The sequence below is a fragment of the Peromyscus leucopus genome, chromosome 5 (genome assembly GCF_004664715.2).
Source record: "Peromyscus leucopus breed LL Stock chromosome 5, UCI_PerLeu_2.1, whole genome shotgun sequence".
In the NCBI taxonomy this organism is placed as follows: domain Eukaryota; kingdom Metazoa; phylum Chordata; class Mammalia; order Rodentia; family Cricetidae; genus Peromyscus; species Peromyscus leucopus.
Window position 1 is genome coordinate 95045180 of NC_051067.1, and position 72089 is coordinate 95117268.

The window sequence follows — 72089 nt, forward strand, 5'->3', positions numbered from 1 at the left end:
AATTATGTATATGTACGTGTGTCTCTGTGTGGGTATATGCACTTGTGTGCTAGTGCCTAAGGAGGCTAGAAAGGGTGCTGATCCTCTGGAGCTGTGATCTAACTTGGGGCCTTGGTGAGAGCAGGAAGTATACTTAACCACTGACCCATCTCTCCAGCCCCCACCCCCTTTTAGAGAAAAATTAGGGTAGAATAGAGTGAATGACAGGTTTTTATAATTTTATAGCAACTATGATTAACCCAATTAGGGAAAAGACAGCTAAGACAGGACTACAAATATTAAAAATGAGATCTTTAATATAAGTACAAAATTTTGTTTCTTTATACAACTGTAATAGGATTTGGATCAAACCACTAGGATTTATTTAAAAAAAAAAATAAAACAATGATATAAAAACAGCAAGAAGGCCTGAATCCAAAGTTTTCCTCTAATAGTACCAAATACACAAGTTACAGATTATTATACAAATGTGTACAAATCTTTAATACAAACACAACAGGGCTAGGCTTCAGAGGAAAACAAACATGAAAAGTCGGCTCTCTTCAGGAGTTCCCTGCGTCTGTAGCAATGACGATGGACTGGCTGCTTCCTGCACTAGGTGTGTCTTCTTGGCCTCTCCTTCATACCCTGTTTCTCAAAGGAAACTTCTGTAGGTTCAAATGAGGTTCTGACCTGTTCACTCAAATTTAAATTTCTGCTCTTCTTTTTTTGTTTTTTGAGACAGAGTTTCTCTGTGTAGCTTTGCACCTTTCCTAGAACTCACTCTGCAGCCCAGGCTGGTCTCGAACTCACAGAGATCCGCCTGCCTCTGCCTCCCAAGTGCTGGGATTAAAGGCGTGCACCACCACTGCCCGGCTAATTTCTGTTCTTCTTGATTTCAGTTCCCACATATTCCTGTTTCCTTCTCCATTTCCCAGATTAAATCTCAAAACTGCTCTGATCTGAAAAAGGGACTGAGAGAAGCTCAGCTGTGAAGCACAGTGAGGCTATGGGAAGGAATTAAACAGGGTGGCAGCTGGCTACATGGTCCCCAAAGATTGCTGTGATGCTGCCCTGTTCCATCTAGGCTAGAGGAAGAAAGCATGGAAAGGGGATCTCACACCAAGTTTCCAAACAACCCTGGAGTGCTCGACTGTCTTCTAATAGGGAAGTAGGTCTGGTTCTTTGGGAATAAGGGCAGTTGGGAATTGTGACATTCCTTTCTATTTCACTTTCCTAACATTATTGAAGGCCATGAAGCTCCTTTCTGAATCATAACACCTTAACATATGGATGACTTGGAGCTTTTAGACAGACATGAAGACATGACAAGTCTGTAGCTCCACATGCCACTGCTGGTGGAGGCTTATTATTAAATTATATATACAGAAATTTACAGGATAAATTAAAATCTAAAAATTCTAAAGAGTTAAATACACATAATTAAAATATACGCTCACACGCACATAGAGATAACCCCACTGTGAACGGAGGACTCCTTTGTGATTGTGTGTGGAATGCAGAGCACAATTTGCCCACCAGGGGAACCAGAGCGGAACCAAGAAGCTGCAGACTCTCTCAGGATTTGGTCAACCAATGCTGCCAACAGAAGACACAGCTTTGGTTTTACAGACCCAGCCTTCTTGGCCAGTGCAGGTTCAACAGGCGGCACCAACAGCTCTGGCCTCTCCAAGGTATTTCTCTGCTGCCAAGAATCACATAACTGAGGCTATCAGCAGTGTCAATGACTGTGGTACCAACGGTTACAACAAAATTGGAGACACAGATCCTCTTTAGTAGGAATTGGAATGAGTCCCTTATCAGTCCACCTAAGCCATTTCCACCTCCCCCCAGGTCTCTTTGAGTCTAATAGTTTGTAGTCATCTGGCCTCCTCCCATAATCTTTACTATATTTCCAATTATAAGACAGGTAAGGCAAATGGTCAGTGATGGGTCTGGAGGTACAACCAAGCTTGGAAAAAAAAATCACATTTTAGCTGTCTATAAGGAGATACACATGGTACCCAGAATAAGCCCCTAGTCCCCAAATCACACTGATTTTTAAGGCAGATTTTTTTTACACAAAAAATAATTCCAAGCCCACATTCATGCCAAAGTTTCCTTTTTATCTAAACCCTTGCCATTTCATAAAATTATTAAAAGCAAAGTAGTTATAATCCTATGTATATACTGTACATTATATATATGTATATATAGATATAAAAATTTAAAACCTACACCCAGAGATCAGTAGAGGATCTGGAACAGTCATATATACATGAACTAGTGAAGGGGTAGACAGGGTTCTATCCCAGGCTTCTCGGAGGTCACAGTCCAGGCATGATGTATGCAATGTTGTCCAGCGTGTTTGACTGCAAACAAGGAGAAAGGCTCAGCTGTGGCATGCCTCCCTGTGGTCCCAGAGACAGGCCATGTTCAGGGGGATGGGAGAGTGGGCTAGAGACACAGGCATGCTGCTGTCAGCTATGCCAGGAGCTTCTTCACTCATGCCTCACATTAGACCCGGCAGCAGGAAGAAGTCCCTCTACTGCCTTTGAGTTGCAGCCCCTCAAGGGCTAGACTACACCGATTCTCTCCAAAGTACTGTTGTGGAGGTGGCACGTTTTCTAGGTTCACTGAAACCACAGCATACAGTTGATAATACAGTGTCATGCTCTGTGGGACAATATGTGATAGAAGTGCCATGTGCTACCAAGCCTCAGGAGCAGTGCTTGGTATGGCTCCCAAAGGCCCCAGCTCTAAAAAGCTAAGGAAAACAACAACAACAATAACAAAAACTCACCAAGACCTGTTTGGGACAGCCGTTCAATTCAGGTAGTTGTGTGGTCAGGCATGCCAAAGGGCCAAGAGCACAGATAATTGAATCCAGGAGCACGGACAAGCTGCCGGATACTGCTACCATGCCCTGCAAGGAAAGCAGACAGCAACTAAACCTCTCACTTGCTCTTGCTGCTCAACGTTCTCCTGCTTGTAAGGTTTCATTCCTCTTTTACATCTTCTTGATAAAACACAGTAACAAAAGGCACTGTGTGTAGTCAGCAGAGGATCTGTGAGAGGCTACTGGAATTCACTCCAGGCAATCAAGCAAAATCTTAATAACTATTTGCTAAGTTTCTGTCATTTCTACACTACATTGCTACTGAACCTTCTCTCCTCAGTGCTGATGTCTTCACTCACAATCTATAGATTTTCTCAGAAGGCCAAGTAGGAACTCTAATCACATACCCCCAGTCCCCCCCCACCCCCCTCCAAAACCCTACTCAAAAATCCTCTGCAGTCCCAGAACAGGAAACCACAAATACTTCAGTGTCTACCAAGACGTCTGGTTTGGATGCCTGCCTTATCTTCCTGCTTTCTGTGTGTGTACACCCTACCTCAACAGTTAAGCAGGAAGACTCTTCCAAAGATCTTTTCAAGTAGGGCTGGAGCCTAAAGCCTCAATGGCTACTTGCTTCTTGGTTGCTAGTAGCCATCTCTGGTGCCAGGTCAACATCGTGGAATCACTATCTCTATATAGGTGTAAGTGCTACCTGTGGGTTTGGGCATGCTGCTGGGTGTCTGTTGCCTGCGGTGTACATACAAATTCTCAAAGCATCTCTTCACACATGTGTGCATGGTTCTGACTGTTAGTCACATTAAATTATCTTTCCAGTTAGGCTGTAAGCATCCTAAGACAGCCAATAGACTGTTAGGTTTTTCTACTCTGTAAGTTCTTGGAATAATCTCATAAGAACTCAAAAATATTTGCCAGCTGGGGGGTGGCAGAGGCAGGTGGATCTCTGTGAGTTTGAGGTCAGCCTAGTCTACAGAGGGAGTCATAGGACAGCCAGGGCTGTTACACAGAGAAACTCTGTCTCTAAAAACAAAAATAAAAAAATATTTTCCAAACAAAAAGGAATTATCTTGGAAAATCTGGACAATGAATAGTGCATAAAACCATTTTACAGCTTGTGGTGGTGGCACACACCTTTAATCTTGGGAGGCAGAGCCGGGAGGATCTTTGTGAGTCAAGGCCAGCCTGGTCTACAGAGCGAGATCCAGGAAAGGTGCAAAGCTACACAGAGAAACTCTGTCTCGAAAAACAAACAAACAAACAAACAAAAAACAAAAAACAACAATAAAAACAAACAAAACAAAAAACCATTTTACTTTCAACTTTTTCGAAAATATAATAATGGTTAAATGTGAAACTTTAATAAAGATCACAGAATATTTTATTCTGGAAATACTTTTACTTATTGAGGTATTTGAGTATTGTATGAGAATGCCCATGTTCTTTCAACACCTGCTGAATTTTTAGAAAATAGCCAAAGAACTCAGATGTAGATTCATTTTCTGTAGCTTTTGAATAATAATTTAACATTTATGTAAAGCAAGTCATTAGTTTTTATATTCTTGCACTGATTTTCTAACTTAAAAATGGCTTTAATAGGGCTGGAGAGGTGGCTCAGAGGTTAAGAGCACTGCTGCTCTTCCAGAGGTCCTGAGTTCAATTCCCAGCAACCACATGGTGGCTCATAACCAACTGTAATGAGATCTGGTGCCCTCTTCTAGTGTGGAGTGCAGGCATACATGCAGGCAGAACCCGCATATATAATAAATAAATAAATCTTTAAAAAAATAACTCTAATAGCATACAATAATTCCTTTGCTGAAATGTCTCACAGCTGATAACTGAACTGCCACACTGAGTTAGCTAAGGGGAAGATCGGTTAGAAATGAACTTTCAGAAGGACAAAGAAAACCACAATAAAAGATCGTACTTTTATGTGTCAAAGTGTGTTGCCTGCCTGTATTCTGTGCACCGTGTGTGCATGATTAGAGAGGGTGTTTGGGTCCCCTGGAACTGCAGTTACAGACAGTTGTCAGCGGCCACGCGGGTTCTGGGAATGGAATCTAGGTCTTCTGGAAGAGCAGCTATGCTCTTATTTCAGCCCCCTTTTTCTCTTTTTGTTTTCGAGACAGGGTTTCTCTGTGTAGCCCTGGCTGTCCTGGAACTCACAGAGATCCATCTGCCTCTGCTTCCCAAGTGTTGGGATTAAGGTGAGCGCTACATCTCCTTTCATTGTTTTGATAGTGTAATATAATTACATCATTTCCCTCTTTCCTTTCTCTCACCAAACCCTCCCACATTCCCCTCCTTGCTTTTTCAAATTCGTGGCCTCTTTTTATCATTAACTGTTGTGACAATCCTGGAGGTGCATGTGTGTATTTTTCTCCTAAGCACACAAATACAACCTGCTCAGTCTGTATAATGTTACTTGTATTTGTTTCCAGGGCTGACCATCTGGTACTGGATAACCAGTTGCTGTGCTCTTCCCTGGGGAAGACTGTTTCGTCTACTCTCAGTATTCCTTAGTTGCCTGTAGTTCTTTGTCTAAGGTTGGGGCCCTGGGAGCTTTTCCCTAGGACCCTTTCTTTAAAGGTAGAGTCTCACTCTATAGCCCTGGTTGGCCTCAAACTTGTGATTATCCTCCTGCTTCTGGCTCTTGAACGCTGGGATTTTCAGAGAATGATGGGAATTCTTATCCTTGTATAATCTTGTCTGACCATTCAAAACTGCAGAAATTGTACTAAACAATCCCAGCTCTCAGAAGGCTCCAGGGGTGTCCACTAATTTTTTCACTACATTTTAATTTACCTGGGCTTATTTTTTTGAGACAGGATTTCAGTCTGTAGCCCAGGCTGATCTTGAACTTGCAGCAATTCTCCCGCTTCAGCCTCCGAAGTTCTGGGATTATAAGGCTGAGCTGCCATGAGTGGCTTCTACTTAATTTTTAAAAAAATTATGTTATATGTATGGGTGGGTGTTTTACCCCCAAGTATGTCTGTGCACCACATGCATTCAGTGCTTAAGGAGGCTAGAAGGAGCCAGGAGGTGGTGGTGCACGCCTTTAATCCCAGCACTCGGGAGGCAGAGCCAGGTGGATCTCTGTGAGTTCAAGGCCAGCCTGGGCTATCAAGTGAGTCCCAGGAAAGGCGCAAAGCTACACAGAGAAACCCTGTCTCGAAAAACCAAAAAAAAAAAAAAAAAAAAAAAAAAAAAAAAAAAAGAAAGAAAGAAAGGAGGCCAGACAGAAGGCATCAGATTTCCCAGAATTAGAGTTGCAAGTGGTTGTGAGCTACCCTGTGCATGCTGGGATCTGAATCCTGGTCTTTGGGAAGAGTAGCCAGTGCTCTTAACTGCAGAGACATCTCTAGTTCTTCCACTGAACTTTTAGAGACTAAAACCCAGCTACAGGGTATCTTAACTTCCCCTAGTGCCACTGTTTCTACAGGATGGTATACTGGTATAAACTCTAAGAGCCAGTAGGCAGACTCTGAATCTCTAGACATCTTTTCACTACACCATGGGTACCTGGCATTATTTTGCATTAAGTAGTTGCTCATTAAATGAACAAATGGCTCTAAATGGTATAAGAAACAGAAATCCTGCTAATGAGTGCTGTGCTTACCTCTGTCTCCTGCAGGCGGTGTCCAATGAGGCTGAGGGACTCTCCTAACAACTGGAGATGAGCAGCGACATCAATGGGCTCTGTCTCAGGAGCTTTGGCTGGTGAGGCTGGCAAAAGCATTGTGGTTGGTGGGGACTTCTTTTGGGGTGACAGTATTCCCAGAGTAGAAGCTGAGAACAGAGAGATGAAAATTTGCCCATGGCCTTCAATGTCACAAAAATGACAATTTCCCTCTTAAAAAAACTATACCAGGCATTAGCTAATTTATGTTTGTGAGCTAAAATTAGTTTGACTTCTTTTTTTGTGACCCATGAGATAAAAATAGTTTTACTTAAAATTTTTTTAAATTTATATTTATGTATATGAGCGTTTGCCTAACATGCATGCCTGTGCACCCACATGTGAAAAGTGCCCAGAAGCCAAGAGAGAGTACCGGATTCTCTGGAACTGGAGTTATAGTCAGTTGTGAGCAAGGTTGAAGCTCGGATTTGAACCCTAGTCATTTGAAAGAACAGCTAGTGCTCTTAACAGCTGAGCTATCTCTCTAGCCCCTAGTTGTATACATTTAAAGGGTTGTAAAGAAGAAAAACAAATAAAAAATGTATATGTGACTGGAAATGCACATACCATCCATACAAAGGTTGTAACATCCACTTTCTAGATCCTTTTATTTTTTTTAAAGACAGGGTCTCAGTGTTGTCCAGACTAGTCTATAATTTGCTATGTAGAGCTCAGGCTAGCTTTGAATTTGCCACTCTCCTGCTTGCTAGGTTAGAGGTAGGCTGAAGGACCCACCCTTATTTTCTGGATCTTTACAGCAAAGCCTGTGACTCCTTACAGTTTCTAAATTTGAACTACTTCTCTGCAGCCTGTAATAGTCAGTAATACTTGGGTGTCAAGGCCTACTTTTATTATAAGCTGTTTGCCCTCCCAAATTCCTAGCAAAGAAGCAGAATTCACAGGGTGTTGGGGGAAATCTGTTCAAAGCAGGAGAGAGAAGCGGCTGCTACCTCTGACTTTCCCGGAACCTTCTGCACTGGATGCTTTTCTTTTCACAGTCGTGGCTTCAGCTTTGTTCTGTTTGTGCTGCAGATACTGAGCCTTTTGCTTCCAGATCTGCAACAGATCAGCCACACATAATTTAAAAAGAAAGACAAAAGGGGAAGCAGAAAGGGAGTAGGGAGCTGGGAGAAGGTGGAGAGAGGACAAATAGGAATTCTGGATCTTAGGTCACTCAAGTGGCTTTGAGCTGATAAGCTGATCTTAAATGCAGGACTGTTAGAATACTACAAGGTTAAACACAGGTCACACAGCAAGCTCAGTATAATGTCCATGTGGCTAACCACTTCCTCTAACCTGTCTGGCAATGGAAAACAGCAAGCTATCAAGAATAATCTGAGTGGAAAAGAGCTGTATTGTCTAAAAAAGCCATTCTTTAAAGTAAGAATGGCAGTTTTTTGTTCCCACACAACCTTTGTACCAAATGACTGGGATGCGACGGCACATAATTCAGACGTGACTGTCACTGCTTTATTAGCTCTTCTACTTTCCTTTTTGTTTTTTTGAGCCAGACTTGTTATACAGCCCAAGCTGGCCTTGAATCCATGACATTCATGCCCAAGTCTGCTAAGCGCTGAGATTACAGGCATGAGCCACCATACCCAGAAGTCTTATTAGCTTCTTGATAGGAGAATGCATTGCTAATGGTTGATGAGGATGGAGTCCTAGAGTTTGGCTAAGGGAATCCCATGCTTCTCTTATCTAGAGGGTGAAGGTCCTCAGTCCCCAAACCATGGCTGACTGGCATGTAGAGTGCTGTGACTTTAAATTTTCTTTTTAAAATATTTTAATCAACTTGGCTCTTCTTGTTTTACTTAAATATGGTTTTGGGGGAAAAGTAGACAGCAGTAGAACAAGGCCGTTTTCTTACAGCGAGAATAGCCTGGCCCAACAGTGGCCGTGTCCCTGCTGGCCACTTCTACTGCTCCTTTCTCACTGTTCTCGGTGTTGTGTGGCTGGCAGGCAAACAGCAATGGAAACTGTGCAAGAAAATATACTTACTAGTTTGTCTTTTTCTGGCAACTGCTTCCATACTTCAGCCAATTTTTTACTAAGTTCCCCAAAATCTGGTATAAAAGAGTTAAAAACAAAACAAAAAAATAGCACTGTAAGAAACAGAAGACTGGGGAAGCAGAAACTGGAAGAGGGTTTGGCGGGACAGAGTTCTTTTTCTTTTTCCCCAAGACAAGGCTTCTCTGTGTAGCTCTGACTGTCCTGGAACTCACTCTGTAGACCAGGCTGGCCTCGACCTCAGAGATCCAACTGCCTCTGCCTCACAAGTGCTGGGATTAAAGGTACACATGTGCCGCCATGCCTGGCAATGTCTACTTTTTCACAGCATTTTTGTGGCATGGACAACTACTTTATACATAAGTTCAAGGAAACAGAGACATAATGTGACCCGTGTAAGGTCAAGGTAGTGTCTGCTCATCTTACTAAGTGCTAACACAGAGACAAGCACCAACACTATAAAATACATGCAATGGAGCTCAAGGCCTACACTGCTGGAAATAAAATGCATATTTTGCATATTAATGTGCATTGATGCATTGGGTTTTTTTTTTTGTTGTTGTTTTGTTTTTGTTGTTGTTTGTTTCTTTTGAGACAAGATCTTGCTATACTGCCCAGGTTGGTCTGAAACCTGTGATCTTTCGAGGTTAGCCTCCCCAACCCAGGGATTACAGGTACAGACCTGGCTCCTATATCTGTTTAATTTATGCTTTCTTCTTCTTCGTATTTTATTTTACACAGGGTTTTGTTGTACAGACCTGGCTGTTCTGGATCTCACTTTGTAGACCAGGCTGGCCTCAAACTCACAGAGATCTGTCTGTCTCTGCCTCCAGAGCACTGCGATTCAAGGCGTGCATCACCACTGCCCAGCATACTTCCCTCTTTTATTGGTTAAGAAATACATACTGGGATGATTCTCAGAAATGCAGAAACACAAGGAACCTTGAAGCTTACTAGCCATATGGATGAGTTCTAGGTTAAGTGAGAGACTCTGCCTCAAAAAGTAAGATGAGACCAGCAAAATGGCTCTGAGGATAAAGGCATTCACCACTAATGATGAACCTAAGTTTGATCATTGGGACATACATGGTAGAGAGAACTGACTCCTACAAGTTGTCCTCTGATCTCCACTGGCATATATGCACACATGTACACACACAAAATAATACATAAAATCCAATAAAAAGGGGCTAGAGACATGGCTAAGTGGTTAAGAGCACTGCTTGCTCTTCCAGAGGTCCTGAGTTCAATTCCCAGCAACCACATGGTGGCTCACAACCATCTTGGAATCTGATGCCCTCTTCTGGTGTGCAGGCATACATGCAGACAGAGCACTCAGACATTAAACATAAAAAAGTAAGGTGGAGCCAACATGGTGGCACACACCTGTAATCCTAGAGAGGGAAAGGCAGGTGGCTCTGTGAGTTTCGAGGACATTCTGGAGTTCCAGGACAGCTAGAGCTACATAACAGAAAACAAAACAAACAAACAAAATACTACTAATAATTAAAAACCAGGTGGAAGCAACTGATGAAGATACCTGACATCATCATTCTCTGGAAAACTCTTTTATAGGCTGGGTGAAATAAAGGATTTGTGGAACTGAGGAATTACAATTTATCTTCTGTTTGAGACAGGGACTTACTCTGTAGCACAGACTCCCTTAGCCTCCCTGGGATTGTAGGCATGAACCACCCAAACTGGTTTCAATTTGTATTCTAATGCTATAGGGGGAAGAGGCCTGGTAATCCAATTAATTAAATGCACAGCTTCAGAGAGTAGAAAGTAAAAAACAAAACAAAACGAAACCCAAAGCTCAGAAAGGTTCTTACCTATACCTGGATGGTCAGCCACAATGGTTACTCGATACTCTTTACAGAACACCTGGTAGGCAGACATGTTCTTCTTTTTTGGCTAGTGTCACACACACACAAAACACAACAGGGCAAAAGTTGATTAGGACCCAAGTAGTATATTTTCTATATTCTTCAGCCACAAAAGAGTGCCATCCTATCAATCAGCTTCCCTGAAGAAGATAATTTAATTTTTAATCCATGTTACTTATTACCCAGGGGTTAACATCAGATCTAACATGCCAAACATCTGTGAACACCTTCATTCTTATATAAAAACCCCATGGTGCATAATTCTTTGAGCATCAAGTACTAATTCTTTTTTTTTTTTTTTTTTTTCCAAGACAGGGTTTCTCTATGTAGCTTTGAAGCCTGTCCTGGAACTCACTCTGTAGCCCAGGCTGGCCTCAAACTCAGAGATCCGCCTGCCTCTGCCTCTGGAGTGCTGGGATTAAAGGTGCGTGCCACCATCACCTGGCCAAGCACTAATTCTTATAAGATCTCTACCTTCCCTTGAAGAGACTAATTTTCTCATCCTTGAGAATCAGAACCACTTTTCTTTTCTTTCTTTTTTTCTTAGGTTTTTTGAGACAGGGTTTCTGTGGACCAGGTTGGTCTCTGCCTCTGCCTCCCAAGCTCTGGAATTAAGGAATGTACCAGCACTGTCAGACTAGGGGTTCCCTAGTTGGGTCAGCTCAACCCTGGAGCCAGAAATGCACACCCTAAATCAATGTTACTTTTTCTTTTTCTGGGTTTGATGTCTCATCTTGTAGCCCGTTTCCTAACCTTTGTAGTTTATCATATTTTATTCAGATTCCAGTGGTGGAAAGGTGCGATAGTTAAACCTGTAAACAAGTTGGACATGGTGGTACACACCTTTGATCCCAGTACTGGGGAGAGAGAGGCAAGAGATCTCTGGTACACATAGCAAGTTCCAGGACAGCCAGGGCTACATAGAGAGACGGAAGGAAGGAAGGAAGGAAGGAAGGAAGGAAGGAAGGAGGGAGGGAGGGAGGGAGGGAGGAAGGCACTGCAGACAGTTATTAGGTAGTACCAAGAAGGGCTCAGGCTCTTCACTTCAGCATATGTGGTGTGGTACCATTAAAGCACTGGACTGTGACAATGCCCAAAGCAACAAAGGGATTTTCAGAAACAAAATCTGTATTCAAGCCAGTTCTGCAAGGGAAGTACAAGATTCTTTATCACATGTTATAACTCTCTACTGAGGGAATGATGCTGAGTGTCTCTACCTGGAAAAGGACATAAGTTTAAAATATCTACCCAAACCTCCATTTGTGGATGAAGAAAGCAAACAGAGAAACAGATTTGCTAAGGGCCATACTGAGTGGTCATGGAAAAAAACAAACAAACATACAAAACCCTCTCTACTTCCTTTATCTAGACGCTTCAAAGTCTGATGATCTCCTAAGAGGCCCTTCTGGTCTTATAATTAGTAAAAAGACACACACAGATCAACAATTTAAAAAGCTACTGGCAACTTGTTTGCCTTAAGAGTGATTTGTGACTAGAACCCAAGTCCCTTATGTCACTTCACAGAGCTGCTTGTTTGACCAGGGAAAGCCTGACTGTTTTCTTTACTGCCTTGGTCACCAATACTTACCTGAACTATAATGGTGTGTTTGTCTTTAGTCTATGCTGACCTATTTGCATGCCTGAAACACACTAGAGTAGAGAAGAAACAAGTCTGTACATTTCTAAATCTTTCCCTCCAGCAGAATCTATCTCACCGCTAAATATTGAGATATTAGGGAGAATATGTATATAGAAACTTTTATCTCATTTAACTGTATTACAGGTCTTACAATAGGCATTTTAACAATGTTGTCTTAAACATGGTTCAATATTGTTACTAGCCCCGAAGTCACTTGGAGTTTAACATGAAGTACCTTCATAAGATTAATTGTAATTCTTGGTCAACACCCAGATTCACAGACTGAAGGAAAGGGTTTCCCTATTATAGAGGACTCTATCCATTATAGAGCAAACCAACTAGTATTTATCAAATAATCATACTGGCTGTAATAAAATGAACTTGAATCCTAGATCTTACTAGCAGGAAATTAAGAACAGCAACTGGGTGGAGGGGGTGACAGGAGAGGGAAAGGATGGGGGGGCAGGACAGGACACAGGACACACATGAACTTTACCTTTAAAGGTCCAACATCTCATCTTAGATATGCTATATACTACATGGTTGATCTTGAGTAAGCACACAAGAAATGGGTAGCTTTTCTGATATGTGGCAATAAAGTATTTAAACTAGGATGTGTGGCTCACATTTACAATCCCAGGACTCAGCAGGCAGGAGTATTACTGAGAGTTCTGGGCAAGTCCCAGGCTATAGTCAGAGACCCATTCATTTATATTTACTGAATATTCATCATGTGTCAGATGCTGTGAATATAGCCAGGATTGAGATATATAATCTAACAGATAAGACATACATTTGTTGGCAAGGCAGTGGTGGCACATGCCTTGGGTGGTAAGTGAATCTCTGAGTTCAAGTCCTGTCTGGTCTACAGAGTAAAAATAAATAAATAAATAAATAAAAATTGTCGCCGGGCGGTGGTGGTGCACGCCTTTAATCCCAGCACTCGGGAGGCAGAGGCAGGCGGATCTCTGTGAGTTTGAGGCCAGCCTGGGCTACCAAGTGAGTTCCAGGAAAGGCGCAAAACTACACAGAGAAACCCTGTCTCGAAAAAACCAAAAAAAAAAAAAAATTGTCACAATAAAATGAAGAATTTGAAGGGTGGTGGCAGCACACACTTTAATCCCAGCATGGAGGCAGAGGTAGGCAGAGTTCTGAGTTGATGCTAGCCTGGTCTACAGAAAGAGTTCCAGGACAACCAGGGCTACATCAAGAAACCCTGTCACAAAAAACCAAACTAACAAAAACCCCACAGAATTTGGAGACCAACAGAGAGATCCTAATCAAACCAAACACCAGCTACACAAATGGTTTCATTTTCCTTAGTGTTAACTTATATAAATAAAATGTAGATGGTTGAGGAGGTAGTGTGAGAGCTAAAGTTACATTTAAGTTAATTACTAGGCCTAGGAGATCCATGAAACAAAAATGTCTCTGATTTGCAAGCCCCCTGCTCAAGGACAGACAGTTCCTGAAAGGCTAGAGGCCAATGTTAATGGGAGATAACGGCATGTTTTCTCCACTCCCTTAAGTAAGTCTGTTTGACCCATATGCACTGGATGTGCTTGATCACCTGTGGGTGGAGGTTCAAAGGCAGAAATACATCAGGATGTATATTTGCTCCTGATTGGACCTGATGGAAAATGCAATGAATTACGGGTTTCCCTTCTTAAGCCTCTGTAAACCGAGACTCGGGGCCATTTCCCAGGAACCTGGGTATGGACCTGGCCAGAGCCCACCTACCAGGCCAGTATTTAATTAAAGCTTGCTTCAAATTTGGCTTTAAACTGTGCTAGTGGTCTTATTCTCACAGTGGCAGAGCACTGGCCTAGCATGCAAAGACTATCTTATACTACACCATAACTCAAAGGTGGGGTTAGTAAAATGTTCCATGCTTCAGCAAGTGCTCAATATTGTTTTTGTGGTAGGAAGAATCCAAGATGTCCTCCCAGACTCTGCCCCCTGGCTTGCATGTCTTGTAGCTATCTTTTTGTGAACGAGGTGCTGAATAAAAAGGGCACTGGCCCCTCTATATATTCTATTACATAGCAGAAGAGATTTTGCAGTCATAATTAAGGCATCTAATGAGCTCAATCTCAGTCAATCAAAAGGGAGGTTTTCCTGAATGAGCCCTTAATTAAAAAGCCAAGCTAGTGCACGCCTTTAATCTCAACACTCTGGAGGCAGAGGCTGGTGGATCTCTGTGAGCTCCAGGCCAGTCAGAGCTACATAGTGAGACCTGGTCTCAAGAGAACAAAACAAAAACTGAATCAAAGTTTGTATACAGAGGTATAAGACCGAAAGAGAACTAGCATGGTAGTAAAGAAAAGGAGTGCTCAAGGGTGCCGCTTGCCACAGTGCTGGGACAGCGAGCACTGACTGGCACAAGGATACACGTGCACACTGGTGGGACACAGCAGAGGGCCAGAGACACTCACAGCAATGTGCTCAACTGATCTTTGACAAAGGAACAAGGCAGCACAATGGAGAAAAGACAGTATTTTAAATGAACAACTAGATAATCACAAGCTGGAGGCAGGAGGGGAGTCACCACTACAACAAAATAAAAAAACCTACACACAAACTTTATATCCTTCAAGAGAATTAATTCAAAACAGGCTTAAAGATAAAATACAAAGTCAAAGGGCCAGCAAGATGGCTGGAGGAGGGGGTGGAGGGAGGTGTTTGCTTGCTGCCAATCCTGAGAACCTGAGCTTGATCTTGGGGCCCATGTGGTGGGAGGAAAGAACCAATTCCTGCAAGTAGTCCTCACACATACACACCCTACAAACAAATGTAATATGTACCCTCCCCCCTTAAAAAAACCCTATGGAATTCCTGAAAATCTCCATGACCTGGGATATTTTATATAAGATACCAAAGGCTTAAAAGTAAGAATTGATAAGTAGGGCTTCTTTAAAATAAAAATTATCTGGGTGTGGCGCATGCCCATTGTCAAAAAGCAAAAAACTTTAACCATTTGCTCTGCAAAAGGCACTGTTAGAAGAATGAGTCCACAGACTGGGAGAAAGCACTTGTGCAAGACTTATCTGACCAGGTATTGTTACCCAAAGTGCACAGAGAACTCTGAAATCAACAAGTAAATAATATAAACTGGACCAAAGAAGCTAAAAGACACCTCACCAGGAAAGATAAACTGACAATAGATGAACATAGATGAAAAAAGGCTCCAAATCACATCATCAGAGAAGCACATATTACACATTGAGACACCATCAGACAACTGACCATACTCGATGCTCCTTCAAGGATGTGAGGTGGCGGTAGTTCTCAACTGGTGGATATTTGAAATAATCTTCTTTTCGGGTTTGGGAGAAGTGCTGAGACAATCACAGGGGTCAGTACTTTAACTGATGGCCACCTACAAAGGAGGAGGCTAGGGTAGAAGGGCCCACAGATACCCAAGAACAAAGGAAATGCCTTTTCTTGTAGACTTCAGAGGGGAAGAGGCTTCTGAGCTTAGAGGGAGGAGTCTACGTTAGCATAATAATAACTACAGGATAGGCCATAAGGCTTTAAATTCAGAAAGTTACTCTACAGTCCCGCTCTGCCTTGTGGCTGCTCCATGCTAGGACTTTAGCTGGTTAAGGGAGGGTACTAGATAGTGTGGCTGATCTCTTACAAGGACATCAGTGTATGTAGGGGGATGTAGACACTCTGAAGATGGTTAAGGTGGTTTCTCACAAACTAAATATAACTCATCACACAGTCCTTCCTGCTCCTTGGTATTTACTCACTGGAGCTGAGAATGTCTCTCTCTACATAAAACAGACATATGGATGTCTGTAGAAGCTTGAGAGCAACCCAGACAGCCTGCACTTGGTGAACAAATGAACTGTGGTCCAACCAGACAACAAAATACAATTCAAGAGACAAGTTAACATTATAAGCCAAAAAGGTCACCTACAAATGATTCTAACTATGTGCCATTTTGAAAAAGGCAAAATATGGAGACAAAAAAAAAAAAAGTCAGGCGGCGGTGGCCCATGCACGCCTATAATCCCAGCACTTGGGAGGCAGAGACAGGCAGATCTCTGTGAGTTCGAGGCAAGCCTGAGTTCCAGGAAAGGTGCAAAGCTACACAGAGAAACCCTGTCTCGAAACCACCGCCCCCCCCCAAAAAAAAGGTGAGATGAACAGGTGAAGAACAAAGATTTTTAGAGTAGTTAAAAGTACTTGGTGATGTCACTGCAGGAGAGAGACCATTTCCACACTGTAAAATGGACAACACTGACAGCACAGACCTCTGCACACTATGGACTTGGGGAGATAAAGATGTCAATCTGAGTCTGGATTCATCTATAGCAAGTACACTGGTGGGGTGTTGGCAGTGGAAGAGGCCATGCACGTGTGAGGCAGGGAATGTATTGCATATGACCACATTTTCTTCTCAATCTTATTGTGGTTCTAAAAAACTTTACTTTTTTTTTTTTTTTTTTTTTTTTTTTTTTTTTGAGACAGGGTCTCACTAGGTCTCACTAACCTTGGCTAGCCTGGAACTCACTATATAGACCTGGCTGGCCTCAAACTCACAGCAATCCATCGGCTTCTGCCTCCAGAGGGCTAGTGTGCCACTATGCTTTGCCTAAAACTTCAAAAATTTTGCTCTACAAAAGTAGTCTGAAACGTTTCTTCCCAGATGTGACTGACTGCTCACTTACAAGGCTTAAGCATGAGCAGTCCTAGTTCAAGGCAATCCTGGGCTACATGAGAAAACTATCTCAAGGAACTTAAGAGTAAAAAAAAAAAAAAAAGCAAAATATTAGATGTTAAAGAAAAAATAACATTAAAATAGAATGTCCAACTTGAATAAGCCTCAGATGGGAATGCCACTCAGCAGACCGTTTACTTCAGTCTTATGAGACCCTAAGCACAGGACCCGAATGAGTCACCCAGGCTTCTACTCTACAGAACTGGGTGGGAACACATGGACACTATTTATTTTTTATTTTATTTTATTTTATTTTATTTTTTTTGGTTTTTCGAGACAGGGTTTCTCTATGTAGCTTTGCGCCTTTCCTGGAACTCACTTGGTAGACCAGGCTGGCCTCGAACTCACAGAGATCCGCCTGCCTCTGCCTCCCAAGTGCTGGGATTAAAGGCATGCGCCACCACCGCCCGGCGGACACTATTTAAAACCATAAGTTTGTGATAGTCTATAATCAAATACTTCTTTTCATTCCCTCTGTACAGTTAAAAATAGAAGCAGTGGGGCTGGAGAGATGGCTCAGAGGTTAAGAGCACTGCTTGTTCTTCTAAAGGTCCTGAGTTCAATTCCCGGCAACCACATGGTGGCTCACAACCATCTGTAATGAGAGCTGGTGCCCTCTTCTGGCTTGCATGGATATGTGCAAGACAGAAGACTGTATACATAATAAATAAATAAATCTTAAAAAAAAAAAAAAAAAAAAATAGAAGCAGTGGCATCCAGGAAGTGAATACAAACTTTTTTAAACGTAGAAACTGTGGTAGGGAGGACTGAGTGAAAAATATTTGACCTACAAGACACAAAACAAGGGAAGCCCAGGACTTACAAATATTTCATTTAAATAGTAAAGGACACTTGGGGAGGCATTACAGATCTTTATTCTCAACATTTGGGAGACAAAGACAGGCAAGTCAGCCTGATCTAGTACTGAGTTCCAGGCCAGCCAGGAATACATAATGGGACTGTCTCAAAAGTAAATATATAAATACTCTCTGGAAACCCTCAGCCCAATCTGACAGGAAAACAGGTAGGCTAACTGAACGACTTCTTCCTCAGCCCTTCCAAGTCCAATCTCCAGCTCTGCAGCAGACCACCACTGGAGCCCCCATCTCTAGTGGATCACACAGATCTTCTCCTCCTAACCCCCTCCCCCATTCCTTTTATTCTAGCCCCCAATTCCAGCAGACACTCCTGGGAACCCACACACCGCTGACCAGGGAAACAAATAGGCTAACTGCAGATCTTCACCTTTTCATCCATTCCTCCAAGTCCATTCCCCTAGTCTCTGTTATGCCCAGATCCCAGGGCCCCCCAAAGACCACCACAGGGACTGAATCCCGCATGTAAAAGCAAAGAGCCTTTATTTTAAGCTCTGGAGCTTGGTCCCTCTGACACAGCAGTGAAAGCAGAGAGCCCTGAGCTCAGGTGGGGCGGGGTTTTTATCAAAGTAGAGGTTGGGGTGAGGGGATTTCCAGGGTCCAGGATCCTGATTGGCTGACAATTGTCTAGGGGTATCTGTAAAACAAAAAACAGGTGAGTGCTAGACTTAAGGACATCTGGCCACCTTATCTATCTAATGGTTGGAATGTTTGGGATGTCAGGTACTTCCTCATCCCTGGGTGGCAAGCAGCTTAAGGCTTTTCCTGGATCTGGGCGTTGCCTGCCAGTAAGCCTGTCACAGAAGCTGTGACTAGGTCCCTAAGCCTGTCATGGCTGCTGTGTGGTCAAGCTGTTTGGGGCCCTTTACAGCTTTGTAGCAGACCTAATGCTGAGGCTCACTCTCTGCCCCATTCCCTGCTTTCCTCCTTCCTGTGGAACCCTCCCAGCCCTTCTCCATTCTTAACTGTCAGCTCCCAATACCCAGAAACATATTTTCCATGGAACCCCTAGTGGCCACACCTTTGGGGACCCTAGAAGAAGTTTCTATTAGGCAACACAGCCACCACACTCTCCTAAGAACCAGAGAAAAAACAGAAACCAAGGAACGAAACACCCACCCAAAAAGTACAAGACCAGCTATCAGCACCTGGAATTACAATCTTCCTAAACCCAGATGCCTAGACGCCTTCGTAAAAACACAACCAATAGCCTGGATGTTACATCTCCACTAGAGCCCAGGAATACTACCACAGCAGGCCCTGAACATAGCTGAAGCACAAGAAAAAGACCTTAAAACAACCTTTATGAATGTGACAGAGATCCTTAAAGAGGAAATGAATAAATTCCTTAAAGAAATCTATAAAAGAACAAATAGTGGAAGGAAATTAATAAAACAGTTCAAGACCTGAAAGTGGAAACACAATCAATAAAGAAAATCCAAACTGTGGGAATTCTGGAAATAAAAAATTTAGGACTTGAGCAGGAACTACAGAGGCAAGCCTCATCAACACAATACAATGGAAGAAAGACTCTCAGGCACAATAGAAGAGGAAACAATAGAAGAAAAGGATACATCAAAGGAAATGTTAAATCCTAAATCTGGGACACTATGAAAACAAATCTAAGAATAATAGGAAGAGAGGAAGGAGAAGAAACCCAGGTCAAAGGCACAGAAAATATTTTCAACAAAATTATAGAATATTTCCCTAACATAAAAAAGAAGATGCCTACAGGAAGCATACAAAACACCAAATAGACTGTCCTCTTGGCATATAATAATCAAAACACTAACTGCACAAAACAAAGAAGAAATATTAAAAGCTGCAAGGGAAAAAAAAAAAAAAACCAAGTGACACACAGAGACCTATGAGAATTACACTTGACTTCTCAATGAAGACTGAATGCCAGAAGGGTCTGGGCAGATGTGCCCTAAGACTCTAAGAGACTGCAGATGCCAGCCCAGACTACTATATGCAGCAAAACTTCCAATCATGATAAATGGAGGAAATAAGATATTCCACGATAAAACCAAATTTAAGCAATAACTATTTAAAAATTCAGCCCTATAGGTGGCGCTAGAATGAAAACTCCAATTTAAAGAGGTTAACTATACCCAAGAAAACACAGAGAATAAATAATCCCAGACCAGCAAATTAAAAGAGAGAAAGTGCAACCACCACCGCCACTGCCACCAAAGTAACAACAATCAACAATATTGTTCATTGATATCTCTCAACATCAATGGTCTCAATTCCCCAATAAGACACAGATTAACAGAATGGATATGAAAACAGGATCCATCTTTCTGCTGCATCTAAGAAACACGTCTTAACATCAAGGATAGACATCACCCCAGGGTAAAAGGAGGAAAAAGATATTCCAAGCAGATAGACCTAAGAAGCAAGCTGGTGTAGCCATTTTAATATCTGACAAAATACACTTCAAATCAAAACTAATCAGAAGAGATAGGGAAGGACACTACATACTCAAAGGGAAAATCCATCAAGAGGACATTGCAGTTCTTAACACCTATGCACTAAATACAAGGGCACTGTGGTGGCTTGAAAGAAAATGGCCCCCATAGGGAGTGGCACTATTAGGAGGTGTGGCCTTGTTGGAGGAAGTGTGTCACTATGGGGTGGGCTATGAGGTCTCCTATGTCAAGCTACTCCCAGAGAGACAGTCTACTTCCTTGCTGCCTGCATATCAAGATGCAGCAGCTCTTCTTGTTCTAGCACCATGCCTGCCTGCATGCTGCCATGCTCTCTGCCATGACAATAATGGACTAAATGTCTAAAACTGTAAGCCACCTCAATTAAATGTTTTATAAGAGTTGCCGTGGTCAAGCTGTCTCTTTACAGCAATAGAAACCCTAAATAAGAAAGGCACTCAAGATCATAAAAGAAACACAATTGCAGTTTAAACCACATATTGACCTTTACACATTGATGGTGGAACACTTTAATATTTGACTCTCACCAACAGAGATATCATCTGGTCAAAAACTGAACAAAGAAATGCTGGAGCTAACTAATGTTATAAATCGCATGGACCTAACATATTTATAGAACATTTCACGAAAACACAAAAGACTATAACTTCTTAGCACCTCATGAAAACTTTTTCAAAACTGATCATATACTTGAACACAAAACAAGACTCAATAGATGCAAGAAAATTGAAATAATACCTTGCATCTTATCTGACCTTCATGGATTAAAGCTACACATCAACAATAGAAACAACCGAAAGGTTACAAACTCATGGAAACTGAACAACTGTTGAATGAAAAACGGGTCAAGACAGAAATTAGGAACAAAATGAAAAAAGCCAGGCGGTGGTGACACATGCCTTTAATCCCAGCACTTGGGAGGCAGAGCCAGGTAGATCTCTGTGAGTTCAAGGCCAACCTGGTGTACAGCCAGAGCAGTTACACAGAGAAACCCTGTCTCAAAAATAGAAAAAAAGAAAGAAACAAATGAAAGACTGTCTAGAATTGAATGAACATGAATACATAACATACCTATATTTATGGGACACAATGAAAGTGGTTCTAAGAGGCAAGATCATAGCACCGTACCTACATTAAAAAAAAAAAAAAATTGGAGAGACCTCATACTAGCAACTTAACAACATACCTAAAAGCTCGAGAACAAAAAGGAGAAAGCATGCCCAAAAGGAGTAGGTAGTAAGAAATAATCAAACTCAGGGCTGAAATCAAGAAAATAGAAACAAACAAAAAGCTGTTTTTTTGAAAAAGATAAAATAAAATTGACAAACCATTATCCAATTAACTAGAAGGCAGAAAGAGAATATTCAAGTTAACAAAATAAGTCAATGATAACCAAGCTACAACCCATAGAAGCACAGAGGTTAGGGACAGAGTATGAGATCTGAGGTACAGATTAGGTCATTAGGAAAGGGAAATAGAATAAATAATTGTGGATAGATGAATGGGGGGGGCTGGAATGGGAGGTTCAAATGGGGAGGATAAAGGAAGAATGGATGAGGGAAGGAATATGGGGAGAGACATCTAAAATTAAGGGCAATTTGGGTGGTGGTATAGAAACCTAATATATGTATATATATTATGTTTATATATATGTGTGTGTGTGTGTGTGTGTGTGTGTGTGTGTGTGTGTGTGTATGCGCGCGCGCGCGCGCACAGGAAGCTTCCCAAAATGTATACATATATTATAGTGATCTAAATGAAATTGTCAAATAACAGGGGAAACAAAGTCCCAATTGACCATCTCTTGTTACCAAATGAAGCTTCCAGTATTGGGACTGGATTACATCTAATTGAGTTCTTGGCCAAAGGGGTTCCATGGGAGTCCCCAAACAACCCAGGCTATTGCCAAGAAGACTATAGGTTGCTCTGCACAATCTCACAGCAAGGCCCCATTGCTGAAGACAATACCTACACAACTCATTGAACATGGAGAAGTTGAGGTGGTGTATACATAGAGCCTTCTTTGGTATAGGAAGGTACTCTGCATGCTACAAGAAGAGAAATGTGGACACCAACCCAGTCACAAACCTTTTGATTTACAATGGTGTCCTGCAAGATATACTAGGGCAATAGTGGCATAAAGCTGTGGGAGCAATCAACCAATATCTGATTTAACTTAAGGCCCACTCCATGAGATGGAATCCATACCTCACACTGCTTGGGAGACCAAGAATCTGAAACTAGATAGCCCAGGGGTCTAGGGTAAAACAAAATACTACTGGTCTCAAAAAAGCCATAGTGACAAAATGACTCCTAATGACATTCTGCTATATTCATAGATTGTTCAGTCATCATCAGAGAAGCTTCCTTTTGGAGCAGATGGGAACAAATACAGAAACTCACAGCCAGACACTATGCAAAGAATGAGAGATCTTGGAACACATAGCCCTAAGTGGGATCTCCCTATCAAATCCCTCCTCTTAGGGCTCAGGGAAGCCCAAGGAAAAGGAGGCAGAAAAAGTTTAAGAGCAAGAGGGGATGGAAGACACCATGAAAACAAGGCCCTTTAAATCAACATGATCAAAGCTTATATGAACTCACAGAGGCAGAAGTAGCAGGTACAGGGCCTGCACAGGTCTGTACCAGGTCCTCTGTGTTATTATGTGATTTCTGAGTGTGCAAACGAGTGGGTCTCTGGTTCTTGTTCCTTCTCTTAGGCTGTTTTCCTTCTGTTTTGTCCAACTGCAATGTGGTAGTTTTTCTTAACCTTATTTTTTTTAATTTTTAATTTTTTGTTTTTTGAGACACAGTTTCTCTGTGTAGCTTTGGCGCCTTTCCTGGAACTCACTCTGTAACCCAGGCTGGCCTCGAATTCACAGAGATCCTCCTGCCTCTGCCTCCCAAGTGCTGGGATTAAAGGCATGCGCCACCACTGCCACCGCCCAGCATTTTTTTAACCTTATTATATCTTATTATCTCTTAGAAGCCTGTTTGTTTTCTAATGAGAGACAGAAAGGGAGTGGATCCAGATGGGAGGGGAGGTGGAGAAAGGCTGGGAGAAGTAGATGGAAGGGAACACATAATCAGGATACATTATGTGGAAATCAATTATTTTCAATAAAAAGAAAAACAAACATACAAAAATAAATAAATAAAAATGAGTAATAGAGGTCTGGGCCAGCAAGATGGCTTAGTAGTTAAAGGTACTTGCTATCAAGCCTGATGACCTAGTTCAATTCCTGGGGACCACACTGTGATAGAAGGGAACCAACCCATGCAGGAGTCCTGACCTCCATACACTTTAGTAGGATATACACCAACACACATTCTAAATAACAAGGAAGGAGTAAAGGTCCCATTTCCAGCATTCTTCTAGTGACCCAGGCCAAGATGCTACATGGGAGCTCCGGCAGCTTCATTTACTCAGTAGCAGCTTTATAGCCCTAAATTAGGAAAATATTTATTTTAAATTATGTGCATGTGCATGTGTGTCGGTGTGTGTGAGTGCACGCATGCACATGCATATATGGGGTATGTGCAGTACCCCTGGAGGACAGAGGTGTCAGCTCCCCTGGAACTGGAGTTACAGGCAGTTTTGGGAGCTCAATTCAAGTACTCTGCAGAACGAACAGTGTGTGCTCTTAACTGCTGAGCATTTCTCTAGCCTCAATCCTAAATGTGTCTTAACTAAAACCCTTCCTTTCCAATTTCATCTTACACACACACACACACACACACACACACACACACACACACACACATGCTGTATCAGGGCACTTGTACACGTGATATATGGGGTTGGGGAGAAGAATCTGGTGACTCCACCTGTCATCCATTCTACCCCGAGAATCTATATTTTGGTAGTTGCTATATGTCTCTTTCAGTGTGGTAAAACTCACTATCAAAGTGGGATTTTGATGTCCCATTTAAAAAAAAAAAAAAAGGCTATGTAACATAACTCTTTTAGAAAAAAAATAGGGGGGGGGGCTTGAGCGATAACTGGCATTAAAAACACTGGCTGTTCTGTCAGAGGGCCCTGATTAGGTCCCTAACATATCCATCTGTGACTTCAGTTCAGGGTATCTGATGCCCTCTTCTGGCTTCTGTGGGCAGTAGGGATGCAAATGGTGCACAGACATACATAGCAGGAAAATACCCACACACATAAACTACAATGGCTCCTGAGCCTATGCCAATGACATCATATGGCACCAATGAGAAAAACTAGGTTACACTAGGAGATACTCTGTAGGCAGAGGATCTGCTTGTCTTCAAAGTGAAGCCTTCCCAAGGGCTTTTAATAGGAAGCTCTACCTACTACATGATGAACTTGACATCCTGACTTGGAACCTAGCCATTGTGTAAGATGCACATCCAGTCTGTGGTTCTAAAGTTCAGATTTCAAAATGAAGGATTGAACATTTTCTACAGCATAGGCAGTTAGAAATGCCAGAAAGGTGGATGATATCTCACACAAATTGGTTGTATGAGATCCAAATGCAAAGCCAGTCAATCCTCCCAGGGGCTGCTAACAAAGCAGGCTTAAGAGATGGCCAGCAAATCAGAGCTGGATACAGAGATTGGGTCCATAAAATGGTAACAATGTCAAAACTCAGATACTAAATTACCAGAAACAAAGTACATGTAACAAGCAAACTCACTGTCCTTGGATACAATGTTGCAGGCAGAAGTGGTTTTGGTATTTGATGAGGTAAATCATAGTAGGATGTTTCAAAACCCAACATCTTGATGATCTTGTTAAATAATCCTGTTGAACTTTTTTGGAACACAGAACACAGAAACTGATGAAAATCCCTCTTCATGATGGTAATTTAAGAGGCAGTTTCAACAATGAAATATCATGGAGTTTAAGACACAACATAGGTTATGAATCTTAAATTGGGGGTTTGAAGATACCTCAGTGGTAGAGTATGTGTAAGTCCAGTGAGATGCATGGGTTCAACTTCTAGCATACACTCACATGCACGTGTGCACACATACACACAGAAAAAGCATGCACAATGCAGAGTTGGCTTTCCTCTGTTAAGAAGGAAAGACGATCTTTTTGTTTCTCTAACATGACTAATGTGAACAACACCTCTAATATGAAAGCTGTTGACACTGGCTAGGAAGGAGACACTTAAAACAACTAGACCCATGTAAGCTTTGCTGAATTGAGGTAACTTTATATTGAAAGGCAGAGATTGAGAGCCAGGATTACTAGACTAGTGGCCAGCAAGCCAGTCTGTGAACATGGGATCTGGCTTTGGGGACACATTGGAATCTGACACTTGTCTGAGACCCCAAATCTGACTGAAAGGAAAGAAAGACTACAAGAAGGTTAGTTAGGTCTTCACACTAAGCCTTTGATTGAGTGGCAATGATTTTTCAATGGACACTATCCTCCACTGCTCTCACAAAGTCCAATGACTTTCAGGAAAGTCATTGGAAAGAACAAAGACCCAAATTCTAAAAAACCTGAATCTAAATTCCTGCACTGCAATTAACAGGGGGGCATTCTGTGGCAGGTTATTTCATGTCCTTTATGTTGTGAGATGGGTGGGTGGCGGGGGGGGGGGATAATATCCAAACTTCCTAGTGGAAGTTCAAGGGCCTAGCACAGATAAAATTAGCATTACAACCTTCAATGCATACAACACATTAAGTACTCCATGCACTGTGCCTACAACACATTAAGAACTCAAGGGACTGTGATTTACTAATACCCACTCAGCTCTCCTTCCCCTTTCATAGAAGGCAGGCCTCACACTGCACCAATTCTTGCAAGTACACTTTAAACTTCTAGTTTCAGGCGGGGCATGGTGGTGCACACCTTTAACCCCAGCACTCAGGAAGCAGGGACTGGTGGATCTCTGTGAGTTTGAGGCCAGCCTGGTCTACATAGTTAGTTCCAGGACAGCCAAGATTTCACAGAGAGATCATGTCTCAAAAGCCAAAACCCAAACCAAAACTTCTGTTGGCTTCACTTCATGTATACAGACTTTGGGATCCACTCAATACCAAGACACTCATGTCTTAGCATCTTCACTTATATTTTTCCTTCTCTATCTAAAGTGCTTGCTCCTCTTTTCCACCTATAATTCCTACATGGCTTTAAGGTTAACTAATACGGTGCTCAGTAGCCATGTATAAAAGTTCTATGTATAGTGGAAAGATTATAGGCACAGACTTAAGGGGTCTGTGTTGAAATCTGGGATCCACACCATTTTACAGCTTCCTACTTTTGGCAAATGAGGTAATGATACTTATCAATCGTGATTGATGGCTGATAGATAAAATGCCAAGAAAGCCTGACACATGCAGGAACTGAACAGATACTGATTCTTACCATTGATTCTTGTTATTTAGCCTTGGTTAGTCAGAGGGACAACTTACACAGCATTGTCCTAGGTCTAACTGTATCTTAAAATTTAGTTTATCAGTAAGCAATGTCCGAAGCTAGTTGGTGGTGGTGCACATCATTAATCCCAGTACTCAGGAGGCAGAGGCAGGTGGATCTCTGTGAGTTCGAGGCCAGCCTGGTCTACAGAGTGAGTTCCAGGACAGCCAGGGCTGTTATACAGAGAAATCCTGTCTTGAAACCGACCCCCCCAAAAGTCAATGTCTGAGCATGCTGCACCCCCCCTCCCCAAATAAATAAATGACTATAATAAAAGCCTTTTAAAAGAAAACTTCTATCCCAATGTGATTAAGCTTTCGTTGGAAATCAAGATATTATTATATAATTTCTCTACTATTTCATAAAAAGGACTCAAAGTAAGCCACAGCTCCCCCTCTTCCTTCTTGTATACAAGTGTTCTGGTAGAATAGCTACCTCAACTTCCCTCCCCATCTCTTTCCCCAAACCATCCCCTTCAAAGCCCGCCAAACACAGCTCCTCCCCCAGAGAGGTACATATAAGCTGCATCCCAGAAAACAACAGACACATGGTCTGTTTATGGTCTCTCATCCTTATCTCCTCTCTGGGGGGCTGGAGAATCACCAGGAATGCTTTACCCATTAAACCTGGGCTTTTTCTAATTCAGTCTGATTTGGATTGCTGCATTGGCAGAGAGGCCTATCAGGATGCCAAAAAACTTACCAACAAGTACTAACCAGGCTCATGGCATCTCCGCTTCCCCATTCATACATTTACTTATTGCACACAACCATCCGGCTTTTATTCTGGTTTCAACTACTTTCCCAAATTCTGGGTTATATATTCCATTGCTCCTCGACTAGATGATGATTTTAACAACTAGCATTTATTGAAAGCTAGTAAGGCAAGCTATAGCAAAGACAAAGTTCCCAAAAGTTCCTGGTTCTCACTGTTCAAGCGGTTTTCACAGTGCTAGGGGCTGAACCTAAAGTTATTGGGAATGAAAATGGCTGTACCACTGAGCTATGTCCTGAGCCCTTTCCTTGAGGGTTTACATGTGGTACTTGTTTTGATTTTTATCACACTAATCCCAGAAAACCCATCTTTTTACAGGTACCAGCATGACTGAAAGGAATGCAAGAGCTGCTGAGTCTGGAAATGACCCTGAGATAGTAGCTCCTAAGACACCCAAGAGCTGTCTGGGAAGCAACTTCCTTTTAAAACATCCAGAACATGCAGCATTGCTTGAGGCAGGCCCCAAGTAAGTTGCATGCATCATTTTATTTTAATCTCACTAGGTTAAGTACTCTTGTTACCCTTCGCAAGTTACAGAACTTGTCTAACATTATAGAGCTTCTGTTGTTACATAAAAACTTTAAGTTACATTTATTTATTTACTTATTTGGGGGATAGTACATGTCCTGCTGTGCATGTATAAGTCAGAAGACAACCTGTGTGTGTCAGTTCTCTTCTTCCACTGTGTAGAAACTCCTGCCCTTGGGTCAGACTCAGGTTGTCAGGTTCCTCCATAAGCACCTGTACCAGCTGGGCCATCTCTGGTCCCATCCCTCTTCTAAGGGAAAGCATCAGGATTTAGACTCGGTGGTCTTGGCTCCTCAACCCACTTACCTATGAAACATCCTGATGCTTGTTTCTCAAAATCCCAATGATAACTAATGTGAAGGGGTCACAAAACAGCTTGACCACACAGCAGCTTAGGGGCCTAGACACAGCTTCTGTGACAGGCTTACTGGCAGGCAACATCCCAATCCAGGAAAAGCCTTAAGCTGATACCACCCAGGGATGAGGAAGTACCTTATATCCCAAACATTCTAACCATTAGATAAGGTGGCCAGGTGTCCTGGAGTCTAGCACACACCTATTTTTTGTTTTACAGATACCCCTAGACAATTGTCAGCCAATCAGGGTCCTGGACCCTGGAAATCCCCTCACCCCAACCTCTGCTTTGATAAAAACCCCACCCCACCTGAGCTCAGGGCTCTGCTCTCACCGCTGTGTCAGACAGACAGAGGGACCAAGCTCCAGAGCTTGAAATAAAGGCTCTTTGCTTTTACATGCGGGATTCGGTCCCCGTGGTGGTCTTTTGGGGGTCCCCACGATCTGGGCATAGCACTGTCAGTCCAGCTATTCTTCTCATCGCTGCTCTTGCTATAGTCCATCACAGAATCTACGGGGAAGTGGGTCAAGTTCAGCACTCTTACCAGGTGGCCATCCAGTGTCCACCTGTTTCAGACTAAGGGAGCATACCCAAAGCGCTCTTCCTATTTCCAGACGAATATTTCCCCCATCTTTTTTATGAGTATGTGCGTGTGTGCACGTGCGGGTACACAAAGTCACCAGAAGAAGATGTCAGATCCCTTGGTGCAGTTGTGAGCCACCTAGATATGGATGCTGGGAACCAAACTCATGTTCTCTTCAAGAGATTCAAGTATGCTAAACAGCTGAGCCATTTCTCCAGCCTCCTCCCTGTTTTAGATTTTCTTTTTCCTTTTTAAACATGTATTTATTGAGCAAGTATGTATGTGTGTGTGCATGAGAGTATCACAGTGGAGAGGTCACAGGAAAACTTGCAGGAGTCAGTTCTCTCCTACCATGTGGGCCCCAGAGATCAAACTCAGGTTATTAGGCTTGGAGGCAAGTGCCTTTCTTTACTCTTCCAGCCATTTCCCCTGGCGACAGTTATTTTTTATACAAAGTTCAGGAAAAGATACATTTTATACTTCACAAGGAATTTTATGTTTAGGTCAGGTTTAAAAAACATTATATATACACTATAAATATCTGTTGAATAAATGATTCGATTCAAAAATAAGACTATTTCCCCCTTTATACTTCAGCTCTTTGCAGCTTCCCATTGTAAGATCTTATCACCTTCCCTTTGGTCTCCTGAATGTCTTCCCTTCTCTCTCCCAGGGTTCTATCAGTGTCCTCTGCCCCTGCAATCTCTACCTGCTGCTAGCTTCTTGGTCCTAATTTACCTGTCCTTGTACAGTCTGGTCATTTCACTGTCAAACTGCCACCGAGAACACACCAATGTGTGCCTCAGAAACCGTTTAAGAGACCTCACGTTCTGACCCTAGTCTACCTTTTTGAGTACTATTCTATCTACAGACCCACTCACCTGACATACTGACAAAAGACAGTCACCAAGGAGGATGTCAGACTTAGCAAAGACAACAGGGAAATGTAAATGCCAACCCCAAGGAAAGGAGTTTGGCACTGGGTGAGGGAACTCTTAGGAACGAGGGTAATGTCTAGCTTAAAGGTGTAGTCAAACAGGTATGTGCATTTGTGAAAAATCATCAAATGGTTTACTTTCCCAATGACCATTTTGCCCTATGTAAGTTTTATCTGAAAATCTGAAAAAGAAAAAAAAAAAAAAAGGTCAGTAGAGCGTGACCTACCTTGCAGTGCACTCAATAAATTATTAGAGCAAAAGAAAGAAAGAATGAAAAAACCTTGAAAATGAATGTTCAACTCAAGTTAATGACATACAAGCTGAATCTGGCCACAGTGGTACACACCTATAATCCCAACACTTCTAAAGTGGGTAGAAGAGTCATCTCAAGTGTAAGGCCAGCAGAACTGATGATAATAGAATCACACAAACATTAACCTTGATTTCATGAAACAATTTGCAAATGAACAAACAAAAACCTGCCATATCCAGATCTATGCTCACAATGATTCTTGGATTCAAGGTATGGCTTTTACACACATACTTTTAAAAGCACAGTATGGGCTGGAGAGATGGCTCAGAGGTTAACAGCACTGACTGCTCTTCCAGAGGTCCTGAGTTCAATTCCCAGCAACCACATGGTGGCTCACAACCATCTGTAATGAGATCTGGTGCCCTCTTCTGGCCTGCAGTCATACATGCTGTATACATAATAAATAAATAAATCTTTAAAAAAAAAAAAAAGCACAGTATATGGTGGAGAAAATTGTTAGGAAATGCTAACATTCCGGCCCATCCCATGGGGACCCAACCAGTGTCCCCTTTAAGAGAAAACCCCTCCCCCTTATATCTCTTCTTCCTTCCTCTTTCTTTCTCTCCTTCCAGGAGGCGGCACCACCTCCGCTTTCTTTTTCCCTCTCTCTCCCCTCCCCCTTTCATAATAAAACTTGTCTGCAATTCTCCCCTCCCCCCCCCCCCCCCCAGCCCGTGCCATCTCCCTCATGCACCTTTGGACACATTGGTTCAAACCCGCCAAGGCTGCCATGTGCCGTTTTATAACAAAAATAACTTGCCGGGCGGTGGTGGTGCATGCCTTTAATCCCAGCACTCGGGAGGGAGAGGCAGGCGGATCTCTGTGAGTCCCAGGAAAGGCGCAAAGCTACACAGAGAAACCCTGTCTCAAAAAACAAAACAAAACAAAACAACTTGCAACTTGCCCTTCCATCCCCAAATTATTTTCAGTTTATTTTATTTTAAAATTTGAGACAGAGTCTTGCTATGCAATATATGCTGGCCTTGAACTTGATTCTCCTGACTTCTCAAATGCCTGCTACCACATCTGCCTTTTGCTTCTTCTCTCTCTCTCTCTCTCTCTCTCTCTCTCTCTCTCTCTCTCTCTCTCTCTCTCTCTCTCTCTCTCTGTCTCTCTCTTGTTTGTTTGAGACAGGGTTTTCTATGTAGCCCTTGCTGTCCTAGAACTGGGTCTATAGACCAGGCTGGCCTGGAACTCAGAGATCTACCTGCTTCTGCCTCCCAAATGCTGGGATTAAAGATGTGCGCCACCATGCCCAGCTGGTTTTCTTTGCTTTTCTTTTTTCTTCTTCCTCTTAAAAAAACAAAAAACAAAAGTCTTATTGTATAGCCCAGTCTGGGCATGAAATTGTAATTCCCCTGTCTCAGTCTCCCAGATTTTAGGGTTACAGTTTTATGCCATCACATGATACCCAAGTTCTAAATATAGTTGGTTATCCTTTTCTTAGTAGCTTTTCTTTCAGATTTTATATATTTCACTTTGTAGAAATATAAACAAAGAGAACAGAATAGCTGTTTCTAGATGACATAATCATTTGTACTTTCTATTATTGAGAGAAAAATTGATAACCTTACCCTTTAGGGCTCTAGTAATTCATTCATGAAATATTTTCATAATAAGACTTCCATATTTTATTCCTGAGCTTTTAATTTTTTTCCCCCCACATTGGTCTTGCCCACATTGGCTTTGAACTTTTCTTCTTCCTGAGGCATGGACCGAATGATGACCATTGCTGCTTGACAAAGTTGCATCATTTCAACTTTTTGGATCATAATTCTCTAGCACCATTTTACTTTCATTTTTAATGATTCTCACTATGTGTTATGGGAGTTCTCTTATGCCTTTCCCTTTGGGAAATTTTGTGTAGGCTTTGGTGAAGGATAAAAATGTATACAATGGTATACTCTCTAAACAAAATAAATCTTTGGAAAAAATCCCCACCACTGTAGAACCATATAGTATGGTAATTCTGCCTAAACCCACACAAGTTAACACCAAACTGACAGAAAATTTAGATGAGTAACATATGCTTGATAAATAAGGTATACTTGATAATTAAGATTTGTAAATTCCTAAGGTCTACTCAGGTTCACAGTAGTGTTTATCTAGCTTCGTCTTGGCTCACTTTTAAGCTTTAGTTATTTGGATAAACTAAGCCATTAAAAAAAACAACTACAATATTCTATAATGAAATGTCTGATCCCCCAAGAAAGTCCCTTTCCAAGGTCAGGAATTTAAAACAAGTCCCCATTTCCTCAGGGGCTTGAAGAAGGTTCCTGCTTTCTAAAAAGGGAAACAAATTCTTGTATCTGGCAGGAGGAACTTGTGGCCCTCCATTAACATACGACTGGTGCCTATTGTCAAGGTCAGTGCCAGATTCCTCAACCCCGATCTCAAACCACCCCAGCTCACATGCCTCCTTTCTCCCATTTAATTTTGTGTGCAACTAGAGTTTAAAAGGTGTATTCCTTTTTCAATAAAAGTGCTGGCAGCCATCTCAATTCACCCTCAGACCATCTCCTCCCCTCATCCTTTCCCTCTACATATCATCTTTGGGACCCCCCCACCCCAACCCCCACCCCCATGGCCAAAGCTGGTCTTCTGCACATCTGCCTCAACCTCCTGAGTGTTGGAGTTACCTGAATGGGCCACCACACCTACCTGAGTTTATAAGTTCCTAATAAAAATAGGTATGAATTTGATAACAGGGTTAGACTGTCTTTACTAGTTCCCAAAATACATCTGTTGGAAATCTTCCGAGGTGGTGAGGTGACTGATATCTCACTCCTATCAAGAACAAGCTAGAGTAATACTCAGCCAATAAGAACACAGGCTGCTCTTAAAAGAGAACACAGGTTCAGTTCCCTGTACCCACATGGCACTTCACATCCATGGATCATTTTAGTTCCAGAGGACTGAGGCCCTTTTCTGACTTCTGAGGGCTCCTGCATGCACATATACACACTCAGGCACACACACATATACATGAAATAGTATAGATCTTTGCACCCCAACACAGTAAGCACTCAAACAGGGAGAGGACACATTGGATGGACATAAAAAACAAACATGAAGAAATGTTCTTTCCACTAACCCACACCAGATACTACAAAGTTGTGAGCTCCTTTTATTAACTTTATCAGTCACCCACTACTAGGTTAGACTATCTTCTCCAAGATGACCTAAACCTTTTCACATTTCTCAACTGCCCTACCAGACAGTGGGTGCTAAGAAAAAGAAATGGGGTATAGCTGCTTCTAGGATTTTTTTTTGTTTTTTTGAGACACGGTTTCTCTGTGTAGTTTTGGTGCCTGTCCTGGATCTTGCTCTGTAGACCAGGCTGGCCTCGAACTCACAGAGATCTGCCTGGCTCTGCTTCCTGAGTGCTGGGATTAAAGGCATGCGCCACCACCGCCCAGCTGCTTCTAGGACTTTTAAGAATGATGATGTTTGATCAACAGGCTGGAATAGCTTTATTAAGACAAGCCAGTGTTGGAGAATATTATTTTAAGGTGTCCTCTTCTGTTTATGTTGCATTTGTTTAACTATGTGAAGCTATGTTACTATGCCTGCCTAAACAACTGATGGTCTAATAAAGAGTTGAATGGCCAATAGCAAGACAGGAGAAAAGGTAGGCAGGGCTGGCAGGCATAGAGAATAAATAGAAGGAAAATCTAGGAGGAAGAAAAGTAGCCAGAGAAGGAGGAGGACTCCAAGGGTTCTGCCACCTAATTACACAGCAAGCCATGGAGTAAGAGTAATATTTACAGAAGTAAGAGAATGGTAAAAGACCAGAGGCAAAAGATAGATGGGGCTAATTTAAAGTTAAGGAAAGCTGGCAAGAAACAAGCCAAGCTAAGGCCAGGCATTTATAAATAGGAATAAGCCTCCGTATGTGATTTACTTGGGATGTGGGTGGCAGCCTCCCCAAAATAGTTAAAAACAGAGAACAAGAAGCCAGGAATAATCACACTGATGCCACTTTTGCCCCCGACACATTTGGCTACTGGTAACATTTTACTCTTTGCACCCAGCCATCCCATGAGCTCAATGGTGGCTTGGCTCAAGGCTGCTTCCTATTCAGGAAGAATCTGTTTAATGAAGACCCTTTCTCCTTACCTTTTCTCCCCTCTCTCTCTCTCTGTCCTTCTCTTCTTTTTTCTTTTTTTTCTCTCCATGTCCATCTGTATGGAGAGCAGGAAGTGGCAGGGTGGGAATACTGGGGGCAGGGCTGGGTGTTACCAAATGCTCCCGAGCAGTACCATGCTCTCGGGCAGTGCTTGTGGCCAGCCCTGAGCTTCTCTTGGTCCGAGAGTGCCGCTTCTCCTTGTGTCTGTCCTTATCCTTCTTCTTCTTGCTCTTCTTTGACTTCTTCTTCTTCTTGATTTCCCGGTAAGAATCATCTATCACCAGCTCACCGGCTTCCAGTTCTCCACCAGAGGACGACTCTGATTCTACTAGAATGGGGTCAAGCCCTGTAATATCGAGGTTAGCACTGTGGGGTTCTGGAAGTTGGGAGGCATCAGACCCACAACCTTCTGGGCCAGGAGATGAATGTGAGTCTGAGGATGACTTGTGCTTCTTCCTGGCCGTTTTCAGGAGGCTCTGTAGCTCGTGTCCTAGGAGTAAAGCACCTTGCTCATCCCGAGCCAATTTCTTGGAGGACTTTTTCAGAGAAGCTTGTTGGGCAGGGTACTGAAAAGCCTCCTCGTCCACTGAGCTGCTTCCCTTCTCCTTTGGTGAAAGAATAAGTTTCATCTTTAAGCCATCAGGCTCACGAAGAGTCAGTGTCTCCGTGTTCACATAGAGTGGCTTCATTTTTTTGGGTTTGTGGGCACTGCTGTCCTCCAAGGAGAGCTCTCCGCTGCTTCCGTTGCCTTTCTTCTTGTGGTGGTCCTTTCTGCTCTCCAAATGGCTTGAAGAACTGGAGGACTTCTCCCCTGCTTTCCTGGAGGACTTGGCACCTGCTGCCAGTGGGGAAGTGATAGCTTTTAACAGGTCCATTGCTGTGTCGGCAGATTGCGGGCTGGATTTCTTCTTTTTCTTCTGTGATGATTCCAAAGACGAAATGTCTAGAAATAATCAAGAGAAGTACTGTCAACAGGACCGGAAGTAACTTCTAGCAAGTGTCCTCTCTCAACAAAAAACACCCAACTGGCATAAGGAAAAGGCTAACAGGAGCGATTTTGAAGGGAGACACTTTGGTTCCTAACATTCAGAACCCCCTTGTACTTCTTGGCTTGGTAGATTCAGCCTTTGGCTCTCGAGACCATTCTTGCCACTAAAGCTGATTCTCTTCCTTGAGTCTTCAAAAGAGACAGAGAGAGCATACTTGGAATAGAGCTGTGGGATTAGATTGCAGATGGAGTGTCATTGGTTCTTGTGCTGAGGACAACTTATTCTAGTGAGAGGTTAGTCTCATCAGCTACATGTAGAGCAGAGCTAAGAAAACGGGTTTTGTGAGTGGATATATGCTGGCTGAGAAATGCTCCACGGATATGCAGAGGGCCCAAGGACTGCATTTGGCAAAGGGATGCTAAGTAACAATGGCATAGGTAAGTGGATGATTCAGGGGAGAAGGAACCTGGTACCTTGTGTATCACAAATGAAGACTGTTCTTCTATGCTGAATCCTCCAAAATACCAGCCCTCCACCTCTCTCCTCCTTCACACTGGTTTATCGGCACTCAGAACAAGAACCACTGTCCTGTTAAATAGGCCACTGAGTCAGCAATATCTGGGATCCCTTCCCCTACCCCGACTCCAAGAACCAGAGATGTGCATATCCCCCCTGCAGCCCATTCCCATTCTCACCTCCATAGTAGTAATCATCGGGGGAGTGCTTCCTCTTCTTCTTGTGTGTGTCCGTCCCCAAGAAGAACAATTCACTGTCCTGTGGTTAAAGAGGGAGAAGAATTGGCCAGCAATAAGATGGCGAGGTAATGGCTTGGAGCTGCTCTCCTGGGATCCTGGCTTTGAAAGACATCTGGAACTGACCTTTGACTTCTTCTTGGAGGAACTCCTGACCTGCGCAGCAACTTCTTCCTCTTCCCTTAAGAAGTCTTTGTAAGACCGCTTCTTTTCTCGTTGGCTTCGGCCGGCTGCAAGTCCTATGTCCTCAAAGCTGTGATCACCATCAAAGCAATCTGGGAAGCACAGGTTCATTTAGGAATGGAAGTGACTAAAGTACATAAGCAACAACTAAATGCAACAGTCCCATTTCCAAGTTAAAGTTACATCACATTGTGTCCACTGAAAGGCAGGGCTAAACCCAGAGGGCCAAGACGACTTCTGATGACCTGGCTTCAAACACAAGACTCAAACCTGAAAACACAATGCTTCCATGCTATGCAAATGCCCAATGTGCGTCCTCAGATATGGTTTCTTAGTAGTGATTTGGCAGGTAGACACAGACTTGCGAGGGAAGGCTGAAAAGGGTAAGGATTCATGTGCTGTGCTGCTCTGTGGGAGTCCAATGTGAGATTCCTAGTCCCAGACTCATGCACACTGGAGCTGGCAAAGGACTAAGAGTGCTGTGGGGATCACCCCAATAAACTAAAAGGCTCTTATTTCAGACTCTGGTGTAGGAACCCCTGTCCTGGTTTTCATTTCCATGGGCCCAGTCTGGGAATGATGGAGGCTGTGTCTCATACAGTATTCTGGAGCATCACTTGGTCTAGGCTGTGGTGCCCAGTCTTGGTCTCTACATCCATGGACTGCAGGGAATGAAGAGGTTATGCCCTTTGGAATGCTTCTGAGTAAGGGGTCATACCTTCTTTCTTCATGGAGTCATCATAAGCCATGGTGGTCCTGCAGGGCCTTTAAGAATGTGTTGTATCACTGTGTCCAGGCTCCTTCCCGTCTACAGGACCAGGTCTGAGAAACAAAGAAGGAAAACCTTCCTGTAATGTGAAATCACTGTGGAGAAGCAACCTTCCAGGTGGAAATTCCAAGTAATCCAAGGGCTGACTGGAAGGAACACAGGAGTATCTTGTCACCTCCTCACTCTGTAAATATATTGGAGTTGAACTTGCAGGGAGTATGCTAAGCTTAAATGGATTTAATTCACGTATTAAAGTTGACATTTGAAGAAATAGATAAAATACTTCTTAGAATAAAAAAAAACTTCCAAAATTAATGAGAATTTCTGGAATGCCAACAGGACTAATGACACCAAGACAGGGTAGAAACTGACATTAAGTCAGAGGCATGGGTTCAATCACAGTCACAGGATGCACAGATAAAGCCAGATGCAGAGGACAGAGTACACCAAATACCGGAAGACCACAAAATCCTACTGATGAGACTGGTGAGGCATAGAGTTTGCTGTGCCATAATTTAAACAGAATGCATTCAGATACTAATAATTTTAAAGCTTTGCATTCGGCTGGGCTTTATGAACTTGTTCAAATTCACTGAAGTATGAAAATGGACATACTTCTCAAATTTGTTGGCTATATGGAAACTTCCAACACTAACAAGCTTTTTTTTTAAAGGCTAGAAAGAAGTATAGAGAATTGCCATTTATCCACTGTGATTTTCAATAATTTAAAAGTTCTAAGTACTGGGTTTTGTTTTTTGAGACAGGGTGTCCTTATGTAACCCTGGCTAGCCCTAGAAATCACTATGTAAACCAGACTGGTTTGGAATTTACAGAGATTCACTGGCCTCTGCCTCTTGAGCACTGGGATTAAAAGCATGCATCACCTTACATAGTTATAAGTGTTGTAGCATTTAACAAAGTGGTTCTTTGTTTTTGTTTTGTTTTGTTGTTTTTGGCTTTTGGAGACAGGGTTTCTCTGTGAAACAGTCCTGGCTGTCCTGGAACTTGCTTTGTAGACCAGGTTGGCCTCAACCTTAAGAGATCCACCTGCCTCTGTCTCCTGAGTGCTGGGATGAAAGGCATGTGCAACCATGCCTGGTAAAGCAGTGGTTCTTAACCCATGGGTTGCAACCTTTTTGTGGGGTCAAACAACTCTTTCACAGGGGTCACATAAGACCATCGGAAAACACATATATTTACATTACGATTCATAACAGTAGCAAAATTAGTTATGAAGTAGCAATGAAAATAATTTTATTGTTATAAAATTATTTCATCAAAACATGAGGAACTGTATTAAAGGGCCGAAGCATTAGGAAGGTTGAGAACCACTGCTATAAAGCATGCTGGGGCATTCAACTTCAGATGTCCATATTGACTTTGGAGGTGACAGAGTTACATCTTGCACTATAAAGTGAAATCCTTAAATTATCTGAAGGACAGGAAATCCTTGCAGAATTTTTCTTTTTTCTTTGTTTGAGACAGGGTCTCACTATGTAGCTCTGGTTGGCCCAGGACTCACTTTTTTGCAGAATATTTAAAATAACTATTTTGAAAATGTTTTCATTCAGTTAGTCAAATGCTTAGAAATTAATCTAATTGGTAATTTAATTTTTTTTACATTCATTATTATAGATGGACTTAGGATAACTCATTATTTAGGGTTATACATTATCAATCCTCTCAGATAGGTATGAAGAAAACAAAAAGCATATATTTTTTGGGGAAGAAAACATTTACTGGATTAACAGAGGAAGGTTTCAAAATTTAACAGTTCAGAATTTTTATTTAGTGAGGCATGGTGGTGAATGCCTTTAAATCCAGCACTCGGGAGGCAAAATCAGGTGGTTCTCTGTAAGTTCAAGGCCAGTCTGGTCTACATGAGTTCCAGGCCAACCAGAGCTCCAAAGTGAGACCACCCTATCTCAAAAACCAAACAAGAAAAGAATTTTTTTTTTTAAAAAAGCCACATAAATACAATGCACAAGTAGGCCAAAGTAGAAAGCACAAAGAGGAAAAGCACTGCCAAGGTTTTCTAAGTCTAAGAAATACAAAATGTGAAGTGAAGAATGAATTGCTCCAGGTAAGGGAAGCCAGAGTGAAGTAAATAAACCACATGAACTAGATTATTTAAAGAGAGCTGGCACACTGCTTGCTGAAAGGGCCTTTTCATGAAATAGAGGGTGAGAATACAGGGTCAGGGCCTCATATAAGAATGTGAGGATATATATATATATATCATGTAATCAGTTTTTCCTGTTTCAGCACTTAATTACTAGAGTTTTTTTTAATTAGAAACTGTTCTTCACTTCCCACTCATTGGTGCTGATGTAAAAGGGAGTGAAGGTGGGTCACTGGGAATGATATTCATTCATTTTAAAACGGCAATTTTCACCAAGTGGCACCAAGTGGCCTTTAATTCCAGCACTCAGAAGGGAGGCAAGTGGATCTGTGCATTTGAAGCCAGCCTGTTCTGCAGAGTGAGTTCCAGGGCAGCCAGGACTATTTAGAGACACCCTGTCTCAAACAAAACAAAGGCAGTCTTCGAACTAGCACAAAACGATGAGTTTACTAGGAAGTCATACAGGTCACTTGGGCTTTCACAGGCTGATACCAAATAGAATAGCTTTAAATGCAGTTTCAGGCTTTTCATGCCGGATAAATTTTGGCATAAAATTCCTGAGAAAAAATTCCTGAGAAACAATGCTCTCCGCCCACAAATTCCAACTACACTCTTATTTAGTCTTTTTTTTTTTTTTTTTTTTTTTTCTGGTTTTTCGAGACAGGATTTCTTTGTGTAGCTTTGCACCTTTCCTGGAACTCACTTGGTAGTCCAGGCTGGCCTCAAACTCACAGTGATCCGCCTGGCTCTGCCTCCCGATTGCTGGGTTTAAAGGTGTGCGCCACCACCGCCTGGCCTTATTTAGTCTTATAATTCAGCCATCAGTCCTTGGTCATTACCAACATACTTTCAAATGTAAAAAGGCAGGCCCGAGACTCATAAGCAGGCTTTCTCCTTGAGAACATTAAAACTAATATGAAATAGTATTAAGGAATGGCTTCTGGGGATAAGGGCTGAACTTTTTACTATACATGAAAGTTATTTTTTGACTGCTGTGAAAAACTAGATTTTAAAAAGGCGTGAAAAGGAACATAAAACTAGGAAACGCTCCCAAAGGCAGGTCAACACAGATGTGCTAGCTTTATGTATTAGGATTAGGCCTGCTACTACTGGAACTTTTTCAAAAATACCGAAGAACGTTTTACAGGTTACAATACCAAATGCTTATAGGAAAAATAAGTGAGCCCCGAACACAAGTCAAATTCACCAATATGTGAGGTAGTCTAGAACTTGAGAAATACCATGGACTGTTTCACAGGTTGTGTAAACTGATGGGCGCTGAATCGTGGCTCAGTGTTCAGAGGTGGCTGACTCATGAGGAAAGACAGTACCAGAGGGAAAATGTCTCAAGCAGTATGAAAGGAAGCAGAGTTCAGGCAACATTTATACAAGATTAGATGAACCCAATATTCCTTCCAAGTCTCAAATATGAGCCAAGATAAACTGAAGGTTCAGGTGTAGAAAGCAAATTGGGAGAGCTAGCAAAGATGAAAAAGTTTAGGTTTGACTTTTCACATCAGCAAACAGCTACATTAAATGTTGGCAAACATAAAACAGGTGCTAAAACCCATTCTCTTGAATTCCATAATTTTGGAGTTTACAAAATTCGATGTTGTCAACTTCACGAGGCAGGAAAATTTTCAATCCAGTGTTTGTCCTAGTGTGCAGAGAAATGACAACAAAGTAGAAATAAAAGTTCGTTATTTAATACTGATGCCATTATAAAAAGTGAATGCTTAGGAAATTTGAAAATTGTGAATTGGCTTTTCTGAGGCTTTTCTTCAGGATATGAAAAAGAAGCAGGCTGCTGCTCCACTTGGAAGTAAAACTGCAAGTCAACCTTCAGGCACAAGTTTTTCAGATAACCAAGTAATTATGAAAAAACTTAAAGTCTTCAGAGGGCATATTTTGTTATTTTGGAAACTCAAAGTTAACTATTTAAAAGAAAAGTTTCAGAAAATGATTTTCTGGAGGTAATCTCAGTTCCAGCAATCACTAACGATTATCATCATCCCAGAAAACACAGAATTGAAAATTAATAAAGAAAATCCACCCAGTAAACTGGGTAAGGACGGTCTCCTCCAGGAGGGAGTTTCCTCCAAGGTTGTTTTCAGGAACTCAAGACTGCCAGTCCGTGCAGGCAAAAGGAAGAAACACATCCAGCTGTTTTGCAGTTTCTGAAATTTTGTTGCTACTTCTAGTATAGCGCAGGTGATTTCTTCTTATTTCAGTGGGTTTCCTTCCATCTCGAATCTCTCCGAGTTCTTGCCACACCCTTTTCCAAGGACCTACCTATGCAGCACTCCCAGTCCCTGCCAGCTTTGGAACCCGCAGAGATCTCCACAGCCAGGAATGCGCACCGAATCTTCTCATTGCAATGTAATTAAGCAGAACTACGACCACTGCACAGATTGGCTGACAACACAGTTCCACGAGACCAGCGATCCAAATTTCGACAAGCCATGTGCGATCAACAGGCTTTACTTCGGATGCAGTTTTAAAATTCATTTTGCTACGAGGGAATAGGATCGGCCAGCAGCTTAGAAATAGGGACAGGGTGGGTGATAGACATCTCTTCTTTATGATATAAAATAAAGTGAATCTACAAGTAGTGGTTCTGGAGGGAGAAATGGGCCTGTATGGAGGAGACTCCAACTAAGAAGGCATGTTCAAACTGGGTCGCACGCAAAGAACACACACAGTACGAGATTGTTTATCCGACAGCCCCCCAGACCACGGTTCCCGGGGTCCACGCTGGGATACCCCCGGCAGGTCTGCCGCAACAGCTAGTTCAACAAAGCTGTGCGCAGCGCAGGGAGCTGCCCGCATCCTCGCCGGCTCGCCGCGCGCCCAGCCCTCCGGCCCGCCCGGGACCTCTCCCCCTGACAGCCCCGGACAGCCCGCGCCCCGGGTCCCCAGCCGCGCTCCGCCCGACCCGGGTTCCCGCGTCCCGACGGCCTCGGGCGCCCCGGAGCGCCCAGACGGCGGCGCAGGGGGAGGGGCGGCGCGGGCCGCGGGTCCCTGGGCGGCCGCACGCCCCCTCCCGGCCCCGCAGCTTTCCCGCCTTCCCCGTTTGAACAGCTCCCGCCGCCTTCCTCCTGCGGCCCGCTCCAGCCCCTACGCCGGGGCGGCTGCGACCGCTACTCCAGTCCCCGGCTTGGCCCCCGAGCTAGGCCGTAGCGTGCCTGAGGCGCCTCCGGGACGGTGTCGCGGGGCCGGAGGGGTGGGTGGAGGCCGGGCGGGGCCGTGGCCGCCCCGGGGTGGGGGTCCGGCCCGATCTGGTGGGGGCTCCGCTCGCCGCTACCTTCACTCGGCTCGCTCGGATCCCGCCTCAGCGCCGCCGACCGCCGCCATCTTGGAGAAGGAGAGAAAAGCGCGAGCGACCAGGGAGCCTCAGTCGAGCCCAGAGCGCAGACTCCTACTGCAGCGGGGCTATCGCGCCGGCGAAAGAGCGTCGAGCGCATCGAATAAAACTTGCTGAGCGCGGTCTCGGTACCGATTTTTGGCTGGAAATCTCTCTTAACATATAATTTCCCAAGTCTTCTGATCATTTTTCAATAAAAAATTACATTTCTGCAAAGAAATTGCAAGTAAAAAATACTAGGCAACTAGATTGACGTAGTCATTCAAACACCTTCCCTGACCCAAAGTCTTCTCAGCTCCCTGAACTTTTATGAAAATAGAACAGCCGTTTTGAATCTGTGGAGCTTCACTTTGGATTTTGCAGGTTCTCTATGAGTTACATTTGTATGCACTTATCTACCACATGCAACAAAACAAAACAAAAACAAAACCCCCTTAAAAATTCCACGTCAGACAACATTAGAAAAACAATTTTTATTTTTTTCTTTGTGTTCTCTTTCACAAACCCATGGATCCTATCTGCTTTCTCCAGCCTTCCTGGTCATCTAATAGTACCCTTGCTCTCTTTTTACCCCCAAGTCTTCTGATTTTTAAGGCAGTGTTTTTTTCCCCCCCAGGATATTATGCTGTTAATTTCAAGACATTCCCCTCTTTGCCCAACTCAGAGCCATTAAGATTAATAGTAGTATTTATTTATAATTTAACATCTACGTCTGGATATTAGCCCTGTGAGGTGAAGTACAAGAACATACATTTGTAAGATGAGCTGTAAATTTGTTTTCTCACCAAATCATTACACTCCCCCCACCCCCCCAAAAAAAACCGCATACAAATTTTCATTTAAATGTTTACAGGACCGGAGAATTGGGTCGGTAGATTAAGGCACTTTACACAAAGCCAGTGTATATGTGTTTGACACCAGGAGTCCACATGGTGGAAAGAGAAAACTTATTCATGCATGTTGCTTTTTGACTGCTACAGGAGAGCTCTTAAAAACACATAAAATGAAAATAAATAAAAGTTACAAACGGTTCTCAAAGAAAAAGTAGATACTATTCCTAAACAGAGGGGATCCAGTTTCTTCTGATTTGTTGTGGAGAACTTAGACCAGTAAGTAAATTTACAACGTCCAGAACATGGTTTAATACCAGGACCCTGTTTTTCTAGCATAGCACTAGTATAGTTGGCTTCCATGTGAACAGTGAGCTGTCCATCTGTCGGAGCAAAAGCTGGTACCCTAATCACTGTAGACGGCAAGTGATTAGAGACACAGACTTGTGACTAGGGCTGTGAATCCCACGAAACTGTCAAACCACATTATTGTGCCCATGTGTGTTTTGCTAGGACTTAGGACCTTATCCCAACTGACTTGCCATCCAGAACAGAGTGAGTGCTTTAAAATGCTGCAGTGGTGAGACCAGCAAGAGCCAGCAGCTTATCTCACACTCAGACTTCTCAGTGATCAGATGGTTAGAGGCCAGACTGACAGTGTCTTTGCTCGGTGTAGATTTTTCCCGTTTCTGCTCTCTTCCCCTCTGCACTGAGTAGAAGATTGGAGTTTAATTTTTGCTCTTACAGGTGTCAGATGCTGAGATGCAAAAACACCTGACACAAAGTTGCTGAATTGATTCCCAAAGTAGAAATGCAAATAACAATGAAAATGATGCAGTACAGCCTCATTCTCAGTCCTCATCCACTGCACAAAAAGATAGACAATGAGTTTTACCAAAAGACAATAATTTGTTTTTCTGGGATGCCTTCTCTGATTTAGGTTTCTATTGGAAGCATTTAAGAACCTTATAAATATATTTCATTTTTGCTGTTTAATTCCTGGATGCATTAGCCATCATGTTTTCTGTCTTAAGTGATAAAAACCCAATTTAAAATAGTTAAACAGAATGCTGGGCAGTGGTGGCACATGCCTTTGATCCAGAACTTGGAGGCAGATGGATCTCTGTGAGTTCAAGGGCAGGAGGATCTCTGTGAGTTCGAGGCCAGCCTGGTCTGCAGAGTGAGTTCCAGGACAGCCAGGGTTACACACAGAAACCCTGACTCAAAAAAAAAAAATAAAAATAAAAAAAAAAAAAAGAAGAAGAAGAGGAGGAGGAGGAGGAGGAGGAGAAGATAACCAGAAAAGGGGGATTTATTGGCTTACATTATTGAAATGCCCAGTAGCTTCAGGCATGGCTGGATCTGGGGGACTCACATTGGTCCCTCTGTTTCTTTTTCAAGCTTCTCTTCTTGTTGGCTTTATTTTCAGACCTGGCTTAATACAAAGACCCTGTTTTTCTAGCATAGGGTTAGTATATAATGGTCTTCCATGTGAATAGTTCCCTCTCTATCAGTCCAGGAGGTCAAGGCTCTTTGAACAAATGCAAGCTCCTCCTCAGAATCTTCACTGCTTCTGTGAGACTTTTCACTGCTTTTATGAGCATCCTAGGATGGCTTTCTGGTACTTGGTGAGAGAAGGCTGAAGAAGAGTGCTGACCCTTCAGAGTTCTCCTCTGACTTCATGAGCATTTGTGAGCGCGCGCGCACGCACACACACACACACACACACTCACATACACACTATAATAAATAAATAAAAACACAGTAATAATAATAAATAAAAATGAATGCAATACCATTATAATCATTCATAACGAAACAAACATGAAACATAAACTGTTAAGAAGCAATTAGGGTGGGGCTAGAGAGATGGCTCAGAGGTAAGAGCACTTGTTTACACAGAGGACCAGGGTTGGGTTCCCAGTACCCACATGGCAGCTTGCTGTAATTCCAGTTCCTTAAGATCTGACACCCTCTTCTGGCTTCTACAGATACTGCATGTGCATGGTGCACAGATGTACAAGCAGGAAAACGCCATACACACAAAATAAAAATGAATAAATCTACATAGTGTTGTGGAATATTATTTTAAGGTGTGTTATATTTGTTTGTGCTATGGAACATTTGTTTAATGATGCAAAGATGTGTTGCTTTTATGTTGCATTTGTTTAACTCTGTGAAGCTGTGTTACTTTGCCTGTCTAAAACACCTGATAGTCTAATAAAGAGCTGAATGGCCAATAGCAAGGCAGAAGAAAGGATAGGTGGGGCTGGCAGGCAGAGAGAATAAATAGAAGGAGAAATCGGGGAGGAGAAGGAAGAGGAAGAGAAGGAGGAGAGGAGGACGCTGGGAACCAGCCTTTCAGCCACCCAGCCAGCTGCAGAGTAAGAGTGAAAGTAAGATACATAGAAGAAAGAATAAGAAAAAGCCCAGAGGCAAAAGGTTGATGGCATATAAATAAGTCAAGAAAAACTGGCAAAAAACAATCCAAGCTAAGGCTGGGCATTTGTAATTAAGAATAAGCCTCCATGTGTGCGTTTATTTGGGAGCTGGGTGGTGGCCCCCCAAAAGAGTAAAGAGAAAAGAGTAGAAAAAATAAACAACATAGTGTTGGATCACGGTCGAAAGAATGATGCGTGGTGAACAATGTCTTGGGGAACTATGAAGGAGGCTCCAGGGAAAAGGCAGAGGGCCTTTTACCTCAGGTATATTTTGTTCCCTGATTGTTCTTGGATATGATTTGTGCTTCATGCAACAAACATTTGCACTTAATTTATAAGACATGCTTATTCTTATTGGATGTCAGAACATAGCTATAGAACCCAGTCTGATGAGAGGATATGTGGAGTGTTGTCCTCAGTGTGCCCTGAATCTGGATATGGTCTCTGCCCTGCTTTTGTTCTGTCCCAGATATAATCTGTAGTAGGTACCAGGCAATTGTGTTAAAATTAGTCTGTCCTGAGAAAGTTTTGGGAAAAAGCTGCTCTGTTAGTATTTACTATGTGCTTACTGGTGTTTATTTACATGTTCTGATCACGTTTGTTTCTGAACTCAAACAACCTTCCTTGTATTATTGCTTTCTTTGTTACATCCATACACTGAAACTGAAGTAAAGTTATCTATAGCATTAGTCTGTAGTCCTGATCCATTTTAGGTCCTCAGATCTCATATCTCACAGACACAGATCTGCACAGGTTAATCAAAGTTGAGAACATAGTGTGAGAAACTAGGTAAAAGAGTACACACTGGGAAAAGACTAGTACCTAAAACACATGAAAGAGTTTCACGTGGACATGGTGGTGTACCCTTTAATCTCAGCACATATAAAGCAGAGGTAGGCGGATCTCTGTGAGTTACAGGCCAGCCAGAATTACATACTGAACCACACAGGACTCCCACTTCTAAGCATTTCTCTCATGAAAATGAACATTTATGTTAACCCCCAAACCTATACAGAAGCAATCATATAGCCTAAGAACTTGTCTTAGTTAGGATTTTTTTTCCTTCTTTCCTTCCTTCCTTCCTTCCTTCCTTCCTTCCTTCCTTCCTTCCTTCCTTCCTTCCTTCCTTCTTTCTTTCTTTCTTTTTTAAATTACACTCATGATATTAATCACATTTGTGGTATTTGTAGAATACATTCACAGTATTTATTCAATTATATATATATATATATATATTTAATTTTAAATGTTGAATGTAATTTCTTGAAGAGGGTAGGAGGTCTTAAATACAGGCTTACAGCACAATGGGAGGACCCCAGAGGGCAGAAGTTCGATACTGATGTTTTACAATCTTGCATCTAAGCTGTTAGCGCCCATTATTCAGGATACACAGACAAGGAACTTCCCTTAAGCATTCAGGAGGGTGGAACCTGGCAGGGAATTAGCATTGGGAGGATATCAAGGTCAAGGTCTGCAAGCAAGGCAACAGTTACCCAAAACGGGGGCCAGGACCCTGCAGGTCCCCCTTTTATTAAAAAATGAGCTTCTGACTTGGGTTGCATGGGACGTCAGCAGGTCACCTTACCCATCATGGAGACGCCTGCACAGGCCACACAGGTACTCTGTCTTAGGTTGGTGAGTGACCCCCAGGTATTACCCGTCTCTGAATACTCATTATCATACCAGCTCAATCGTGTGTGAGCTGCAGAGTTAACTGCTGCCAAAGATCTCAAAGTGGCACTGGGCTTGCAATCTGTGTGTTTGATACAGAAAAGACCAACAGAGGTCCTAACCCACCCATAGCCAGTAGGCTAAAGGCAACTGAGCCAATCCCTTCCTTAACCAGCCATACTGTACGTTGGAGTCCTTGTAATATAGTATCCCAAAAGCAACTGGAACTTGAGTTTATAAATTTATAATTTTCAAAGCCAATCGAGATGTATATAACTACTGAATTAAATTTATCATGCCCAATAGAATGAAAGATTAACTAACTGTGGTAGCTACTTTTGTTGCCAGGGTCTCCACTGTGCTAGCTGTAGTAAGCAATTATGAAATGGTAATCCCAGAAACAGTAGCAGCAGTGTGTGCCATTGTTATAACAGCAACAGTGGCAACAGCAATGTCAAATTCTCTTCTGAATTGTGTGGACATCCATCGGCATGGACACAACTCCAGGAACACGAACCACCAAGGCCCATTTTTCTTGATCCGAGCATGACTTTGGCTGGCAGGTCTTCTGGAGAATCCAATCTCATGGCTACAGTTCCTAGGCTTTCATTAATGCTTGCCAAAGCTGGCCATATCGGGCTCTCAATCTCCATTGGCATCAGAAGGGTAGATTTTTTTCCTTTTATTTTATTTTACAATACCATTCAGTTCTACATATCAGCCATGGGTTCCCCTGTTCTCCCCCTCCCACCCCTCCCCTTCCCCCCAGCCCACTCCCCATTCCTACCTCCTCCAAGGCAAAGCCTCCCCCGAGGACTGCAATCACCTGATAGACTCAGTCCAGGCAGGTTCAGTCCCCTCCTCCCAGACTGAGCCAAGTGTCCCTGCATAAGCTCCAGGTTTCAAACAGCCAACTCATGCAATGAGCACAGGACTTGGTCCCACTGCCTAGATGCCTCCCAAACTGATCAAGCAATCAACTGTCTCACCTATTCAGAGGGCCTGATCCAGCTGGGGGCCTCTCAGCCTTTGGTTCATAGTTCATGTGTTTCCATTCGTTTGGCTATTTTTTTTTCAATAATTGAGTAAAACCGAAATTTATTATAAGCCACAGTCGTCCTAGGGACCTCCATGCTATATATATAGCCTCCATGGTTCTGTGGGTTGTAGTCTGATTGTTCTTTATTTTATATCTAGAATCCACTTATGAGTGAGTACATACCATGACTGTCTTTCTGGGTTTGGGTTACCTCACTCAGGATGATTTTTTCTAGTTCCATCCATTTGCCTGCAAATTTCATGCTTTCATTGTTTTTCTCTGCTGAGTAGTACTCATTGTGTATATGTACCACATTTTTTCCATCCATTCTTCAGTTGACGGGCATCTAGGTTGTTTCCAGGTTCTGGCTATTACAAATAGTGCTGCTATGAACATAGCTGAGCTTGTATCTTTATGGTATGAATCAGCATTCCTTGGGTATATGCCCAAGAGTGGGATGGCTGGGTCTTTAGGTAGTGTGATTCCTAATTTTCTGAGAAACCGCCATACTGATTTCCACAGTGGTTGTACAAGCTTACATTCCCACCAACAGTGGAGGAGTGTTCCCTTTGCTCCACATCCTCTCCAACATTGACTGTCATTGGTGTTTTTGATCATAGCCATTCTGACAGGTGTAAGGTGGTATCTCAGAGTCATTTTGATTTGCATTTCTCTGATGATTAAGGATGTTGTGTAGATGTAACCAACCGTCTTATTAAATAAGAAACACAGAAACAATGTAAAAGAGAAAGCCAAGAGGTCAGAGCTCAGAGCTAAAATCTCACCCTTCCTCCTCTGTGTCCCAGCTTCTCGAAAGAGAGCTATTTCCTGTCTGTAAGTCGCTTTTCCAGTCATTCTGCCTTCTCATCGGTTGTAAACCCAAACACGTGACTGCCTCATCACTGTCTGAATGTACAGCCCCCTAGGTCTTAAAGGCATATGTCTCCAATGCTGGCTGTATCCCTGAACACACAGAGATCTATGGGATTAAAGGCGTGTGCCACCACCGCCACACTCTGTCTATGGCTCTAATAGCTCTGACCCCCAGGCAACTTTATTTATTAACATACAATCAAAATCACATTTCAGTACAATAAGAATACCACCACATTTCCCCTTTTCTATTTTAATAAAAGGAAAAAAAAGCAAAAGGTTATAACTAACAAAAGAAAAACTATATACAAAAGTACAATAACTATATACAATATATACAAGTAATAAATACCTAAACAGGTATTTGACAAATCAGAGAAAATAATTCCATTATCTATCCTATTTTGGTAAATCCAAGATGTATCTAATGCACTTTCTATCCTAATTAATTTTCAACTATAACTAACTAATCTTCAACCATAACTAACTAATCTTCAACTCCCTCAGAGACCCAAGAAGGGAATAATATTAGCTAACAAAAATAAAAACAGGAAGTGCATGCAAGCAACTTCCAAAAAATTTGTGAGTTGACAGAAGCAGCCAGCTGCCTGGGCAGTCACCTGAGGTTTCTCTGCAGTGTTGGGGCATCATCTTCAGCCTATAGGCTTAGTGTATCTGACAGACTCATTTGTGAAGTAGTATGTACACAAGGTCAACAGTTCAACCTCACATTGGGTGAGAGTAGTCCATGTACCAGAAACACCTGAATTCCACTAGTGTCCTGTCATGATTCAGGATTTTAAATTCTGGAAATTGTTGACAGTTTTTTAATTCAGCTGTCCATTCTTCTTGGCTGTGTATATATGGCTTCATCTCAGCATCCCCTTCTTCTCCACATCCCTCTATTAAATGCCAGTCTACTTTCGAGAGGCGTGAGCTTTCAGCTGCTGTTCTATTGCACAACAGAAGCCATCGGCCCTCTGCCTGTTAAGCTGCCTTCGAAGAAAAGGGCACCGTACCTTTTCTGGATGCGAAGGCCACTTCAGGGATGGGGCCATATTTCCTGGCCTCAGAAGATGCCTTTTGATAAAGCCATAACCACACTTGTTTTGGCAAGAATCAGTAGTCCCTTGTTTCGTGTTCTGTCTGTCCATTTTGTCCTGTTGATAGGAGGATACTTTGTTGTCCAGTGGCTAACTTTTGCCACAATGAATGTTGACTCCATATGCAGTTTCTTCAATGCCCATATTTTCTCTGAAGTAGATTGGTACTGCCAGGAGCCGACATGTCTCAAAAAAGAAAAATTTTCTAAGTTATTAAAACATTTTAAATGCCATATTCTGTAGATCTCTGAAGGGTTTGAAGATGACCTGTCTAAAACATCTCTGCTCAATTTTTAAAACATATCTAATATGACTACAAGTTCTATTGTAATGTCTAACTACTAACTTTCATTTCTTTATATCCTAATAGTTGGTAATAATAACATTCAAGGATCAGAAATTTGCATTACATTGTTAAATGAATGGTATAAATACAATTAGAAATATACATATAGCATTTTCTAACAATATCAGTTTCAAATTTGTATACAATATAAAAACAATCCAACTAGTAATTCTCTTTTTCTTTTCTTTCTTTTTTCTTTTTCTTTTTTTAAAACAAGAACCTTAAATCTAATCTCCTTTGCTTAGCCTTTTTCCTAACCCTTGACAATAACTTGTAACCAACCCCCCTAAATACTGAAAATTATCCCAGACCCAGAACCCATTAAAAAGACCAAAAAACCACCCGCCCCACACCGCCTCTTTGGGAATGTGGGCGTCGTATTCTTAAAATTGCTTCCTGCTGGGTATGGGTGAAGTTTTCTTTATCCTGAAAGAAAAATTTTAGGTTAATTGTCAAATTCTAGGAAAGGTAACTATATCCTTCATTATCCAGTCTGTTTATAATGCCAAAGTTCAAGGTTTATCTCAAGTCCTTATTCAAGTAGTCTTTGAGACTGGATCATCTCAGCTAGTCATCTCAAAATTGCTCTGAGCACCTTGTAGTTCAAAACTGATCTGTGGATGACTTTGGTATGTCCATACCATAGAATACCATTAACAAATAAGAAAGAGAAATTCCACTGAATGAACTGAGTGAGAAAAGCCAGTTCCCAAAATGGCATACTATTTAATTCTATTTAAACAACATTCTGGAAATGACAAGTTTATGAAAAGGAACTGTTAGGTGGCACATCTAATCTTTTGATTAGAACATGATATTGTCGTTGTCGATGAAATTCACATTCGAGAATTGTGTGATCAAGTATCAAAAGGTTTATAATTTTGCCTTGGGCTATACCTGGGTTACTCTGGGGCACTTGCTGCCCATAGGCTGTAGGTTGTACACATCTGGCAGAAGCAGTTGATAATTAGAGACAGGGTTAGGTCAGGAGATAAGTGGGTGTCTTTGCTCCCAGAAAAGCCATAATGAAGCATTTGGGACAAAGGGACATAATATATTTTACTATCAAATGGCTCAGAAAGTGACTATCCATAAGGAAAGTAGGAGAGAATAGCAGAGTGAACATGGAAAAGTGGTAAGAGAAATAACTTTGGAGCATAAAGAATACATTCATTATATTGATTGTGGTTGTTGGTTGGTGTCAACATAAAACTCTACCAAATCTTACACTTTAGTATATGGCATTTTGGAATGTCTCAGTTATTCATCAATAAAGGTATCAAAATGTCATAGAAGAGATACACATCCAATTTCTAGAAATGAAAGCTCTAATGCCTGGGATACCTAGATAACGTGAACAGCCAAAAATCAGATACCAAAGAGATTCTTTAAGACCCAGCAAAGATATCACCTAAATAAAATATATGAGAAAAAACCTCCGAATGAAGTTTCAGTGACTATGAGACAACTTTGAGCTTAAGATAAATGCAATCTGAGGATCTGAAAAAGGAAAGAGAATGAATTTTTATTTTACTTTATTTTATTATTATTTTTAAATTTAGAGAGCTATAGTGGTTAAGAGCATGGGCTGCTTCCAGAGGGCGGGAGTTTGGCTCCCAGCACCTACTTGGCAGCTCACTCACATCGGTTCCAGGGGAGGATCCAATGCCCTCTTCTGGCCTCTGAGGACACTCTACTCTGGTGGGACATAGATCTATGTGTAGGCAAAACATACATACACATAAAATAAAAACAAATTCAATATACAAAATATGTTTAGAGAGCTAGATATAGTGGTACACATCTGTAGCTACTTGGGATGCTGAGGTAGGAGGATCTCTTGAGCCCTGGTCGTTGAGGTCAGCCTGTGGCAACCTACAGATAGCCTAGCTTTTACCAAAAACTCAGACAACAGTATCAGAGAAGCACCAGCAAGACGACTCAGTGAGTAAAAACACTCCTTAGGCAAGCCTGGTGACCTGAGTTCAGTCCTGGAACCCACTTGTAGGGAAAGAATGGACTCCTGAAAGTTGTCCCCTGACTTCCACATGTACACCCAGGCACACATGAGTGCCCCCATCATCATCATCATCATCATCACCATCATCATCAATTTAAATTAAGGAGAAATTAAAAAAGTGATAGAAACTTCCCATACCCAAAACTTCACCAAGGACCATCACAAGCTAGTTGCACAAACAGTAATCATGAGACTGTTAAAAAGCAGCTAGAAGAAAAGGACGTATGTGCAGGGAACATTGAACATGGTGTGCTGACTGATGTCCTTGTAAAGTCTTCCTGCAGATTTGGATGCTGGCCATAGGCTCTGGGAACCTGAATTTTGGGAGACAGCTTTCGTTCTGGGAGACAATTGTGGCCAATCATTCAGAGAACAGAATCCTAAAGCTCTCTGCACACACAGCCTGTATATACATTGCTCAAACAGCAATAGCTCAGAGCTCTCTGCTTAGAGGATCCAGCTTCCCTGAGACATTTCCAGATTGTTCCAGGTGCTTATATTTATCATTTAGCTTCTATTACACCTCTCTTTGTTATAGCACCTTCCCCAGAAACCTCATGACCTTCAGAATATGCAATGACATGGCTCCCTGTGCCCAGCTCTACTTCCTCACCTTTCCTTTTTATGCTTGCATTCAGGAGCCACGTGGAAAACGGTCTGGTTCTAAAATGTGCAGCAATGAATTATCTGAGGTGGATGAATAGCCATGTTTTGTCCTCAAGGGACGACTTCAGGGCCGGGTGGCTGGACTATCATTGATTCCTAAAGACACAAATCTCAGGGCTGAGTCTAGATCACTGGTCCAGAGATCCATTAAGTACCCTTTAATTTCCAGTATTCCATCTCAGAGCAAACTGCCTCCCTGTGCCTGCCTTATCCATGAATCAGACTGTAGTTGAGATTACTCCAGTCCACAGGATGTGTTTTCATTAAGCATCAGAGGGAAGATAACAGAGTTCCTTTCCCATCTCTCTCAGGAGCACTTCTATGTAAAATGTACCTACAAACAAACAACTAGCAAGTAAGTGGTATGATAACAGAGGGCTGACATCACACTAATTTCCTATTGGCCTGTAGGAGCACATTCTGTGACATTAAGAAAGAGTTTAGTTTGGGCTGGAAAGATTGATCAGGGGTTAGACACTTCCCAGCATCCACCATGGGTGGCCCATAACCTCCTGGAACATCAGCTCCAGGAGGATCTGTTTCCTCCTCTTCTTCAGATAGAGATACACACAATATAAAAATAAGTCTTAAAAATGAAAGCATTTAGTAGACCGAGGATGTAGCTCAGTGGTAGAATACTAGCTTTATGATTAAGAGACCTTGGGTCCATCGCCAAGACTATAAAACAAACAACTAACGACAAATAAAAAAAGCCCAAGAAACAGCTTAGGTCCTTGTCTATCCCCAAATCATTTTCTCTCAGTCTTGCTACTCAAATCTATGACAAATTGGCAATGAAAGTAAATAATGGTAGTGTCAGACTACAATCCTTCTCCCCCTTACCCACAGGGATGTGTTGTAGGACCCTGGAGATGACTAAAACAATGGATACTACCAAATCCTACATATATTGTGCTTTCTCCATATAACATACACATGGGATATATTTATATAGTGAAATTCAATTTATAAAGTAGGCAAATGGATGAAACAATAATAACTAATAATAAAAAGAGGAGTTATGATAATCTACTGAAATAAAAGTCATGTGAGTGTGGTCTCTCCAGTCTCTAAATATCTCTTTGTTCATTTACCTTAAAGAAAGTACCTTGGACATACCCTAACTGCCAGCACTGCTACTCATTTTTTTTTTCCAAGACAGGGTTTCCCTGTGTAGCCCTTACTGTCCTGGAACTAGTTCTATAGACCAGGCTGGCCTCAAACTCAGAGATCTGCCTGCCTCTGCCTCCCAAGTACTAGAATTAAAGCATGTGTTAAAATGCCCAGCTGCATGGATACTTTTGTGACTTGAATTCACAAACTTTCTCATCACAGTTTGGTAACTGACATGGCTACTATATGTAGTTGTTTTTTGTTTTTGTTTTTGTTTTTACACTTCGGGGGCCCACCACCCAGCTCCCAGATAAATACAGTGACTTATTCTTACTTATGATTGCCCGGCATTAGCTTGGCTTGTTTCTAGCCAGCTTTTCTAACTTAAATTATCCCGTTTCTCTTTAACTACATTTTCCTCAAGGCTTTTTACCTTTTTTCATTCTATATATCTTTCTTTCCTTCTTACTCCATGAATGAATATGTGGCTGCGTGTCTGATCCCTGGCATCCTCCTCTCCTCCTTTTCTCACCCCTCACCCCTCTTCTCTCTAGATTTATTCTCCTATTTATTCTCCATACCTGGCAGCCTTGCCTATCACTCTGCTGCCTAGCTATTGGCTGTTCAGCTCTTTACAGACCATCAAATGTTTTAGGCAGGCAAAGTAACACAGATTTACAGAGTTAAACAAATACAACATAAAAGAATGCATCATTAAACAAATATTCCACAGTATAAACAAACAAAACACATCTTAAACTAATATTCCACAACAACTGAATGACTGATGGAGGGTAGCATACATAATGTGAATACACCTGCCAAAGAGATGACTTATTTTCTGGGTAAGATGCATAAGAGTTCAGAATACTACAGTGTGCAGATTTTAAAACACACACACACACACACACACACACACTTTCATCTAATATTATCAGATTAAGGGGAAATCTTGGTTAAGGAGGATTTATTCTACAAACACTGAATGAAGTCAAAGCACCTGAGCCCACTAACACAAGTGGGTGAATGAATGGTGAGCAAGGAAGACGCTGATGAGGACAGGAGGTAGAGACTGGGCTGGGACCCCACAGCTGTTTCAGGAGGAATGTCCTTGCTGGAGGTCAGGAGAGAGTTCTGCTTCCTGCTTCCTTGTTATCGCTTCTCCTAAACGATCACCTCTGCCTGGAATCTGAAGCTGAGTACGTGAAGGAAACTGAGAGGAGGCACCTGGAAACCTTGGCTTGGGCTGACTGGAACAACGGGCCCACCCCCTCCTTGTGCCCCGCCCACTTTCTGCCATAACTCTATCCTCGGACCCCTCCTACTACACTGTGCTGCTCCTCTCCTGCTAGGCGCCCATCTGTGACTCTGTATAAACTTCTCTGTGGAGGTTTGGATAAGAATGCCTCATAGGCTCATATATTTGAATGCTTCGTTACCTGAGAGCAGCACTTTTTGAAAGGTTCAGAAGCATTAGGAGATGTGGTCTTGATGGAGGAAGTGTGTCCCTGGGGGTGGACTCTGAGGTTTCAAAGCCCACACTAGGCCTACTATTTCTCTCTCCACCTGCAGATCAGGATGCAGCTCTCTGTGCAATATTCCTTTATTTTATGTGAATATATGTCACTATGATTTGTTTAATAAAGAAGCTGACTGGCTATAGCTAGGCAGGATAAGGTTAGGTGGGAGAGTAAACTGAGAGGATGCTGGGAAGAAGGGTGGAGTCAGGAGACACCATGTGACCCAGAGTGAACAGGATAGGAAGTACGAACATGAGTTAAATGAGCCTTGGGACAGCACATAGATTAACAGAAATGAGTTAAGTTATAAGAGCTAGCCAAAATCAAGCCTAAGCTATCAGCTGAGTATTTATAATTAATATTAAGTCTCTGTGTGGTTATTTGGGAGTGGCTGGTGGGACAGAGCTGACCAGCAGTCTAGACAGGAAAGTCTCCCTACAGCTCTCAGCTACTTTTGCAGCACTATGTCTGCCACCATGCTCCCCACGATGATGATAACACGCTAACTTCTGAAACTATAAGCAAGACCCCAGTTAAGGCCTTCTTTTTAAGAGTTGCCTTTGTTAAGGAGTCTCTTCACAGCAATAGAACAATGACTAAAATACCCTCCATGGCCCAAGAATTTCATTCTATAAATTCAGGAGACCAGAACCTACCATCCTAACTCCTGAGTTAAAGATTTTCTGGGAGAGAAGAAGGGCCTTCTTGAAACTTAAAGACACCCCAATATTCTTGTATCACTGCTTCCTTACTGAAGAAATCCAATTAATAAATGGAAAAAAAGTGATGGGATTTGACAAGCTCCCTTTGTCAATCATAATAATCCATTCAGGTAGGAATGGTCAAAATCACTAATGTTACTGAATAGATATTTGAGAAGTAGCAGATAACTACATAATCTCACCTTGGTTCTCTATAAGACACGTGTTAACTACAAAAAAATAGTGTAACAGTGAATCAATTGGAAGATCTTTTATTTTTTATTTTTTTGAGACAAGTTTTCACAAGGTAGCCCTAGCTGGCCTAGAACTCACAGAATGCTGGTGGTAAAGGCAGCAATTAGCTGGAAGATCAACAAAAAGATTTATTTATTTTTATTTAGTGTATGTGTACCAGTGTGAGTTTATATGCATCATGTGCATGCAGGTACCCAATGGAAGCCAGGAGAGGGCTTTGGATCCCCAGAAACTGGAGTTACAGATTATTGTGAACTACCATGTGTGTGCTGGGAACTGAACTCAAGTCCTATTTCTGAAATAGTAGCAAGTGCTCTTAACCACTGGGCCATCTCTTCGGTCTCCCCAAAAGACATTCCTTTATCACACACACACAAATGATATTAACACTCTTGGTAACAGGATAAAGTGACAGCATGTACTTTTCTTGATACGATGCACTGAGAAGAGCCACTACCATCACATCTTACCACAACTGGATGAGTCAAGGCCTCCACAGATTAAGTATGATTTACAATGTATCTGGCCTGTATTCTTAAAAAGTGTCTGGAGGTGGTGGGAATGGGGGTGGGGTGGGCTGGGGGGAAGGGGAGGGGGGCTGGAAGGGGGAGAACAAGGGAATCTGTGGCTGTTATGTAGAACTGAATAGTATTGTAAAATAAAAGAAAAAAAAGAAACAAAAAAAGTGTCAATGTCTTGAAGTGTGCACATATATTTACATAAAACTGAAGGGAGTTTGTACATCAGTAAAGACTGGAATGATCCAACAGTGGAAGGCCATGCTTGAGACTCAGTATTCTCTGGCATAGCTGACATTATTGGGACCTTGGTGAAATATAAATAAGGTTTGAAGAATAGATAAGAACATTGGATTTATATTTCTTGATTTTGGCAATTGAAATGTGGTTATGTAAGATTAATTTAAAGAAGTGTGTGTGTGTGTGTGTGTGTGTGTGTGTGTGTGTGTGTGTGTATGCAGGAGCCCTTGGAGGTCAGAAGAAGGCGTCAGATCTGGAACTGGAGTTACAGATGGTTGTGAGGCACTTGACACAGGTTCTAGGAACAAAATGCTTGTCCTCTGCAAGAGCAGTATGTGCTCTTAACCACTGAGCCATGTCTCCAGCCCTGACATGTTGATTTATTTGAGACTGGTTTTCATGGAACCCAGGCCTTTAATTTGTTACATAGCTGAGGATGATCTAGCACTCCTGATCTACTGCCTCCCCTTACAAGAATGTATCACCATGCTTGGCAAGAGGGTACTTTTTTTTAAAAAAATTACATTTATTTATTTATTTATTTATTTATTTATTTTGTATGTGGGGTTGGAGGATGTTTTTCACTATCAGTTTGGCTCTTTTAATTGGCCTGAGGATGAGTATTAAGTCTCGCTTATTAGGGTTGCCAGAGCACAGGCACTGACCTTAATCCCTCTAACTAAAGGATGTTCATTTGGCCCCATCTTCCTCACATCTGTGTTGGGCCTGTTCTAGTTGATGTGATAAAATACTGACCCAGACCACCTCAGGGAGGAAAAGGTTTATTTGGTTTACATGTCCTGGCCATAGTTTATCATTAAGGGAAGCCAAGGCAGGGAAGGAACCTGGAGGCAGGAACTGAAACAGAGGCCAGGGGGAACACTGCTTACTGGCTTACTCTCCCTGGCTTGTTCAGCCTGCTTTCTTATACAACCCAGGACCATCTGCCTAAGGGTGGCACTGCCTACTGTAAGCTGGGCCCTCCCCTCTTGATATTTAATCAAGATAATGCTCTACAGACTTGCCTACAGGCCAGTCTGACATAGGCATTTTTCTCAATTGAGGTTCTCTCTTTCCAGATGACACAAGCACGTATCAAGTTGATGGAAAACTGCCAAGCACAGGGCCATTCGTTTATGCAATGACTCTTCCTAAAGCCTGTGATGACGGCAGGAGATAGAAGCTGGCCCGCAGCTTAGGGTGGAGGTTCCTGAAAATGAACAGTTTTTTCTTCTACTCAAAGCCATAAATGTCCTTGGCTGGCAGCTTTGTCTTTGTCAGAGGCCAGGGATGCCATAATGTTGGTTCTGCCCTGGCTGGAGGAGGGGAATGGCAGATGAGGGAGCCTGTTTTTCCTTATCTCTTTTTTCCTAAAGGGGAACTCCAATCTGGGAACTATTTGTGGGGATCTGCTGTGGGATGGTCTGTATGTCAAATCTGTTGCTCTGATTGGTCAATAAATAAAACACTGATTGGCCAGTGGCCAGGCAGGAAGTAGGTGGGACAAGGAGAGAGGAGAATACTGGGAAGCAGAAGACTGAGGCAGAGACACTGCCAGCTGCCGCCATGACCAGCAGTATGTGAAGACACCGGTAAGCCACCAGCCATGTGGCAAGGTATAGATTTATGAAAATGGTTTAATTTAAGATATAAGAACAGTTAGCAAGAAGCCTGCCACAGCCATACAGTTTGTATGCAATATAAGTCTCTGTGTTTACTTGGTTGGGTCTGAGCGGCTGTGGGACTGGAGGGTGACAAAGATTTGTCCTGACTGTGGGCAAGGCAGGAAAACTCTAGCTACAAATGGCGCCCAACGTGGGGCAAGAGTTTCCACCTAAAACCTGAGAAAAGATTCTAAAACGGAGCTAAAAACAGCTTCCTAATTGTCTCTCTCAAATGAGCAGCAGCTGCCGGTTTGAGTTCCTGGTGGGTTCCTGGTGTGTGCGCTTGATCTGCAGTATGGCGGGAATGAGGCCTCTGCAAGTGGCACATTAAGCTGCATGGTGGATTTAGCCTTTGCTAGTACAACACAAAAAGAAGTTTCTGGGCTACACACTGCTTTGATAAGAAGCATAGACCCACTATTTCTGAGAGTTGATGGCTCCCAGAGCTGGCGGAAAACGTACCACCGCCATGTTGGGAAGCTGAAGTGGGCGGAGCCAGCAGCCACAGTGCTAAGAAGGCTGCAGTTTAAAGCAATAGGCTCAAGGTAATATAAAACATAAGCCACATAAAGATGGCTACCACACAGAGAATCTGGATTATGTTCTCTTTGATATTCGTAACTGAAGAAAAACATTTGATTGCAAAAGCTGTTGAGTTATGCCAAAATGTATATTTTAAAGGTACCTTGACTTCAAAATTTGGCTATAAGGATATGTTGCTTTGGAAAAGAGGCTCTGCTTTTGTTTCTACAGAAAGCCAGAGGCTATGGATTTGTTCCAGATTAAGATACATCAGGTTTGACCAGCCAAGACCACCTGAAAGGTCTCCGATGACACCATGGCCCAGATGATCCAACATCCAGAATCGTTTCAAGGCAACTGGCTCAGACGATACAGTCTCACGGACTACTCCATGATCCTAAAATTTTCTTTGTGTCCCCATAAGATACAGCGCCCCCCTCCAGCAGGAAGTAGTAAGAGAAGCTACGCCCAAATTCCCAAATATACCAAGCTGGCTTTGGAGATGTATAAAAGTTAAAACCTTCCTTTTTAAAAAAAGAAAAGGGGAAGTGCTGTGGGATGGTCTGTATGTCAAATCTGTTGCTCTGATTGGTCAATAAATAAAACACTGATTGGCCAGTGGCCAGGCAGGAAGTAGGTGGGACAAGGAGAGAGGAGAATACTGGGAAGCAGAAGACTGAGGCAGAGACACTGCCAGCTGCCACCATGACCAGCAGTATGTGAAGACACCGGTAAGCCACCAGCCACGTGGCAAGGTATAGATTTATGAAAATGGATTATTTTAAGCTATAAGAACAGTTAGCAAGAAGCCTGCCACAGCCATACAGTTTGTATGCAATATAAGTCTCTGTGTTTACTTGGTTGGGTCTGAGCAGCTGTGGGACTGGAGGGTGACAAAGATTTGTCCTGACTTGGGCAAGGCAGGAAAACTCTAGCTACAGGGATCTGATGGAAATAGAGAGGCACCTGGGCTCCCTATGAATAAAAATTGGACTGACCAGTGAATCCTCCCTCCCACGCCTCCATCTAATCAAGCCTTAACTCCACAGCAGTGACCCTCAATGTTACCCCACTCCTGAGGTCCCTTGTGCTGGACAGGAACTCTGCCTTCTTTCTTGTAAGCTGCCACCTGGGAATCTAATAATAAATTTCTTTTTAAAATTCACCCTCTGTGATCTGTGAATTTCATTCTTTGTATATGTGAGACAAGGCTCTGGATGGCAGTGACTGATGTAAGCTTCAAGTGACCACGAGGATCTTTTTAAAGCCCACCCAAGAGCTGAGAAAGACTCTGTTGCTCTTACAGACCACTCAAAATTTACATATCATCTATAGAGGTCCACGAGCCAGGGAGCTACTGCGGGCACATGGAGAAACAAACTCCTTCTTTATTCTCTAGGGGTCTGTGGAGTTTTGCAGGAGAGAGACGCCCTTCTACCCTCTGCACAGCAGAACTGGAGCTTCAGTGTTTCTTTATGAAAGCACAGTATCTATGGAAAACACAGCTCTCACCCCAAAGCAAGTAAGAGATTATTCGGAGCCAAATATGGGGGACCATGACCTAGGAACAAGGATTCATGTCGACTGGAATAGCATGTTCCAACATGGAGTAGCTACATGAACTTTTTCTTCAGTTACAGAACAAAAGGAAGTCATGAATCAAGGCATTTACCAAATACATTGGTGAAAACATTAGATAAACAGGTTATAGCCAAGCATGAGACTGTGCTGTAGGTCTCAGGAGCTACTGGAATGACTCAGGTAATGCCATCTTGTTCTGAGTCCATTTTATGTTTGCTTAGGCAGTTCTCTACTCTCTCCCCTTAATGGTCACACCTGTCACGGCAACACATCTGAGATTTCCATGACCTTGACTATGGTCCTGATGTATTAACAGAAATTGGCAAGTTATGTCTAAAATAACGACTATGCTTAGCCAGGAATGAACATTTGGAGGTTATTCTGACCCTCATCTAACTTTGATGTATCTTCATGGTTTTTGTCTTTAAAAACTCTGGTTCCCTGAACTTGGGCACCAAGAGACTTTTTGGAGCTGGCACTTGGTCTGGCCATCACCAAAAAAGGACTTGAAACTTTTAATTGGCTTAATCAGCCTGGTTGTCACCAACTATCTTGAATTATTATACTATCTGATGAAATTCTTAGCCTTCAGATTGATTGAACTAGTGGTCTCTTAAGTCTCATAATGCATCCCAAAAGATTTTACCTAGCTAGGTGGTGGTGGCACATGCTTTTAATCCTAGGCAGAAGCAGGTGGATCTTTGTGAGTTTGAGGCCAGCCTGATCTACAGAGCTAGTTCCAGATAGCCAGGGCTACACAGAGACTTTTCCTTGACAGAAGGATGTTAGGTTAGCTGCAGAGGCTGACAATAGATGCATCTTACAGGGACTAAAAGTAGCCCTAGGTTATTTGGCTCTAGATTTTGCATTAGGACCCCCAGCCCCCCAAAGTCAGGGAGTTCTAACCAGCTAGTCAGTCTTGCAACATCTTTAATGTAAGTGTGTTTTTTTCTTGTGTGTTTTGTTTTGAGACAGGGTCGCTGTGTGTAGACTGAACTGGCCTGGAACTCACATATCTGCTTGCCTGTCTCGGGAGTGCTGAGATTAAAGGTGTGTGCTACCACACCATTAACTTTTTTTTCTACTTAGGGACTTCAGTTCACAGTAGTAAGGTTTTCTTCTTTAGGAAGTATTGATTCAAAAGTAGAAAAAGATGTCAACACAAATACATTTCCATACACCCCTGGAAGCACTGTGTTAATCCTTGCATCTACCTTCTGGAGTGGGTATGCATTTTAATCTTATCAAGATACAGTTTACTCACGGACAGGGAACGGAAGCTATGAAGGGTACAGAAATCCAGCTGTAAGTAACTATCTGGATGCTGATGTCTCTGCCTTTAACATCACACAGCTAGAGCCAGGGGGCGGGACCATAGCTAAGGAGACCATTCCTAGAAAGCTCTCCCTCAGTGGCCCTTTGCACTGCCAAGGGAGCATGTTCCGCGTGATTCCAGTTCCCCGAGTCTTTCCTCCATGAAGCCACTAGAGGGCGCAACTGACCCAGTTCAGCGAGCTTTCTGAGCTTGAATTGCTGGCTACAAAGCGGAAAAAACAAAAAACCTTCAATTTCCTGGACTCTCCCCTGCACAGACCCCTTCTATTTTTACATTCAATTTACCTTTATCATTTTGCATTATCTTTTGACAAAGAAATCTCCAGGAACAAACGTCAGTCTCTCTTTTTTAAAATTTATTTATTTATTTACTTATTTTTAAATGTACATTTGTGTTTTGCTTGCAGGTATCTGCATGAGGCCATCGGATGCCCTGGAACAGGAGTTACAGACATCTGTGAGCTGGGAATTGAATCCAGGTCCTCTGGAAAAGCAGTTAGAGCTCTTAACCACTGAGCCATCATCCTAAATGTCAGTCTCTTAAATCTATGTGCAAAAAATTGCTTGCTTAAGGTTGGGCATTTGAGACTATGTATCAGCAGTATGGTGAAATTTCCTGAGATCTGCCTGTGTCTTCCTGAGCTTCCTTCTGGACAGCCTGAACTCATCTCTGGCCTTGAGTCTTTCCCATGAAGCTCAGGCATGAAGTGAGGGTGAATGGCCCACTAGGGTACTGAGGCTACTTTTATCTCCCCTTTGAGAATAATTTCTAACTTAAAAGCTGGGGTCGGGCTGGAGAGGTGGCTCAGAGGTTAAGAGCACTAGCTGTTCTTCCAGAGGTCCTGAGTTCAATTCCCAGCAACCACATGGTGGCTCACAACCATCTGCAATGAGATCTGGTGCCCTCTTCTGGCCTGCATGCATGCTCTATACATAATAAATAAACAAATAAGCTGGGGTGAGTTGGCTCTTCTGATGGACTCTGGAGGTCTAACCACCCAGTGCTGCTATCAGAAGAAATCAGGAGGCAGAGATTGGGGAAAGGGATGCAGCCCTGGCAAAGGTGGGTAGCAAGTTATCTGCAGAATTGGTGGTACAGCCTTTAATCCCAGCACTTGGGAGGCAGAGCAGGCAGATCTCCGTGAGTTCCAGGTTAGTCATAGCTACATAGTGAGACTCTGCAAACAAACAAACAAACAAACAAACAAACAAACAAACAAGATTAATTCAGTCAACCTCCTCCCTTCATCTCCATACCCTGGCCCACAACATCTGCAGAAGCCCACTGCTCTACTGGAGGCCACACCTATACCTGGAAACCCAGAGAGCTCACTGGTACCCAGAACACTAGAAACCCCCTTTTCTACCAGAGTTGGTACCCAGAACCCCAGAGGCTGTGCAAGTTCCCAGAATCCCAGAAGGAATGCCAGCACCCAAAACCCCAGAGGTCATGCAGGCTATGGAGACAACCTACTGGACCTGAAGATTCACTGGTCATCAGAACCACAGGCCATTCAGGCCAGGAGACCAAAGAGGAAAGGAAACCAAGGTAAAAACATCTATCCCACAAAGATAAACTCAGAAATCAGCAATTAAACCTATAATTATCCCAAACCCAGATGCCTAGAGGCCAGCATAAGAACACAATTGTGGTGGTTTGAAAGAAAATGGCCCCCAAGGAAGTGGCATTATTAGGAAGTGTGGTGTTGTTGAAGTATGTCATGGTGAGGGTGGGCTTTGAGGTCTTATGTATGCTTAAGCCATGCCCAGTGAGACAATTCATTTCCTGCTGCTTTCAGATCAAGATGTAGAAGTCTCAGCTCCTTCTCTGACATAATGTCTACCTGCACACCACCATGTCCCACCATGATGCCAATAGACTAAACCTCTGAAACTGTAAGCCACCCTATTAAATGTTTTCCTTTATAAAAGTTGACATGGGGGCAGAGGTAGATGGAGTGGCAGCAAAGGTAGGGGGAGCTTCGACAGAGGCAGGCTGAACAGTGGCAGAGACATGGTCATAATGAAGACCAGAAACTGAGCTACTACACCCTGAGGAGTTAGTGAAAACAAGGAGAATAAGAACCTGGAACAGGGACGCCTTTAAACCCAACAGCCAGGGAAGGAGCCAGCTGCTGATCCTGTGAAACCCAACAACTTGGAAGTGTTGGTGAGATTACCCTACTAAATAATATACTCAGCTGAGATCCTTTCAGGAGAGGATTCAGAATCCTACAGTCTGCAGTCTGAGGAAACAAAATCAGCTGACGAGTTGACAAATGAGCAAAACGTGACCTGAGAACATAAAAGAGGGTGCTGACCAGCAAGCGAACCAGATCACTAGAATCATAAGCCTACACTACGCCGACTGGGAACAGCTGCTCCCAAAGAAACAGAGCCCAACAGCACCGATTTAACCAAGAACTCCTGGTGGACCTAGACTAACAATTAGAACAAAAGTGGCACCTTCAGACACAGACACCACCTATACTGAGCAGAAGAAGAGATGAGTAGATGCCAGTGCAAAAATACAGGCAACAACATAAAGATGGCAACATCAGAACCTAGCGATTCTACACCTGCAAGACCTGAACATACCAAGGCAGAAGAAACAGAAGAAATCAATCCTAAAAATGACTTTAAGAAGATGATAGAGATCCTTAAAGAGGAAATGAAAAACTCCATTAAAAAGGAAATAAAAAAATTCCCTTAGAGGAATGGAAGAGAAAACATACAAAAAATTAGAAGAAATCAAAGAAAGCCAAGAAAAAGTAATTAAACAGATGAAGGAAACAATTCAAGATTTGAAAATTGAAATTGAGACAATAAAGAAAACACAGCCGGGCGGTGGTGGCGCACGCCTTTAATCCCAGCACTCGGGAGGCAGAGCCAGGCGGATCTCTGTGAGTTCGAGGCCAGCCTGGGCTACCAAGTGAGCTCCAGGAAAGGCACAAAGCTACGCAGAGAAACCCTGTCTCAAAACAAAAACAAAAACAAAAACAACAAAAACAAAAACAAAAAACCAACAACAACAAAAAAAAAAACAAAACAAAACAAAATACAAACTGAGGGAATACTGGAAATATAAAACCTGACTAAATGAACAGGAACTATAGAAGCAAGCATAACCAACCAAATGCAAGAGATGGAACAGAGAATCTCTGACACTGAAGACATAATAGAGAAAACAGATTTTTCACTCAAAGAAAACACTAAAGACAAAAAAGTCGTAACACAAAACATCTAAGAAATTTGGGACACCATGAAAAGACCAAACCTAAGAATAATAGGGATAGAAGAAGGAAAAGAATATCAACTCAAAGGCACAGAAAATATATTCAACAAAATCATAGAAGAAAACTTTCCTAAACTAAAGAAAGAAATACCTATGAAGATACAAGAAGCTTATAGAACACCGAATAGGCTGGATTTGGAAAAAAAAAAAAAAAGTCCCCTCCTCGCCACATAATAATCAAAACACAAAACACATAGAACAAAGAAAAAATATTAAGATTGGCAAAGGAAAAAGACCAAGTAACATATACAGGCAGACCCATCAGAATAACACCAGACTTCTCAATAGAGACTATGAAAGCTAGAAGGTCCTGGACAAATGTTATGCAGACACTAAGAGACCACGGATGCCAACCCAGACTATTATACCCAGCAAAACTCTCAGTCACCATAGGCAGAGTAAACAAAATATTCCATGATAAAACCAGACTTAAACAATACCTACCCACAAATCCAGCCCTACAGAAAGCACTAGAAGGAAGAACCCAACCTAAAGAAGTTAAACACACCCATGAAAACTCAGGTAATAGATAATCCCACACCAACAAACACCAAAGAAGGAAAACACAACACAACCACAAAAATAACAGGAATTAACAATCACTGGTCATTAATATCCATCAATATCAATGGTCTAAACTCACCTATAAAAAGACACAGACTAACAGAGTGGATAAGAAAACAGAATCCATCCTTCTGCTGCATACAACGAACACATCTTAACTTAAAGACAGACACGATATCAGAGTAAAGGGCTGGGAAAAGGCTTTCCAAGCAAATGGACCTAAGAAGCAAGTTGGTGCAGCTATCCTAACATCTAATAAAATAGATGTCAAACTAAAATCAATCGAAAGAGATCAGGATGGACATTATATATTTATCACAGGAAAAATCCACCAAGATGAAGTCTTGATTCTGAACATTTATGCCCCAAATACAAAGGCACCCACACACATAAAAGAAACACTACTAAAGCTTAAAATGCACACCAAACCCCACACATTAGTAGTGGGAGATTTCAACACACCAAAAGACAGATCTACCAGACTGAAACTTAACAAAGAAATAAAGGACCCAACAGGTGTTATGACTCAAATCGACTTAATAGATATCTACAGAATATTCCATCCTAACACAAAAGAATATACCTTCTTCTCAGTACTCCATGGAATCTTCTAAAAAATTGACCACATGCTTGGTCACAAAACAAATATCAACAGATACAAAAAAATTGGAATAACCTCCTGTATCTTATCAAACTACCATGCATTAAAGTTAGACTTCAACAACAACCAAAATTATAGAAAGCCTATAATCTCATGGAAACTGAATAATGCACACCTGAAGCATCAATGGGTCAGGGAAGAAATAAATAAAGAATTTAAAGATTTCCTAGAATTCAATGAAAATGAAAGTACAACATACCCAAACTTATGGGACACTATGAAAGCAGTGCTAAGAGGAAAATTCATGGCTCTAAATGCACACATAAAGAAGATGAAGAAATCTCATACCAATGAATTAAAAGCACAACTGAAAGCTCTAGAACAAAGAGAAACAAACTTACCCAGGAAATAATCAAATTGAGGGCTGAAATCAACAAAATAAAAACCAAGAGAACAATATAAAAAAATCAAGGAAACAAAGAGTTGATTCTTTGAAAAAATCAACAAGATAGACAAACCCCTAGCCAAATTAACCAAAAGGCAAAGAGAGAGCACTCGAATTAACAAAATCAGAAATGAAAAGGAAGAAATAACAACAGAAAACAAGGAAATTCAGAGAATCATCAGGTCATACTTCAAAAACCTGTACTCCACAAAATTGGAAAATCTGGAAGAAATGGACAATTTTCTGGATAGATACCACATTCCAAAGTTAAATAAAGACCAGATAAACCATTTAAATAGACCAATAACCCTCAAGGAAATAGAAATGGTCATTAAAAGTCTCCCAACCGCCCCCCCCAAAAAAATCCCAGGACCAGATAGTTTCAGCACAGAATTCTACCAGATTTTCAAAGAAGAGATAATACCAATACTCTTCAAATTGTTCCACACCATAGAAACAGAAGGAACATTACCAAATTCTTTTTATGAGGCTACAGTTACCCTGATACCCAAACCACACAAAGATGCAACAAAGAAAGAGAATTACAGACCAATCTCCCTCATGAACATTGATGTAAAAATACTCAACAAAATATTGGCAAACCGAATTCAAGAACACATAAAAAAATTATCTACCATTACCAGTAGGTTTCATCCCAGGGATGCAAGGATGGTTCAATACACCAAAATCTGTCAATGTAATATACCATATAAACAAACTGGAAGAAAAAAACCCACATGATCATCTCATTAGATTCTGAAAAAGCCTTTGACAAAATACAATACCCCTTCATGATAAAGGTCTTAGAGAGATCAGGAATACAAGGAACATTCCTAAACATAATAAAGGCAATTTACAGCAAGCCAACAGCCACCATCAAATTAAAGGGAGAGAAACTCAAAGAGATTCCACTAAAATTAGGAACAAGACAAGGCTGTCCACTCTCCCCATATTTATTCAATATAGTACTTGAAGTTCTAGCTAGAGCAATAACATAAGGAGATTAAAGGGATACAAATTGGAAAAGAAGAAGTCAAACTTTCACTATTTGTAGATGATATGATAGTATACATAACTGGCTCCCAAAATTCTACCAGGGAACCCCTACAGCTGATAAACTCCTTCAGTAAAGTGGCAGGATACAAGATCAACTCAAAAAAATCAGTAGCCCTCTTATACACAAATGATAAAAGGGCTGAGAAAGAAGTCAGAGAAACATCACCCTTTACAATAGCTACAAATGATATAAAATACCTTGGGATAACACTAACTAAACAAGTGAAGGAACTTTTTTTATAAGAACTTTAAATCTCTAAAGAAAGAAATTGAAGAAGATATCAGAAAATGGAAGGATCTCCCATGCTCATGGATAGGTAGGATTAACATAGTAAAAATGGCAATCTTACCAAAAGCAATCTACAGATTCAATGCAATCCCCATCAAAATCCCAACACAATTCTTCACAGACTTGGAAAGAAAAATACTCAACTTCATATGGAAAAACAAAAGACCCAGGATAGCTGAAAGAATCCTGTATAATAAAGCAACCTCTGGAGGCATCACCATCCCTGACCTGAAGCTCTAATAATAAAAACAGCTTGGTACTGGTATAAAACTGACATACAGATCAGTGGAATCAAACTGAAGACCCTGACATTAATCCACACACACATGAACACCTGATATTTGACAAAGAAGCCAAAACTATACAGTGGAAAAAAGAAAGTATCTTTAACAAATGGTGCTGGCATAACTGGATGTCAATATGTAAAAGATTACAAATAGATCCATATCTGTCACCACGCACAAAACTCAAGTCCAAGTGGATCAAAGACCTCAACATAAATCCAGTTACACTAAACTTAATAGAAGAGAGAGTAGGAAGTACACTTTAACGCATTGGCACAGGAGATCACTTCCTAAATATAAGACCAGTAGCACAAACACTGAGCACAATTAATAAATGGGACCTCTTGAAACAGAGAAGCTTTTGTAGGGCAAAAGACATAGTCAATAAGACAAAAAGACAGCCTACAGAATGGGAAAAGACCTTTACCAACCCCATATCTGACAGAGGACTGATCTCCAAAGTATATAAAGAACTCAAGAAACTAGACATCAAAGTACTGAACACGCCAATCAAACAATGGGATAAAGAGCAAAACAGAGAATTCACAAAACAAGAATCACAAATGGCTGAAAGACATTTAAAGAAATGCTCAACATCCTTAATCATCAGAGAAATGCAAGTCAAAATGACTCTGAGATACTACTTTACACCTGTCAGAATGGCAATGATAAAAAACACTAATGACAGTCTATGTTGGAGAGGATGCAGAGCAAAGGGAACACTTCTCCACTGTTGGTGGGAATGCAAACTTGTACAACCACTGTGGAAATCAGTATGGCGGTTTCTCAGAAAATTAGGAGTCGATCTACCTCAAAACCCAGCCATCCCACTCTTGGGCATATACCCAAGGAATGCTCAATCATACCACACAGAAACATGCTCAGCTATGTTCATAGCAGCACTATTTGTAATAGCCAGAACCTGGAAACAACCTAGATGCATGTCAACTGAAGAATGGATTAAGAAAATGTGGTACATAAACACAATGGAGTACTACTCAGCAGAGAAAAACAATGACAGCATGAAATTTGCAGGCAAATGGATAGAACTAGAAAGTATCATTCTGAGTGAGGTAACCCAAACCCAGAAGGACAAACATGGTATGGATTCTAGATATAAAGCAAAGAACAATCAGACTGCAACCCACAGAGCCAGGGAGGCTATATGGCACAGGGGACCCTAGGATGACTGTGGCTTATAGTAAGTTTTGGTTTTACTAAAAAAAAATAAACAAACAAACAAAAAATTCCTACCAGTGCAGGGTGGTGGTAGGGCACACCTTTAATCCCAGTACTTCCAGGAGGCAGAGGCAGGTAAAAAAAAAAAAAGTTGATATGGTCATAGTGTCTTTTCACAGCAATAGAAGCCCTAATACAACAATAAAGAACAACCAGGGTAATAGCACCACCAAGTGAGCCCAGCTATCCCACTACAGCAAGCCCTCGATATTCCAACATATCCAGAAGCACAATTTTATGAAGATGATAGAGACCCTTAAAAAGGAAATGAATAAACCCCTTAAAGAAATCCAGGAAGACACAAACAAAAAATTGGAGGAAATGAATAAATCCCTTAAAGAAATCCAGGAAAATACAAGCAAACAATGGGAGGAGGAAATGAATAAAATCTTCAAAGAAAGCCAAGTGACAACAAACAAACAAACGAAAACCAAATAGGTGAAGGAAATGAATAAAACTGTTTAAGGCCTGAAAATTGACATAGAAGCAATAAAGGAAACACAAACCGAGGGGAATTCCAGAGATGGAAAAGCTAGGTAAGTGAACAGGAACTACAGATGCAAGCATCATCAACAAAATACAAGAGATGGAAGAGAGAATCTCAGTTATAGAAGAAATTAAAAATTGGTCAAAGTAAATGTTAAATCTAAAAAATTCCTAATACAAGACATCTAGGAAATCTGGAACACTATGAAAAGACCAAATCTAAGAATAATAGGAGTAGAAGAAGGAGAAGAATCCCAGCTCAAAGACCCAGAAAATATTTTTAACAAAATCATAGAAGAGTCGGGCGGTGGTGGCGCACACTTTTAATCCCAGCACTTGGGAGGCAGAGCCAGGCGGATCTCTGTGAGTTCGAGGCCAGCCTGGACTACCCAGTGAGTTCCAGGAAAGGCTCAAAGTTACACAGAGAAACCCTGTCTAGAAAAACCAAAAAAAAAAAAAAAAAAAAAAAAAAAAAAAAATCAAAGAAGAAAATTTTCCTAACCTTAAGAAGAATATCCCTATAAAGGTACAAGAAGCTTACAGAACACCAAAAATATTGGATCAGAAAAGAAAGTCCTCCAAACACAATAACCAAAACACTAAACATACAGAACAAAGAAAGAATATTAAAATCTTCAATGGAAAAATGGCAAGTAATATATAAAGGCAGACCTATTAGAATTACACCTGACTTCTCAGTGGAGACTCTAAAAGCCAGAAGGGCCTGGGCACTCTAAGAGATCACAGATGCTATCCCAGATTAATATCTTTCAATCACCATACATGGAGCAAAACTTTCAATCACCATACATGGAGAAAACAAGATATTCCACGATACAGTCAAATTAAAGCAGTATCTATCTGTGGTGGTAATCTAATTGTACTGAAATATTATTTTGATTGTATGTTAATAAATAAAGTTGTCTGGGGGTCAGAGCTATTAGAGCCATAGCAAGAGTGTGGCGGTGGTGGCACACGCCTTTAATCCCATAAGATCTCTGTGTGTTCAGGGATACAGTCAGCATTGGAGACATATGCCTTTAAGACCTAGGGGGCTGTACATTCAGACAGTGATGAGGCAGTCAT

The 72089-nt window shown here is 42.0% G+C and overlaps 1 protein-coding gene across 3 annotated transcripts; it reads right to left on the reverse strand.

The window, feature by feature from the left end:
• Positions 1–783: 783 nt before the first annotated feature.
• Positions 784–42334, reverse strand: Hmgxb4 (HMG-box containing 4). 3 transcript variants are annotated; one of them, XM_028854876.2, is made up of 11 exons: positions 42247–42334; positions 35995–36143; positions 35812–35890; positions 35590–35704; positions 34118–35070; positions 10358–10439; positions 8517–8581; positions 7466–7571; positions 6456–6625; positions 2783–2905; positions 784–2351 (listed from the first exon to the last, which is right to left on the reverse strand). In XM_028854876.2, exons 5-11 carry the CDS (start codon positions 35000–35002, stop codon positions 2307–2309), a joined length of 1476 nt encoding a protein of 491 aa, XP_028710709.1. In that variant the 5' UTR covers positions 35003–35070; positions 35590–35704; positions 35812–35890; positions 35995–36143; positions 42247–42334; the 3' UTR covers positions 784–2306. The 3 variants fall into 3 exon arrangements, with proteins under 3 accessions (XP_028710709.1, XP_028710707.1, XP_028710711.1); XM_028854874.2 differs by lacking the exon at positions 35590–35704 and adding an exon at positions 36770–36873; XM_028854878.2 differs by lacking the exon at positions 35590–35704.
• Between the last annotated feature and the right edge of the window lie 29755 nt (positions 42335–72089).

Bases quoted from the DNA above. Each gene is read 5' to 3' on its own strand.
- Hmgxb4 (XM_028854874.2), bottom strand. From the start codon at position 36,800: ATGGCTTATGATGACTCCATGAAGAAAGAAG. The intron at 35,071-35,811 runs GTGAGAATGGGA...GATTATTTCTAG, and splicing joins CGATGATTACTACTATGGAG to ACATTTCGTCTTTGGAATCA. The intron at 8,582-10,357 runs GTAAGAACCTTT...CTTTTATACCAG, and splicing joins GGCTGACCATCCAGGTATAG to ATTTTGGGGAACTTAGTAAA.